General features: G+C 33.5%; 5 protein-coding genes and 1 long non-coding RNA gene across 9 annotated transcripts; 4 read left to right on the top strand and 2 right to left on the bottom strand.

Annotated features, from left to right (window-relative positions):
- The first annotated feature begins 14,392 nt into the window (after positions 1-14,392).
- Positions 14,393-24,148, top strand: LOC147519339 (uncharacterized). 4 transcript variants are annotated; one of them, XR_015212163.1, is made up of 9 exons: positions 14,393-14,892; positions 14,971-15,075; positions 15,476-15,561; positions 16,207-21,609; positions 22,312-22,382; positions 22,498-22,727; positions 22,836-22,862; positions 22,940-23,443; positions 23,518-24,148. It is a non-coding gene; the product is annotated as an uncharacterized LOC147519339 (long non-coding RNA). The 4 variants fall into 4 exon arrangements; XR_015212161.1 differs by having other exon boundaries at positions 22,940-24,148; XR_015212162.1 differs by lacking the exon at positions 16,207-21,609 and having other exon boundaries at positions 22,940-24,148.
- Positions 24,149-32,220: 8,072 nt separating this feature from the next.
- LOC147519338 (replication protein A 70 kDa DNA-binding subunit A-like) lies at positions 32,221-34,784 on the top strand. The gene is made up of 5 exons (XM_086594117.1): positions 32,221-32,542; positions 32,641-32,740; positions 32,824-32,948; positions 33,059-33,140; positions 33,229-34,784. Exons 1-5 carry the CDS (start codon positions 32,221-32,223, stop codon positions 33,428-33,430), a joined length of 831 nt encoding a protein of 276 aa, XP_086450243.1. The 3' UTR covers positions 33,431-34,784.
- A 5,496-nt stretch (positions 34,785-40,280) lies between these two features.
- LOC147519337 (pantothenate kinase) lies at positions 40,281-43,892 on the top strand. Its single transcript, XM_086590958.1, has 12 exons — positions 40,281-40,523; positions 40,593-40,658; positions 40,774-40,840; positions 40,940-41,008; positions 41,096-41,236; positions 41,336-41,464; positions 41,599-41,685; positions 42,816-42,890; positions 42,970-43,047; positions 43,194-43,271; positions 43,470-43,532; positions 43,666-43,892. Exons 1-12 carry the CDS (start codon positions 40,354-40,356, stop codon positions 43,747-43,749), a joined length of 1,107 nt encoding a protein of 368 aa, XP_086447084.1. The 5' UTR covers positions 40,281-40,353; the 3' UTR covers positions 43,750-43,892.
- Positions 43,893-44,251: 359 nt separating this feature from the next.
- Positions 44,252-46,408, bottom strand: LOC147519336 (cysteine protease XCP1-like). Its single transcript, XM_086590959.1, has 4 exons — positions 45,805-46,408; positions 45,140-45,375; positions 44,672-44,812; positions 44,252-44,591 (listed from the first exon to the last, which is right to left on the bottom strand). Exons 1-4 carry the CDS (start codon positions 46,265-46,267, stop codon positions 44,376-44,378), a joined length of 1,056 nt encoding a protein of 351 aa, XP_086447085.1. The 5' UTR covers positions 46,268-46,408; the 3' UTR covers positions 44,252-44,375.
- A 681-nt stretch (positions 46,409-47,089) lies between these two features.
- Positions 47,090-48,334, top strand: LOC147519335 (F-box protein At5g65850-like). Its single transcript, XM_086594115.1, has one exon. It carries the CDS (start codon positions 47,090-47,092, stop codon positions 48,332-48,334), a length of 1,245 nt encoding a protein of 414 aa, XP_086450241.1.
- Positions 48,335-48,715: 381 nt separating this feature from the next.
- Positions 48,716-54,789, bottom strand: LOC147519334 (CMP-sialic acid transporter 2-like). The gene is made up of 15 exons (XM_086590957.1): positions 54,670-54,789; positions 54,510-54,570; positions 54,375-54,429; positions 54,183-54,294; positions 54,029-54,108; positions 53,803-53,878; positions 53,616-53,716; positions 52,783-52,854; positions 51,467-51,515; positions 51,321-51,362; positions 50,958-51,079; positions 50,008-50,067; positions 49,869-49,917; positions 49,599-49,693; positions 48,716-48,955 (listed from the first exon to the last, which is right to left on the bottom strand). Exons 1-15 carry the CDS (start codon positions 54,694-54,696, stop codon positions 48,901-48,903), a joined length of 1,056 nt encoding a protein of 351 aa, XP_086447083.1. The 5' UTR covers positions 54,697-54,789; the 3' UTR covers positions 48,716-48,900.
- Between the last annotated feature and the right edge of the window lie 17,300 nt (positions 54,790-72,089).

Below are 72,089 nucleotides of genomic sequence, written 5' to 3'. Positions count from 1 at the left end.
TATATCCCGATATTTGGGGATATCTATCCATATTCCAGAAAAAGATATATAAATATCACGATATATTCAGAGATATATACAACTGTAAATATCGGTGATATTTCAACGGTATTTGCGATATTTTACGATATTTGGAGATATTTTGTGTATATAATAATTTTATTTAATATTTACTATTATATTTCAAATAAATATAAGTAATGTATCATGATATATTAAGAAATATCCACAATATCCACGATATTTGCATGTGAAACAATGTCAAATATCTCCAAAGAGGGGAATATATCCACGATACATATCTAAAAATTGAATATCGATAAATACCCATATCCTGATATTTTGTACTATGGCTCAATCTACTACGACATCACCAATAATGGAATTGGAGTATGTACTAATGTACTATAGCTTCAAACCTATGTGACAGTAGAGCTATGTACGTATATTGGGATCCATCCCATCCAAGTGAGAAAGTCAACAGGCTCATCGTTCAACAAATCACAACTTGATCAGCTGATGTAATGCACCCCATGATTCTCAGCACCATCATGGCCTTGGCTTCAAGGAATTGATAGGCCTTCTGCCCCTCCTGGGAATCTTTGTCGCATATTTTGTTTCCAATTGAAAACACCTTTTTTTTGTCCCAGTGATTTGTTGATTGTGAGTTCAAAGCAATATGATAAAGGTCTTGTTCGCCTGTTTAAAAATAGCATCTAATCCATATTTCAAACATGTATGCCAATTGAACAACAATCCATTCATTCAGCTCAAACGTGCACCAGCGTTGCAACAGCATAATCCAACACAACACAAGAAAAGTCATTTCCCTATAGTCTATAGTCTATAGTCTATACCATGTTTGTTTATTATCAAAAGTCAATATAAGCCGCAGAAACTGAGATCTAAAAAGTAAAAACTGAAAATAACTAGGCAGTATATGTTTGAAAATTAGAGGTATTTCCATCTACCAGTATCGCAATCATACAAATATCTCAAAAAGAATAATGCCATCTAACTTACCTCAGCACTTCCCAACAAATCCCCTCATTAATCAATCACATGCTACGCACTCAGACCTTCAATCTCCTATCTTTCACTTAGGTCAGAACTTTGTATAATTCAAAGGTTCTTACAAAGAATAACAAGCTTCCTGTTGTCACAAAGGTTAATGGGACTTATCACCTAAGGGGAAGGTTGAAATTAGATAAACGTCATTGAACCACTAAAGCAGTATAGAATCTAAAGATTCAGAATTTCGGACATACCTAAAAAAGTAGTAAGTAATAACAAATTATCGATAGCAAAATAAGAAGCCTTAATGCCAACAACTGAAGAACCTCCCACTTAAGTTCCTTGATCATTCCTGAGGCCCCAATTAGCAGTGCTTAAGACATTATTAAGCTGTTTATTACACCCATGTAGAATGACTTGGAACAATAATTAGAAGAAGCAGAAGGCTCCATGCTTCTTACGAAGACTTGTGGAGCAGATCACATGACTGAGTTTAGAGATGTGGATTCAAAGGGAAAGCAACTTCAAAATGTTAAGCAAGATACCAGTTCTTGTTATTCATGCATATGGGCTATGCCTATAATCTTCTTCCCTTTCCATTACCTATGCTACTTATATATAGTTTCATCTTATGACATGAATAATAGCAAATACGGATAAATATTAAACTGAATCGCAAAGGGCTTATTGTGGAGTGGGTTGTTGTTGTTTACTATGTGAATCTATCTTTAGCATTTTACATTAACCTTACCCCATCGCTAATAAATAAAGTTGATGCATGTCTCCCTCTTTGATAGTTGATGGGGGTCTTTTGGATACAAATCTTCATCATTAATCTACAAAAATCCATTTTTGTTAGAGATATGAAAAAATCAGTTCAACAAGATGTAAAACTCATCATTTAGTTTAGCTACACTTAAAAGTTGTACAACAAATGAAAAAGGTTTTACCTTTGTGTGTTTGGATACACTAAAACCTTATCATAGTTCCAAGACGTAAGAAAGGTAAGTTGTCAAGTAACAACTTTGTCAAAAGGTATTCCCAATCTATCTTTTTTCATTTAGTAGTTTGAAGACGTTCAAAATTGAAAGGTAAATTATCTAATGGAGAAAAAATTCCAATGTGATAAGTTGAATTAACAATGAGTGTTGGATATTTGATTGTGGAGCAGGTGTTTTAGAAGAACCTGAAAAACGAACTTGTGTTTTTTTTCAATACATTTTGTGTAAAAATTTCTTGCCTATAATGTACTAATTTGGTAGTTACTTTCAAACAATATATCGGCTACATAATGACCGAATCTGTTTATCACTTATAAATATTATTTCTTACATACCAAATATATACATTTTTAAAATGCTTGTTTTTAGCATAAATATCTTTGAGTTTTAATTTATTGATTTATGATCGAAGTTATAAACCTGATAAATATATTTGTCACATATAGAAAATACTAGTTGAATGTTGAACTTCGTGTTATTTAAGTACATTTTGGGCTAAGTATATTTTGGACCTTATGTATATATATGATAGTTACTTTTTGAAACATATCTCAACAACTTTTATGATTTTGGGTACTTTGAAATGGTGATTATTATTTTATTTTATATTATTTTTTCTTTATTAAGTTTCTCTAAATGATCTTTGGTTGAATGTTGAACTCGTGTTTTTTTAGTACATTTTAATTTGGGTTTGGATATGTATCTTTTGGATTTAGTGCACATATTTAGTAGTTACTTTGAAATATCTTTCAACAACTTTTATTATTTTGGATCTTAAAATGGTGGTGATTATTTTATTTTATATTTTTTTCAATTAAGTTTCTACAAATTTTAATTTATTGATTTGTGATTGATGATATTGGTTGAATGCTGAACTTGTGTTTTTTTAGTACATTTTGAGCTAAGTATCTCTTAGATATAATGCACATATTTAGTAGTTACTTTGGAAACATCTATAAGCAATTTATATTTTTCAAGTAAGTTTCTCTAAGTTGTAATTTATTGACCTGTGATTGATGATATTGGTTAAAGGCAGAACTCGTGTTTCTTTTAGTACATTTTGTGCTAAGTATCTCTTGGATCTAATGTACATATTTAGGTAGTTACTTTCAAAGCATCTGTCAGTAACTTTTAATATTTTAGGTAATAAAATAGTGATATCTATGATTATTTTGTTATTATTCTTTTTTATTAAGTTTCTCTAAGTTGTAATTTATTTACCTGTAATCAGTGATATTGGTTGAATATTGAACTCGTGGTTCTTAAGTACAATTTGGGTCAAGTATCTCTTGGATCTATTGTATGTATCTGGTAGTTACTTTTAAAACATATGTCAGTAACTTTTATGGTTTTGAACCGAACTTCGGTTAATTTTATTATTTTTATTTTATTTTATTTTTAAGTTTCTCACGTTGTAATTTGTTAAAGCGTGAGCGAAGCTACATACTAAGGAATATGTTCACAACATCAAGCAATTGCAAAATGGGTTTGAAGTTGTGAAATCGAAACTTAGGGACAATATTGATATGGCTCGAAACATCTGTAGGTAACACCTTAGCTATATCATCAAGTGATGAAACGCAACAATAGCAATTACTAACCTATGTTCGCTTTGCCTTTTTGCTTTGCAGATAAGGGAATGCTTGATGAGTTAGGTACCAAATGTTGCCAAATTATTGTAAAAGAATTTAAAAGAGTGCATTCAGATTGTTTCACCGAGCTCTTAACGTCGTCCGCCCATGACCACAAGTTTGAACGTTTGTTTGTTAGCTACGGCGTCACTGTCCGAGCTTACAAAAGATATCTTTGTCCATGGATTATGATTGATGGCACTTTCATGACAGGTAGGTACAAGTCAGTCATACTAACTGTTATCGCGGCGGATAGTGATAGCCACGTGCTTCCAATTGCATTTGCTATAGTCCCGAAGGAAAACTATGACCACTGGGATTGGTTTCTGGAAAAGTTGAGAGACCTTGTTGTTGGGACTAAGCTAAACTTTATTCTTCTCTCTGATAGGCATGCAAGCATTCTTCAGGTCGTGCCTAAAATACTTCCTAATGTGGTTCATTGCTTTTGTGCACAACACATATAACACCCCGTGTTTTTATACGTATTTTTCTATTTAATTAATTAATTTAATTGTTTATTTTAAAAATTCGTTGGATTGGACTCGGGATACGTGGGCCTGGTTTTGGGCCCGAGTCTGTGTTGGGCTTGGGTTTCGGACCCAAATATATAAACACTTTTTCTAGAAAATAGGGTTGAGGTAAGATAATATAATATATTAAAAATGAGAGAGAAGTTGGTTTCTTTGGAGCATTGAGCCCGATTTAATCGGGCTAGGAGGATTCGTCGAAATGTTCATACAATTGAGTAGCTATTTTGCTATTTCACCGATTTATGGTTTTCCTCAGATCGAGTATACCGAATAAGGTTTCGCCTATTAATATATCGCTCGTTATATTGTTGTGTTGGACTTCGTGCCATCTGTTGTATTAAACTTTGTTATATATCGGTTTTATTAAAATGTTGAACTGTGATACTCGAGTTTAAACCGGTCGAACTTTGGAACTGCGTGCCTTAAAAAATTGTCGAAGCTCAGTAAAGCTTGCACGGTTCGTTAATGGCAGCCAGCATTTGAAGATCGTTTTTTTTTATTTGATTGATTGTTGTGTTGTTTGTTTTGTTAAATTGTGATTTGGGTCGTGTGTGGTGTGATGAAGCTCTCTAAAGCGCATTAATGGCGTGACGAAAAATCGCCCAGTTTATATTAAAATTTATTGTTTGGATTTTGGTTGGGGATTTGGATGTTGGGTTATTAGTAATGAGATTAGGAGGATTGATGGAGGAGATGAGGGATGCGAGTGTGGTGCTGTCGAGTGGAGCTTGAGGCACCATTAATGGCAGCCAAGAAATCGCCAGTAATGGTTTATGTGACTATGATGGTTTTTTTTTTCGTTTTTGATTGGGTTGATGTTTGGGTGTGAGGGGGTGTGTGTGAGGTTGGTTTGAGGGCTGTTGGAAGCTTGAGGCCGGCCATTAATGGCGGCAGTAAAATTTCTAGATCCGGTTTTGGTGATGTTTGGATTGAATGTATTAGAGTTTTTGGTTTTGTTAAAGATGTAGGGGTTTCGATGAGGATCAAAACCGTGTGTTTGAAGTGGGTGGTCGTGTGGGAACTTGTGGTGGCCGGATTTTTGGTGGAGGTGGAATTTCTTTGGAGGAGGAGGAAGATGCCGGTTTGGGCTTGGGCCTTAGGTGTTTAGGTTGGGCGGGTGTGGGTTAAGTTCCTTGGGCCGACCTTGTTTTGTTTACTGGGGCCAAAGCCTTAGTTGTTTGGTTTGGGCGGATTCTATTATTTTGTTTGGGCCCGGTTTTTGTTTTAGTTGTTTGGGCCAACCACTTATTTGTTTTGTTTGGCCCGATTTCTTTAAATTTTTAGACCGAACCACTTAAACTTTTGGGCCCGCTTCTAATATTGTTTTGGGCGATCCATATAATTTAATATAGATCTAATGGGTCGGGAATTAGAATAAATAAGTGGACTTTTAGACTTAGGGTTCTAAGGTTTGGGCTTGGCTGTTGGTCCGAACCATTACCTTTGGTCACGAGCCCACGAGCCATGACTTTTGACCAAAGCCATGAACCATGGCTATGACCTCGACTGTCGAAACCGCGGAACGATGATTTTGGCTTTGACCAAAGACATGTTGGACTTTGACCGGGACAGGTTTGACTTTGACCATCGACGGTTGACTTTGACCTTAGCCATGAACCATGGCTATGACTCTGAACCTGTCAAACACGGAAACGCCAGTTTGACTTTGACCATGGACGGTTGACTTTCACCTTTGACTTTGACCATCGACCATTGACTTTGACCTTTGACCATGGACGGTTGACTTTCAACTTTGACTTTGACTAGGACAGTTTGACTTTGACCATCGACCGTTGACTTTGACCTTTGACCATGGACGGTTGACTTTCACCTTTGACTTTCACTAGGACAGTTTGACTTTGACCATGACATGTTGAGTTTGACCTTGACCATGAGGTGTTGACCTTTCGATATTTATTGGCCCGATTGACCTTTGACCATTATTTGTGAATGTTGACTTTTTCGCTTTTTCATATGTTTGTTTATATGGATATATATATAGTAATAAAAATCTTGCTCGGATATTGTATAACTTGGTTGGTAAATTATCTAATTTAGATTTTGACGTGAAGTAGTGTGTAAAAGCATATGGGCTTTGATTGTGGACCGTGGATTGTTTGATTGTACTCACGCTTTATGTGTATATTATATGGACACATATAGTAATAAAATTTGTGAAAGCTCAGATAACTTTGGTTGTCATTTATCTAAGAAAGATTTGACCTTGATGATTGGGTATTTTTGTTAAACAAGAGAAAGTAAGTTAAATGCGTCGACTTTGCAACACAAAAAGCTTTGATGCGTTTGGATACCAATGGAAAGAGTTGTTCCATTCGAAGATATCCCGTCCGAAATCCAATTTCTTTGAAATTAGGATTTTGACCGTTTTCAACCTAAATTTTCTTTTTAGATGGGCTAAGGTTGGGACTCGAAGTTCTACATGAAAAAGTATATCTAAATACCTTAGTTTCTAAATAATTAAGTTACATGTCATTTGGATGAATGTAGGAAAAACCTTAGCATTTATTTTGTGGTCGATAAGAACACGAAGCGCTTGATTCCAATCTTGAAAGATTTGGATACGTGAGGCTGACTTTGAGCAAAAGTCACCTAACCACTACACTATATCTATAATATATATATTAGTTTGTGTGATAACTATGTGATTATGTTAGAAATTACTGTTGTTTTGAGACTACATAAATATATATGTGGGAGATAGAATTTGTATATGAATATAGACTTTAGTATATGTGGATATGTTTTAGACATTAGTGTGTGTGGACTTGAATTTGGGCTAATGAACTATTTGTTTACGATATTGTATATATGAGTATGGTTATATAAATTGTATTTGTTTGATTATAAGTCCGTTTACATTTAATGATATTTAAGTGCTTGATTTGCCTTGACGCTGAAAGTGACTCTTTGCATGTGTGGTCTATTTTGACATGAGTAATGCTAGTATAATTATAAGTGATAATAATGTTTTAATGTGTCGCCCACATCTTTAGAACTCTCCGCAGATTCGGATTTGGTAATGAAAAGAAATGTTTATGACTTGTGATGTCATGTGATAGATGGGTATTCATTGAATGTGCCATGAATGACCCGGGTATTCATTGAATGTGCCATGAATGACCCAATCGTTTGGCCCCTATGAGGAACTAAGGTATTAAGCCTTTGCGGGTTGGTCGTATTCCTTGAATGTAAGGGGAATGTAGGTTTGGGTATTCCTTGAATGTGGCGGGAATGACTCGGGGCATTTATTGAATGTGCCATGAATGGCCCGTTAGTGTTATGATGGGTATTCCTTGAATGTGGCGGGAATGACCCAAGGTATTCATTGAATGTGCCATGAATGACGATATTTTGTTATGCCCAAAGAGGCTTTGTGATTATGTGTATGGAAAGCCCGGAGATGGTCGTGACTCACAAGTTACTGAGTTTACAAGATGAAAGTATGTTTTTCGGAGGCGATATCCCGCTTGGGACGTATTATGTCTTGTAGTGGTAATTTTCGGTGTGAGGCGGAAGAGCGACGGATATGTGTGATTTGGCAAATGTGTGTAGTGCAAATCGTGGAGTAGGAACTAAAGGTTGGGGGCGTGTGTCTTTGAATAAAGGAGTCAACAAGATAATTAATAAGCAAAGTAAAAATATTGATTTTACGTGTGATGGAGTTATCAGATGTGATGTATATGATTTCTTATGAGAAATATATACATGGTTTGTATAAGTTGATACTCACAAGGGATGAATGTACTCCTTGGTTGTGACTTTTCCTCGTTCTCATAAGTAGACGAGTGATACTAAAGTAAAAGTATATGAATTGTGTGATGTTATGGATATGAAGTGTGACGGTGAATAATACTAGTAAATGATTGTGAGTTCTATGTGATTGTGAATTGACTATAACTTGATATGTTATTACGAAACTATTAATGACTTGTGATAGTCCGAGATCTATGATTATGCAGAAACTTTATAACGTAATGATGTCATATGAATGACTACCCTTAATATAGGTATTATGATAAGTGGTATTCCCTAATATGGGACTAACCAGTTATATCAATTAGACTTAAATGTCTTAAAGGAGGTGTGGTCATGAATGAAATTTTGACCGGCTTGAGATAAATCAATTTATTGTGATGTCTAACTCGCTTTTTGCGGGGAGGGTAGGATCTATTAATCTTTTCTCGCAGAGGGACGTAAATATCCTACCCTAAGGCGGCGTGTTGGCTTAAAGGTAAGGTATACCAAACTCATATTTAATTAGGTTATCATATGTGCAGTTAATAAATGAAATGTAAGTGGTATTGTATTGTGAGTTATTTTGGAAAGTGGGAATGACGAAAGTACTATTATATGAGATTCTTGGAATTTGTATGTTGGGGTGAAATCTTACTTGGGAAGAAACTACACCGTTTTGGAAAACGGAACTATATTGTCTTCCAAGTTGAAATTGTTTGTAATGTTATATTATTCATTTGAAAGATTATTATATATATTTTGTTGTTAGTCTACTCATACCAGCCAAATTCAATTTCTTCAACCCATGTTTGCTTTGTTTTGTAACGTGGGTGTGTTCTTGGGAACATAGATGGTGGAGTCACGATGGATGAAGACACGCATTGACTTGGATTTGCTCTTGGAGTCTTCGGTTTAAGTTTTTCGAAAGTGTATAGTTTTGAATTGAAACAAAGGTAATAGAGTTGGTTAGAAAAAATTTTATTTGTAAATGAAGCGTTGTTCTTTCAATTTTAATTTGATCTTAGATTTTAAATATTGTGGTTGATAATATGTTAGTGGGTTTTGTTTCACCCTGGGTTTCCAGATGATTGAATATCAGTTTTAATTTTTCTGGAAATTTGGGGTGTGACAACACATTTCAAATTGTGTGACTAAGCAATAGACAAAAGGGAAGGTGAAAAGAGCAGCTAAAGCTTACGAACAGGTAGAATTTGTAAGACTAATGAGCCAAATGTATTGTTGCGACAACAAATGTTATGCAAAGATTGTTAAGATTCAAAAGAGTCGTGGTGTTGTGCTTTTGCTAAAAGGGAGAAGGCATGGCATTTGTTACACAAATCACATAGAATTTTGGAATAAGATGATACTTCGAGAGAGCTATGCAAGTGACATCTCATTTTGTCAATGGTATCGGGTTGAACATAATGAAACATTTCTATGACTATCGGGTGATGGCGTCAAAGTTGAAGACAAACCGACCAAATCAGCCGAGGATGTGCTCATCTCGTCGAGATATCTGAGTAGACCTTTCAGTGATGTAAAAGGCAAGTGAGCACGTTTACTCGCAGGCAATCGATGGATCGTCACCGACAAGTAGACCTTTTGAGAAGACTTGCACTTACGGTTTCTTTTTTAGCGGCTTGGTCTTCCTTTGTAGCCATGCTATGAAGGCAATTGATGACGGTAAGATATGTGCATATGATTTTTGCATGCATTGGTACACAAAGGAAGCGATGATGGATACATATAGGAAGAAGTGGGCGCCATTAAGGAAAAAAGAACAATGGGTTTGGGTTTATGATGACATCATTGTCCTACAAGTGAGAGGTGACAAACTCACATGCAGCGTATATCGGCAACTTTACTCATATTTATTTGTTTTCTCGCCAAACAGTTTTCCCGCTCAATTATTCCCGCTTAATAGTTTTCCGCCAAATTTATATCATCTATTTTCATCTTATAAGTAAAGGAATCGACAAACTCATGTGCATTGTATATCGGCAACTTTCTTGATGTGCGTTGTACATTGACTAATAATTATCCCATCTACTGATGAAACTACTTCATGACTTAGAATTTCGATTTTGTTGGATTGATGTAATAAATTTGAAAAGAATATAAATTTTATCATTTTAATGGAATATATATTTTGTTAATTTTATTATGAGGTAACTTTTATTATTTTGCAAGGAATATGAATTTTGTTCTATGAATGAAGATGGATTGTATTAAATTTATTGTTTTATTATTTATTATTTATTATTTATTTTTATCTATTATATTTTTAGTCATTTTAATTAGTTAAGAAATAAAAAAAAAAAAAAAAAAACACTCAAAAATCAATGATTGAGTGTAAGAGGAGATAGAAAAGTGTAAGAGGAGAGAGAGTACTGTTTTGTTAAAAACAAACTCAAATACGTCAACATCATGGGGACAAGGAGAGATAAAAGTGGTTTTGTTTTTATTTGAAGGGCAAAATTGTCAAAAGCCGCGTTGAAAAGTCAAAATTGGAAGTGGGTTACTACTTGAGAACACATTGACATTATGGGTTACTAATTGGGAAATTACCCCTTTTGGAATTGTCTTTGTACTAACTAACAAAATATGGCATGCAAGTATTAATTTTGATTTGTAGACATATGCAAAAAGACTTCTATAACCATATGGTAGTAGTGTTATTATTGGGGTGGCTTATTAATTAATGATGTTATTGATAAAATATTTGGATAGTATTACGGGTGTAAGATATATGTTATAATTTCCTATCATATGCTTCTTGACATGTTTGTAAGAGTTTTATGGTTGCAAGTGTCAACTATGACTTTATTTGTGAATTTTTGTTTAAGTCTTTAAAATTTATCGTTTTGATAAAATCTTTAAAATGCTCATAAGAATAAGAATTATCGGTTATAATAATTAGAAAGCGTATCTATATTAATTAATTAGTTAATTTATACATAGAAAAGTAATTAACTGTGGTACCTATGATGATGCACATTAAAAAAATCAAATTCAACACAATTATTTTTTACATGGTTCTACATATGTATGTTGAACCAAGATGATATTTTGTGGAGTTCATATCATGATGGAGAGATATGTACTAAAAATCATAAGACAAAATATTAGATATATCATGATATTTTGGGGATATCTATACAGATTTTAGATAAAGATATATAAATATCACGATATGTTCAGAGATATATACGACTGCAAATATCGACGATATTTCAACGATATTTGTGATATTTGGGGATATTTGGAGATATTTTGTATATATAACAATTTTATTTAATATTTACCATTATATTTCAAATAAATATAAATAATGTATTATGATATATCAAGAAATATCCACAATATCCACGATATTTATCGATATTTTGAATATATCCACGATATTTGCATGTGAAACAATGTCAAATATCCCTAAAGAGGGGAATATATCCACGATACATATCCAGAAATTGAATATCGATAAATACCCATATCCTGATATTTTGTACTATGCTAAAAATTATACATTAAATTATCGTGGAAGAACATATTTTCGTATCAGTGTCAATTCAGAATGTGGACTTAATCTAACCATATATATATATGGGACAAGGCCATTTCGAAAATCTCAATCATTTAAATAAAAAGGTAGTTTTAAAATTATGAGTTTAATTTAAACATTAATAAATTAAAATTTTGCAACTCTATTTTGGAATCATTAGAAATTTCAAATAAGCCCATCTTTTGTAGAATGTTCTCCATGATGGGTGGGAATATGAGATTAACAAAAAAATCAATTTTTAAATGAACTTGTAAAGTGAGGTGGAGGCCATTGTATAAATTATTGTTGAATATAAAGAGTTGTATATTATCACTATGTATAATATTGTTGTAATAGTTGTGTTTGTGTGTGTATATAAAACAGGTTAAGTGTTACAGATCGACTTATATAAAGACATGTATAACTATTTGATGGTTGTGTTATTACCGGGGTATCTCATTAACTATTCACATTGTTAATATAACATTATTCGGGTGATATTACTTGGTGAAAGAAATGTGTAGTGGTTTTAGTCAAGGTTCAAAATATCGACGATATATCCGATATATCGCCGATATATATTGGTATTTTGGTACACCGATTTCGATATTTCCGATATATATCCACCGAATATAATATTTTTTTTTCCTGATATATATCAAAAATTCCGATATAAAAGTTTATATCGCCGATATAATCGATATTTACGATATTTACGATATATATCGTTTGACTTTTTGACAATTTTTTAATATAAATCCAATATTTCCAATATATGTTCGATATATTTCCGATATATCCGATATTTTAAATAGTTTAGACTGATCACCAAAAAAATGGATATATCCGATATATCCGATATATATCGGTTTTTGAGTACACCGATATATTCATCGATATCGATATTTTGAACCTTGGTTTTAGTCATAGGCCGGCCTGTTAACAATGTTGAACTTTTTGGTTGTATTGTTGTGTCGATAGAGTGAATGATTTCTTTCACTTCACTAAATACATTAACTAGAGACAGGGTCGACCAGCTCACCATATATATAGGCTGGTGAAGCAGCTAGTGGGGCCTCATTTTGGTGTATAAGTTATAACCCATTTTCAGTTTGTGTACTTTTTCTTCATTTCTTCCCTCACTTACTTTAAACCCATAACATTTTTTCTACTTGCCCAATCTGTTTTTCAAATTTATTACCTATCACAATGATAATTTATTTTATTTTGTTGCTTCTCTTGAATTTATGTAAATATGGTTTTATTCTTTCTGAAAATTCTTTTGCAAATTTTGAACAAATCATGGGGGCTAGTGTGCCGTTAGACTCTTTTGTGAGCGTGCACGAGGATGGTAACATTTCTCGCCCCAATTTTACAGATGGGCAGATAACTGGGATATTGTGGGGCTGCTATGTTGGTATGTTTATCTTTGCGTTTTTGATAGTTTGGCTGGTGCAGAGATGGCGAGCACATCAGCTGGATGCTCAGCAACATACTTTACAGATGGCTGGAAATAACCAATCGCCATCTTCGTTGGACGACTTGGAATCTGCTCCTACTCCTAGTGTTGATGACGATTGACTAACATTGTGATTAGGATGTCTGTTATTTTTATTTGTTTGTTTATTTATCTTCAGTCTACACTTTATTTATCTTCAGTCTACACTTTTCAATCTATTCAATGGGAAAGCTGGGACAATGTTATTACTCGTTACAACATCTCTAGTTAAATTAACTATGTCACTCCTACTATTGAAAGCTGGTATGACTTCGCTAAATATATGAACTGGAGACTCAGGAATTGAAGGTCGTCTAGTATGGAAGCTTCGACAAATTTTAAAAAGATTAATTGCATGTGAAAGATATAACACACTTTGATATTGTCTTGACTAGTATAAGATATCTAAACACCTTTAAGGCGGTCTGCCCAAGCTATTAAGCCCACACTTAGCCACCACCACATAGAGGCGTGGGCGAGCTAGCCTTCCACCGCTCAATTAGCTAAGCAGATTTTAACAGCTGTCTATTTTAGCCATCGAAGCCTCTTGGCTGTACGTCCGGGCTTTTCATCCAACCAGAGCACTACTTCTGAGCGCCTCAAGCCTCCACGTCGGTTTTCCTTCCATCTTTATCCTTCCAATTTTAATTATCCTATACATTTTTATCTGATCCCTCCATATCCCTACAGACAACCCCATACCCTTTCAACAATTGTTTGGCTTTTGGAAATTCCCTCCTCTCATAATTCAAACCCTCCTCTCATAATTAATAGTTTGTATTATCAATCCAGGAACAGATAAAGATTACGTGATATCTTAAGCTGATCTCCCGCTCTCTAGCTATCGAAATTGAAGCTCATGGTTTAGCTACGTGGAGTTTTCTTGCTCTCTCCCTCTGTCTAGGTCTTCTTTAGGCAAGGCCAGACTTCGAATCTTGATTAATTGTTTTTAAACAAGCATTAACTTTGTTAGTTTCTGAAATTGGGGTTTGTCTATTGCTTACAACATGTATTTTCCAAAATTGGGGTTTGAATTAAAAAAATAGGAATTCAAGTGGTTTGCTCATTTTTGTTTTTCCATACACTTGAACTTCAAATCACTCTATATACGGGTTAAACCTAACCTCAAGATATCAACAAATGCTCAGTTCTGAGTCACGACATAATTTTCAAAACGAAAATTAAAAAAGTTGTTAAGGGAGATCTTCTGATCTTCTCAAAACTCTATGACTCTTAAACTAAACAGAACATGCATAGATGCTAGCCTCAATGAATAAGCTTCAAACATATTTTAAAAATTAAAACATTGATAAGAGGATATTTAACGTTGGTCATCTTAGCAAGATGATGTCCAACCATACTCACTCGAACAAATAAAAAAAACATGCATAACTTTGTGCTTTGGCACGGACAAAAGCTACTACTTTGAATTCATATCACGGTCGATTATTCTATATTTATTGTTTTCTAAATTTACTATTTATTGTTCTGAATAGTGTGTTCATATGTGTGGTTTTACCTATTTTTTCCTTTGTAATTGGACAGTCCAATGTCTTTTGCCAATAATCAGCCTACAAATTCCAAGGTGCCAGAACAACATCGATATCACTCCACTCATCATGTTCGAGATATGACTGCTAAACAAAGAGACGCTAGCGAGCACATGACCATATTTGGAAAAGAAATCGTCATCAGTGTATGTCAGAGGAACAATGTTCTCAAGAAAGGGAGGGCGAACGTCTGAGAAGTATAGAGAATCGACAAAGAATGTGTATGGCAAAGGATACGACAAGTGTAGACCAATTTCTTCCAATTATGCAACAACATCGGCAATCAGAAGTATCAAATTTAACTGCAACTTCTACTGGTCCGTTACTAAATATTGACAACAACGTTATACAAGTTTCTCTTGGATGTGCAGGTATTATTTTTATTTAATTTATAATCAAATTTGATGTCATATCTTTGTTGACGCACTTTCTATATCATTTCTTCTCAGGAACGTCCACTTCATAACTGAATTTGGAATCTCACACGGATTTAGATGTTGATCCACATCTTAACATAGATGCTTCTAATGAAGAGCTTAACAGTGTGGATGAAGGTGACAGTGAATTTATTGATGATATGATTCATTCTTCATCAATATTGCATCCTACTCAGGAAGATATACATATATATATTCTCTATTTGTGTTATTCAATACTTTCAGTATAATTTTCATTAATTTTACTAAATTTAATAATCATATAAGTGATTTAATTTATTTGTCTTTTTTTTTTTACTCTGTTTCTTAATACGGAATTTGACATTATTTTTAGATATTAATTCAAATTTTGAAAGTAAGTTATGATCATGTTGATCGTCAATATTTAATTAGGCTTCACATATAATGCTTAACTTTTTATTAACATCTTCATTTTATGTTTATATATATGCATGTATAATATTTGTATTTATGATTTTATGTTTTTGTTTAATAGATACATCTTCCTCATTTATAGGTATCGCTATGTTATCATTATGAATTTAGATGGGCATCTTCAGTTATCAAGTGATCAATCTCATGAGACTGTGTCTGTTCTACAAGGTTTGTATCCAAAGTTTATACATATTTTTATATAGTAATCGTGTTTTTTACTATATTGTTCACTTCCATCAAGTTATCGACGTCGTTGATATCATAACTATGCAAGGAATTATGTAGATTCTTCTGATATGCAGTCTTTTCAATTGCCACCTTCAACACTATGTCCTCACTGTTCTGCAAAATTGTTTGCTCATGAAACATCATAACTTTGTTGCTTAAATGGTCAAGTCTCTTTACCTTCACCACCTATTCCGGATGAGTTATTGGATTTGTTCAAAAAAAATTGCCAACAAGTAGTTGATTTTAGGCAGAAGATTCGATCATATAATCATGTGCATGCGTTTACTTCTATTGGTGTTCATGTAGATGAAAACTTGACAAGTGGTCAAAATGGTATCTATACATATCGTGCTAAAGGATCTATATATCACAGAATTGGAGATCTCTTACCACAAGATGGACAGCAGCCAAGATATCTTTAGATGTATGTTTATGATACTGATCATGAAATTGATAACCGTTTGGTTGAAAATAATTCACTAGATCGAGAAGTTCTGGCAATTTTAAAAAAATGTTAGATTCATGCAATCCTTTTGTTGGTATTCTGTGACAAATAGCTCAACGAGATGACTACCACAATGTTAGGTTGCATATAAAGGACCATCCAAATGATTTGTCGCAATATAGTCTGCCGACAACATCACAAGTTGCAACAATATTGTATGGAGGGGAAGACCCTTTTGATAGGAATGACAGAGATATCATCATTGAGACAACACATGGACATCTATTTCATCTTCCGGACACTGCTGGATTTTATGACCCTTTAAAATATCCTTTATTATTTCCTTATGGAAAATTTGGTTGGGACTTAACCATTTTCACTTCAAATTTGAAACGGGTTAGTTGTTGAGCATTCTACTCTTATAAGCTTTAGGTAATTACTTATATTATTTTGTTAAATAACAGGTTTATATTTTTTTTTTATTACTTTATATATCAGGATCATTTATATAAATTGATATTATTATTATTATTATTTAGAGAACACATGTACAAATGTATTATTATTTATTGCTTGCTTATTTATGAAATATTACCGATATGGCCGGACATAGCTAGATTTTATTTTCAGTGATTGGTTCCATAAAAGATACAGTTATACATAAATGTAAGAAACAGTAAGTAATTTTCTGCTAGGATAATATCTTACCGGTAGGCTTTAGGATTTTAGTTGCTATAGTTTTTATTGCCTCGGTATGAATAATACGTACAAGTTTTGTCCTTATTTATGTGAACTGCTATTATATTTGTATGAATTATTTGCAGCATTATATTATCAGTTTTTTTTTTAAATTATCCTGTGCTGCCTTCCCAAATAATAAATGATAGGTCAATTTTTTTTTTATTCATTATAATATGTAAGTTTTATAGATTCGAGACGCATGTGAGTCATTGTTGCTTCGTGATGGGCGTTTATTGCAACAATATGTTGTTGATAACTATGTTAAAATCTCTACGCAACAATTACGATACATAAGAGATCACCAAGAAGAGTTGAGAGCTGATTTGTATCAAGGTTTAAAGGATGCTTTTGCTATAGGACAATTATATTCATCTATAACTACAATTAAATATTTTTATTACTTCTCTGCTACTCTACTATCAACGTTTCTTCTTTTATGTCATTTATACTTTTATTGTTACATTTATTTCTTATTCATCAATATAGATACAATTGGAAGAAGAATTGTTCTACCTGCTTCGTACATTGGTAGTCCCCATGATATGCATGAGAGATATCATGATGCAATGGCTGTTGTCCAAAAATTTGGTAAACCAGATTTATTTATAACTATGACGTGTAACCCAAACTAGCTCGAAATTAGAAGAGAGCTATTCAGTGGGCAAGTTGCAAGTGATAGACCTGACCTTACTACGAGAATTTTTCATTCGACGTGCGAGGAGTTAAAAAAAGACTTATTTAAATGAGGTGTTTTGGGAAAAGTTATGGCTCATGTTCATGTTATTGAGTTCCAAAAACGGGGTTTACCACATGCTCATTTTCTTCTAATTCTAGATCAAACTGATAAACTCAGAGGTCCAGAAGATTATGATCAGGTTGTTCGAGCAGAGATCCCATATCCCCTCATAAAGCATGAACTGCATGCAATTGTCTTACGTCATATGATACATGGACCCTGTGGACTTTTAAATTCAAATTGTGTTTGCATGAAAAATGACAAGTGTAAGAAGAATTTCCCCAAGGAATTCTCCACCTCGACTCTTCAAGGTCACGATTCTTTTCCAATTTACATGAGAAGAAACTCAGGTCAATATTTGATTCATGCTCATGGTGGTGATTTTTATGTTGGTAATCAATGGGTCCTCCCTTATAATCCATGGCTTCTCAAGAAGTATGATTGTCATCTCAATGTAGAAATTTGCTCTACTATACAGTCGGTCAAGTATTTGTATAAGTATGTATACAAGGGTGTTGACCGAGTTTCTTTACAACTTTCATCTTCTGAGTCTTCTAAATCTATTACTCAAAATGAGATCAAGCAGTTTGTAGATGTGCGCTGGATCTGTCCTCAAGAAGCAGTATGGAGAATATTTAAATTTCCTTTGAACCGTATGTATCCTTCAGTCTATGCTTTACAAGTTCATCTCGAAGATATGCAGCACGTAACATTTCGTGAAGGTGAACACATACCTGAGTTGTTAAATGATGACAACACATCACGTACCATGTTAACTGAATTTTTCAAGCTTAATTGATGAGAATGCAAGGCAGCATTTATATCGGGAGATCGGGAGATTGCTGAACATTATACATGGATAAAGGCAGGTAAGTTTTGGCAGCTGAGAAGAGGGCATAATCGGGTGATTGGCAGATTGTATACTGTTTCTCCTTCTGATAGTGAAAGATATTACCTCAGAATATTAGTAAATCACGTTCGTGGACCAACATCATATGAAAGCCTTCACACAGTTGGTTCTCATGTATGCTCAACGTTAAGTTTAAAGAGGCTGCAGAAAAACTGGGCTTAGTTGAAGGCAGCAATGACATTCGCGAAACTCTTGAAGAAGCAATAGCTATACATATGCCTTATGCATTACGAAAGTTATTTGTCGTCATGTTGCTGCACTGCAATCCACCTCATGTTTGTGATTTATGGAATGAGTTTCATACATATATAATGGAAGATTATTCTTTATCGTCCTCCCCAGATGAAGCTATGAACCGTCTTCTTAAAGACATCAATTCTGATCTCTCTCAATATGCAAAGAAGTTGTCAAACTACAATTTGCCTTCCTTTTCTAATCACACAGATGAAGATTCAACAACTAATGACTTGATATCAGAAGAACAGTTAGTACCAGTGCCTCCTGAGGATCTCTCTTCTATTACCAGCTTGAATGAAAAACAGAGATATGCTTTCAACAAAATAACAAACTCAATTATGAGAAATGATAGTAAAGTATACTTTATTGATGGTCCTGGAGGAACAGGTAAAACTTATCTTTATCGTTCTATATTAGCTCATCTAAGAAACCTAGGACACATTGCAATTGCAACAGCTTCATCAAGAATTGCAGCAATAATGATGCTAGGTGGACGAACAGCTCACTCAAGGTTTAAAATTCCTATACCGACTTATGCAACGTCTACCTGTACAATAACGAAACATTCACCACTGGCTAATTAAACTGCTTTGCCGTTCTTCTCTATTCATTTGGGATGAGGCTACAATGACACATCAATATACACTTGAAGCCGTGAATCGGACTTTAAGAGATATTACTGTAGTTGAAATGCCGTTTGGTGGAAAAGTATTTGTATTAGGTGGAGACTTTCGTCAAACGCCACCTGTTATGCCATATGGAAGCATATCTCAGACACTAGATGCCTGCTTACCAAGATCTTCAATCTGGGAAAGTGTTGAAACTATTCGCCTAACAAAGAACATGTGAGCAAAAAATGATCCGTCATTTTCAAATCTTCTTATGCGAATTGGCAATGGCTCTGAACCATATGTTACCAAAGACATGATCAAGCTTCCAGATGACATGGTCATTCCATGGCAAGATGATCGATCTTTATTTCAGTTAATAGATTTTGTCTTTCCAAATTTGCAATCTCATGTACTAGATGATGATGTATATATGATGGAACGAGCAATGATTACTCCTACAAATGAGCATGTCAACAAGGTTAATGACGAAGTTATCAAACTATTTTCAGCACATAGTTTTACAAGTCATTCTTTCGATTCAATTGAAAGTGATGTTCAACAATTATATACTGAGGAATTCTTTAATTCTATATCTCCAGGTGGGTTGCCTCCTCATAAGCTCATTCTTAAACTTGGTTGTCCTATTATACTATTGCGAAATCTTAATCCGAAGAACGGATTATGTAATGGAACTCGATTGTTATGTCGAGATTTTTTTGGAAATATGGTATATGCAGAAATAATGACCGGTAGTTTCCGTGGTAAACCAGCTTTTCTACCTCGAATTCCATTAAAATCTTCAGCTGACATCAGAAGATCTTTTGTTTTAGGGTTATTTAGACTTTGGTCCTACTATTAATAGCGAAATTAGGCTTTGGTCATACTTTTCAAATTTATTAGGCTTTGGTCCTACTTCTGTTTGTTGACTGTGAGTCAACAAAATTGACCGTGGTCAAACTGTTTAAATCCATTTGTGTTTTCAATATGGCCATAATACCCCCCCCCCCCCAAGCTTCTCACGTGGTATAGTTGAAACCAAACTAAAATGAGACAGAGACGTGTCGTGATCTGGACCACTCATCTAAAGGTTGTGTTAAGATGCTCTCACTTGTTTAATTCATCATTTTCCTCACTTTTTCTCTTCATGAAATTAATATGAAAAATCAAAGTATTCAAAGACCAAAACATATTATTTTCCAAAAAAACAACATAAAACATGGATCCAAGACACAAAAATCCAAAAGAGACAAAAAAGAATCCACCCAAACTGATAAACATTGAAACTTGACGGAATATCCTTGAAACCAAACAATCAACATTGAGAAATCAAACCCAACAACCCAAATTGAGAAATCTCAACCCACGAAATCAAATAAGAAAATCAAGAAGAGATGGCGGTGGTGTTTCTATGAGTCAGCACCCTATGGTGTTTCAAAATCATTACATTTAATCAATAGTAGTTTTTGCAATTGGATTAAATTCTCAATATATCATCTTCTTCTTCGAGTGCTTGAGGTTTGGTTTGGGAAAATTGAAGTATGGTGGAGACAGGGGGAGGCCGCTGGCCGGTGGTGTTAATTCCGATGAGGATTGGCAATGGTTCATGGTGGAGGAAGAAGATGGTTTCACTGATGTTAGATCAAAGATGACGGCCGCGGGTGATGATAATATTTATGGTGATTTATTGAATTTGGTGGGAAATTGGATTTTAGTATGTGACTAATAATAGTGGTGCTAGGTGATGAAGTTGGGCCTGTTTGGGACGTCAGTTCGCTCTGTTCGTTTTTTGTTTCGTTTCAGTTCTAATGTCCACGTGGCTATGGATGATTGTTTTGAAACATGATTGTCACGCTTAGGGGTATTTTGGCTATTTGCAATAACCAAACAGAATGACCAAAGTCAATTTTGTTGACTCACAGTCAAGGAAAAAAATAGAACCAAAACCTAATAAATTTGAAAATTAGGACTAAAGCCTAATTTCGCTATTAATAGTAGGACCAAAGTCTAAATAACCCTTTGTTTTAACAAGAATGCAATTTCCCATTCGCTTAAGTTTTATTGCTCTAACAATTAACAAGTCGCAACTACAAACAATACCCAATGTCGGTATATATTTGCCGAATCATGTTTTCAACCATGGCCAGTTATATGTTGCTATATCTAGAGGAGTCTCAAGAAATACAACCAAAATTTTGGTTAAAAAAGGGTTGTTGCCTGCTTTAACCGGAGCTCACACAAGAAATGTCGTATATGCTGACTTACTCCATTCTGTTGCTTGATGCTTGCAACCACATCTGTGTTGAACTAGGTACTTGCTATTTTTGTTACTTTTTGTTTATTTATTTTTTATTTATTTTAAATTATCTTAAGCTAAGCATTTTACTATTCAATGCTTACATATTTATTATCTTTCACTGTGTTACGAGTACTAATGTGAAGATAGAATTCCATCCAGACTATCAATATTAGCTGTCTCAACTTCTTGGTATTAATTTCCGAGATGGAAATAACTTGGGCTTTACATATTGTCTTTTAATATGTTATCAATATTTAATTTTATTTGTTAGACCAAAATTTTATTTTATATAATATTGATGTTGCCCAAGACTGTTTCATCATTCTATTATATCTAATCAGTTCTCTATTTTTTTTTTTTTTTAATTGTAAATAACTCTATCGGCAATATCTACGAGTTTCTTTGCATAAAACCACCTTAATGTGTTAGACATGCTATTAAAATAAAATTTTGGGTTACAAAATTTGAACCTGGTATTTTACGAACTGTATTTTGCAGTTACTTGAGCAACATAACTTTTAACTTTTTAGAGAACATTCTTTCCTTCTTCTTAACTCTGAATTTGGTCATGAAGAAATAAACAGTCAAATATTTTTAAAACTTTTACAAATTGAGGCTCCTCAACCACTTGATGAATTCGGTTGGTAAAGTTGAATATCTGTTTTTATCTTATTATGATATTTATGGTTGCTTAATCTTTTTTTTTTTTTATAGGCCATGTCACCCCTGCGGTAAAGTAGCTTCAGCATGACAAGTAAAACGGTCTAAGATTGAAACATCTTAAGGTCACTAATTCTTCTTTCATCTTTATGTAGAAATCATTTGTTGATTGCATTAATAGTAGCATCAGATATAGGGTTTTGTTTACTCCAATTGCTCCACTTTCATGTGGTCTTGCAGACACTGTCAATTGAATAGCATTATAGAGGAATCAATATAGTAGTGTGACTGTTGAGTCTCGAAATTTTTGTGAATGAGGTCTCCAGTTGATGAGAGGGGTGTTCAAAATTGTAGGAGTCTCTTTCGCAGCACGAATCCATTGAAAAATCCAGATGTTCGAATAGAAGCATCAAGAAACTGGTGTGGTTATTATGAATGGATTGGCATTGATTTACATGTTTATGGATCCTGTGAGCATTGTTCTTTTTCTTTATTTATCTTGGTTATTAGTATATGTTTTCTTACTGTTTGGAGTGTTGAAGACTAAGATAATTGAAATTCTACCATCTGGCATGCAGGGTAATCGTAGTGGATTCTTGCAACTGGTAATCACCTATATCTTCATTAAACATGTGAATCGTAGTTTGACAACATTGTTCTAAATAGAAGTCTCTATGGACAGATGTACGAAGAATTATAGGTGCTTCGACCTTTGATATAAACTCGAGAATTCTACTTCATTCGGTTCTACCAACAACTAGACCAAGGATTATGAGCGATATCAAATGTCTCCTTTGATATATCTCGACAAAATCAATTTTCGTCACCTCACTCTCGCAGGCTTCCATCTGGTTGCTTGATTCAAGACATGCCCAATGGATACTATAATTAATATTATTGAATCAATAACATGCACCTAATTTTCATTTGATTTTTTCTTCCTAAATAAGTCCACTTCTCATTATCTCATATCTGGAGGAATACTTTGATAGGTCACTTGGGCAGAACATGTGGAGATGTCAGAGAAACCACCAAGTCAACCTCTTACATCATCTTTACAGGGAAGTTGTTAACAAGTGGGATGGCATCCGGATCAGAGAGATGCCTTGCTACATTGCAAAGAATGTGCAAGCTATTTACTTCTCCGATGGTCACTACTGCTACTACGCGGGCTCTTGGACCTTTGGTACTTTTAGCACCTTATCATGCGCTTTGTTGGTTGCCTTAGTCTGTTCTGACATTATTTCAAATGTTGTTTAGTTATTCCCTCACCCGATGGTAAATGAAGCATGATAAAGCTCTTACAAAGGGTGATTAACAGTTTTTGTGCGAGTATAAGTGCTTCAAATGGCCATAGATGGTCTAACCTTGCTGGGCTGAATTATGTCGAGGTTCGAGTCACAGTTAACAAGAACACATATCCTGGGCAACCCAATAGTGTGTGGTTCTTAGTGATGCAAACTTTCATATATCTGCCTGTATCTTCACAGAATGTATTCAAAATCTTTAAAGACGAACTTATGGTGGACAATAGAATAGAAGTACCAGTACTGTGTGTCTAATTTTATACACATATTTTCTCTATTGCTAAGATGACTTTGCTTCTGGGGCCTCTAGGTTTTTGTTAATCCACCCTTCTTAAAGTACTTTCAAGAAGACTTGATGGGAACTTAAAGGTCAGTGTATTAGTTCATTCGGTTGTGGACATGAATCATATGATGCCCTCTCTATAACTGTGCAAATGTGGGTCCACAGTGTAAGAACTTGATTAGTCTTTGAGCAAGGTTGGATAGACTGATCCTTTGAACGACAAATGTAACTTTGAACGATTTACTCTAAAGGTGAGAAAAATTCAACACAGTTATACTCAATTAAACCAAGTTAGTCATGGCCGTCTATTTTGTTTGAATCATTAGCTTAATTTCTTTGGATTCTCTGCAAGAATTGCTTGCCGAATTACTGTATCAGCTTTGTATAATTAGTTCGAGTGTATATGACCTCTACATTTTTTAAACTATAACCGCCCTCTAACTCACTTTACTAAAATTGTTCCCGGGTTGGTCTCCCCCCAAAGATAACTTGGGTGGCTGCAACTCGACTACTTGACCACAACAAGAAAATATTATGTAAAGAAAAAAATTGTGCCTATTCAGTCTGTAAATATATTAGTGAGTGAACTTGAATCAGACTCTTCTAACTTCACAGGAAGAACTCTAAGTTGGGCACATATTCTGCCAGGGTTTTAACAAAGTCCTCTAATTGAACTAAAACTTTAACTTTTTGTTGGACCTCGAGCTTTATTTTCATGCAGAGTGCGAACTGCATAATAAGATCAATGCAAATCAATGTTAGAGTTTCCCTTCTTTGGCTTAAATGGCTAAGGTCATGCCCACTCTTTAGTTCCAAATTTCAATCTTCCAAGATATGTTGGATTGTCTTAGATATTTTAGTTAGTTGTTGATGCGCACATGGTCAATATCTATAACATGCATATTTGAACTATATGAGGTATCATATTTGATTGTTTTTAATACCAACTATGATATTATACAAACACCAAGTACAAGATAAACTACAAAATTAAATCAACGACTACAGACCTTTAATAATTAATTCAAACTTAATACTTGACCGTCGACAAGTCTTTAACTGACCCAGGCCATTTTAATAATAAAATACTTAAAACAAATACCTTTTCACCCAAAACAAATATCGGCTTCCCTTCACAAAATGAAAATGCGACCAACCATCCTATGTGTCCAAACAACAACTTCCTTACCCTGGTTATCTCCAGATTATATGTTTGCCATTCAAAAACACCCTAACTGCACTATTATCCCTTCTTTCAAACTAAAGGGGTGCTCTACCATCATATACCTTGCGTCAGTCCAAGGGCCACAACCATCCTATTATCACATTTGAACCCAAATGCCTCAACTAGAACCCGATTCATGTGTACTATAATGTAATTTGTCTCAAGGGCATTCTTCCTCTCTATAAATTCCACTTCAGCATCCGGCCTAAAGCATCATTGTCACAGCCCGAATTTCTAAACAATTAAAAAAAATGAATATTTGAAATATAAATCTCTCAAACATCACTCGGTTCAATTGTCTAAAAACCCAGGCTATGACGGGGTGGATACAACTCATGCCAAAACCAAAAACCCACATCATAACAGAATCAACTTAATAACAATAATAATCTCAAAAAATTCTCTTTATTACTTTATAAAAAATCTATCTTCCGTCCCAATAAAACATCAAACCACTCTAAGAATAACAGGTCTTCAACATCGTATTTTCATGTCATATGAATAGATAACTACGTTATTACATACTTCCAAAAAGAATCAGACCTAATAAAAGATCTAACGGACTGCTCCAGGCAAAAATCCAAATCACACGCCGCGGTTCCACTGCCTTTCACCTATGTTCCCAAGAACACACCCACGTTGCCAAAACAAAGCAAACATGGGTCAAACAAAATGGAATTTTCTTTGGTATGAGTAGACTAACCACATAAAACCATTATCATACTTTAATTATCCAAACAATCACTTTATATTTTCCCATAACTTAATCATTCTTAGCTTGAAAGACAGGTAGTTCTGTAATTTCAACCGGCATAGTTTCTTCCCAAGCAAAACTTCCATCATATTAACTCATTCTAATAACTCGTTTTAATATCTAAATCATTGAATTAAAACTTACCGATATCATTTCTTTGTATAAGGGTAGGACGGCGTCCTCAAGACAAAATGTTATTAAGTCTACCCTCCTGCAAAAGAAAGTTAGAACTTCTATATAACATGTGTAGATATTATATTAGGTATTCAAAAGTAACCCAAACACTCGCATAATCAAATCAATTTCTCTTATCAATTAATCAATTTCTTTTCTTATATACTCACCATTTAGTACCTATGTAACTTAGGTCATTCCCTCCACATTCAATGAATACCTTGGGTCATTCCCGCCACATTCAAGGAATACCCATCATATCACTAACGGGCCATTCATGGCACATTCAATGAATGCCCTGGGTTATTCCTGCCACATTCAAGGAATACCCAATCCTACATTCCCGTACACTCAAGGAATACAACTAACCCGTCAAGGTGAATACCTTAGTTCCTCTTTTTAGGCGGTCCAAACAATCACGGTCATTCATGGCACATTCAATGAATACCCTTATATAACGCTAACGGGCCATTTATGGCACATTCAATAAATGCCCACTTAACATATGACATCATCAGTCATAAAACTCAATTCCAAAACTTTAGGCATGGAGAGTTCAAAAAGAGTGCGGTAAATTTGTTTACGCATTATTGAACTTTATAGCATAAATTATTTCAGAGAACGAAGGAGTATTATGTTTCATGAATTTTTGGTTTACGCGTTATTAATTAGATAGATGTCTAAGTGTCATAGCGTTGTATATCATAAAAGACTGAAATATCACAGAGTAGTTAATACACGTACACACGTATATATATAAAGTCTTAGCCCAAAGCCAAGCATGCTTATAGCACTAAACCTCACCTAATAGACCAAAGCATAATCCGAGTTAAAAGTCAAACTGGGTCAACTAGTCAAAGTCATCCCTAGTCAACAGTCAAAGTCAACTCTAGTCAAAGTCAAATTCAACTCTGGTCAAAGTCAACCTCAACTTTGGTCAAAGTCAATCTAACCAAAACCCAAAGACTAAGGCCCAAAACCCTTGGCCTTTCCCAAGCCCAATCTAAACTTAAACCCATGAGTGAATATCCAAAAATCACTCAAGTCCACTTGCCTGAGTCGGCCCAAAGAACTAAAGAAATGAGCTGGCCCAAACAAACAATCGAAGGCCCAAGCCCAAACCCAACCGAAATAGAGTTAGAACTGGTGAGACTAGGAGCACCGGATCCAAATCTCGGTCATCCCCTCTACCACCAGCTCATATTTTCCGGCCACCTCTCCTCCCTTCCTCATCATATCGGTTTTGCTCCTGAGAAAGAACCATACAACATTAACAAAAGGTAAAACTAAAACCTTTAACTCCACCCACTCCCTCTAAACTAGATCTGGGAATTTCCGACCTCCATTAAAACTTGTTCAAAGCTTCAACCACACACTCTCCAACCCCCAAACAACCATCAACAACCCATAATCAACCAACAAAAACCTCACAACAAAAATCAAAACAAAACAAATAGTTAAACAATACAAAAAAAAACGGACGGTTTGGTTCTTGCTTGAACGCCATTAATGGCGGTTCAAGCTTCACAACACTACCACTCTCAAACAATCCCCTCTACTTCACCACGCACAGTCCACACAACTCCACAGTTCTCCCATCCAACCCAACAGCCATCTCACAACCAAATTCAAGCAAAACAATAGTTCAAACAACACCAAAACTCTGGACGCCATTACTGCTCTGCAAAAGCTCCATCTCACGACACCAACAACCATCAACCGCCATCAATACAATCAATTAGACACATAGATGTTTATCTAGTTCCACCAGAACATTTACAGTAAACATAAACAATCACATTACACAAAACAAAGTAGTGCGAGTTGTTTCTTTTGGCTTTTGGCGAAAATGCGAAAGCGCATAGCCAATACATAAGTCGACCACTGTTTTTACAGCAACCATCATCGATTTAATACCCTCGTTTTAAGTTTTCCGGAACAGACGGTTATTCAAAGTTGTATACATAGTTAACACTACACAGTATACATTAAATGAGCATGTGAACAATACTGTAAAATCTACAGTAAACGAGAAATAAAAAAAAACGTAAAAATCTACTCACTCGTAACGCTCCGACTATTAGCTCGCTATTAGAAAAACTTCCTTTCCTGCTGTCAGCAAGATCTCTAGCAAGAAACTTCTCTCTTTCCTCTCTGTGAAATTCTCCATTTTTCTGTTTTTTTTAAAAACCCCCGAAATAGGAAAGAAGGTTTATCCCATAAACCCACGTCTCCTATTTCCACTAACACTTATCCTATTTTATTTTATCTGTTATCCATTATTATTATTATTATTATTATTATTATAGAAAAAGCAAAATAAAAGACGGGGTGTTATAATCATATTGTCCTTCTGTCGGATCACTTCTATCTCTTTTTCACGTTCAAAAATCAACCGCTATTTCTACTCATATATGTAAAATCACAAGAAAAAAAAAACATAATGAGCACGCTTCATATAGATCGAATAACTGCAATGAACATTAAACATTGGCATGCAGACATAATAGGCAAATACAAACCTCATCTGATTCATCTGTACTATAATGTAATTTATCTCAAGGGCATTCTTCCTCTCTATAAATTCCACTTCAGCATCCTAAAGCATCACATTGTCCTTCTGTCGGATCACTTCTATCTCTTTTTGAGTTTATAACTATTTAGTATTACGTACTTTCATTTTTTTTTTTCTAAATGGTACTTGTATTTTGTTTCTCGCCTATTAGTACCACGAACTCTTAATTTGTCTATTTTCCATCTCAATCCGTCCAATTTGTCTAATGGGTTTCTCTAATTAGCACTAAATAACCCAATAACCTAATTAGCACCAATAATTAAATCTTTGTTGATTTGGATTAATAAATCGCTGTTGAGGTTTTTGATATACGATAGTTCATTTGCTTCCACTTCTTCGAATTCTTGAATTCTTTCTTCGCACTTACTACTCTTCTTATTCATGAAGTTCAAAAACAAATATGAACAAAAATAAAAAAAAACATAAAGCACAACAATCAGATTATGATATAGACCTGAACTCCTAAAATCGATATACACAATTACAGGAAACTTAATTTCTATCGAGTTTACCATAAGATGAATACGGAACTAATCTTCCTCCAAATTGATTGAATCGTTAATTTAGCATACAAAATCTTCTTTAACTCAGCCATTTGTGCAAGCACGGATTCCTTCTCTTCCTCCAGGTTCTCCAACTTGTTACTTGTCACCTCTTTCATCTCATCTATCAGTGTTGCATGAAGTTAATGATCTTCTTATTCATGAAGAATTCTTTCTTCGCACTTACAAGTTGCACGGAAGATAATTCTTCTTTAAGCTCAACTAATGTAGCTCGAAAGATACCGAAAACATCGATGAACTGAAGAAACTCTTCTAGAAGCTTTTCCATAAAGTCAGATCGACGATGAAGAGATTCTTGAGTTTTTGGAAGTTGAAGAGATCATTAAATGAATCGTGAAGATTCTTGAGTCTAATCAAGCTTTCACAAATCCAAGAAGAGTTTCGTTCTTCAGATATCCAGCTTTTGAGATCATTGATTTCATCATTGAGTTGTGAAATTAATGGATGGGATCTACAAGTAAGACTAACTGATCTAACGTGATAAGATGTCGGACGAGGAGTGATAGTTGGTTTAGGAAATGAAAGTGTGCGACGAAATCTCGAAACCTATATTGGGTTATTTCGATAATAAATTAAGTCTGTCCTAACTAATTGGGTTATTTAGGCCCTAAATTGAATCAAATTAAGAGTTCATGGTAATAATAGGCGATAAAGGTACTATTTAAGAAATAAAATAAAAGTACATAGTACAAAATAGTCATAAACTCATCTATTTTTCAGGTTCAAAAATCAACCGCTATTTCTACTCATATATATGTAAAATCACAAGAAAAAAACAGAATGAGCACACTTCATATAGAATAACTGCAATGAACATTAAACATTGGCATGCAGACATAAGAGACAAATACAAACCTCATCTGCCAGTACCTGCCCCCTATTCTCCAGACATTTCAAACAAATTAAGAGACTTATAACAACAAATATGCCCAAAACATAAGTACTTAACAATTCAATGAAGTTGACTTTGGTGAGATCAGTGTTCGTGATTCCGAACGAAATCTCTGAATTCCGCTCAATATTTCGGTTTTTAAAAAAATTGGAATTCCGAATATAGAGTTGAAATATTAATTATTTCGAAATCAATGAAATTTTGAATATGATAGGGATCAAAATTTGATGAATTTCGATTTTTGGATTTGTCGGAATTCCAAGAATTCCAAAATCCCGAACTATGGATGAGATACAAACAACCTATTTCGTTACACTTAAAACTGATGCCCTGGCTTAAATTCCCCAAAATCCAATAACAGAATATACAAATTATATGAGAGGATAAATCATTATAAAAAAAACTAACCTTCGAAAAATAGAATAAAAACATACTGGAAAATAGTGGTGAGAAATAGTGTTAAATTTTATATTGCTCTTTTATGTTAGAAAAAGCTGATATTAAACTAAGGGAAAAAAATGCAAAAAAAATAGCATGCTTGTATCAATTTTTTCGAACGATATCTTATAGTTCCTCAATCCTCCACGTTAACTGTGGAATGAACAAAAAAAAAACACAACAAAATTGATTGTAGACTATTGCGGCAGGGTTATTTATACAAAAACTTAAATTGTTGGTTAATTTAATATAAAATGGTCCCTACAAAGCACTCATTCAGATTCTACACTTCTATAAATCGAAAACTTTATAAACTCAGCTGAACCCTTCCTTAGTTAAAAACAAAATTATGCAATCTATTAAAAACTACAAAACAAACATATTAATCTGGAAACAACAACATTTGCTTTTTTACAAACCATTTATAATTTTGTTTTCAGCCTGCCAACACTATTGTTGTTGCACATGCACACTCACTTTCACTTCTGGCAGCACATCTCACTTCCCTTCTTCCCAAAATCTCCACATGTCATGCAACACAAGTTGGTTAACCCGATGTTTTTTTTCTCCTCTTTCCCTCCATCCTCCCACGTGACCCCCACTTTACTTTGTCTCTTTCCCAACATCCCCCTTTGACATGCGTGATCATTGCACCATTTACTTCCCCACTACAGTTATAACTATTATAAAAATAATTAACTTCAAAAATAATGTCATGCTAGCCTCCTTCCTTCCATTGGTTTTTGTTGCATGTTCTTTCTAAGGCAAAATAGAGTACAAGGAGTAGGTACATATGATCAGACCCTGCATTCTCTTCACCACCAAATCCCCGTCCCAACTCAACAAAACGTTCCAATACACAGTAATTGCATGAAGCAAAATCAACTAATTAAGTAATCACATCATATAGAAGAGGATTAAACAAGGACTCTTTTCCCAAATAGCAACTAGATGGACCCCACAATGGTCCATTCAAAATTACATTTTAAGCAAGTTGTGACACACCTCAATAATTAACACACGGATACCAATAACAAGATCAAGTGCACATTTTCCACGTAAACGCAACGTGTGTCAAAAGACAATCCACGTCCCTCGATTCAAATTTCCTACCTTCCTTAATTGGCGGTCAATTTTTTCCTCTTTTCACAATTTCAATGACGGCTTAATTTGTCTTTTCCTATTGTTATATTGATGCTTCCTCAATCAGTAGTTAACCTCAATACTATACAAAATTAATGTTTATATGTAACACTTGCTCAAAGTAAGTACCCCTACTCCTTATCACATGCATCCAGGCTCTATACAAAAAAAAATCACATGCAAAAGCATTAAGAAATTTATTCCCTGCAAGCACTATCACATGGGTCAAAAATTTAAATCTACATTTAATAACATTTTAAAACTATATATATATGGGTGTGTATTATATACCAACGAAACTAAAAACTTCACACAGAACACTACACCTCCCTCTAAATCAAAACAAACTTACTTCTTCGTCCTAGATTTTCCCGATTTTAACTATTGTTCATATCTAACAAAATGTCTCTTCCTCACCATCACTGCGTTAGTGAAATAGCTGGTACTGGAAACTAGAAAATTGTTGTATGCATTGCTAGAATTTAGGAAGCAACAGACTATACGACGGATCAATTCAAAAGTTTTGACATGCTACTATTTGATGAACATGTACGTATAATTTTTATGTTTATGTATTTATATTAGACTCATTAAAATAACTTATTATTAATGGCAATATCTAATTCTAATTCATTTGCTATTTTCTTACCACTCCCAGGGCCACATAATACAAGCAAAATTCCATTAACCGTTGAAGCAAAATTTAGACATCAACTAGAGGAAATAAATAGAATTTACTATATTGAAGGCTTCACTCTGTATCAAGCAATTAATTCATGTAATCTAATAGCTGGAGAGTGGATTATTTACTTCAAATGGATCATAAAAATTAAACCTCAAAATGCAGAAAACATTCCATTTCCAGAACATGCTTTCTCATTCGTCAATTTCTCTGAGCTACCAAACAAACTCAATGACATACATCTTATAGGTACTTAAATATATAATACATTTAAAACATGTTCATAAACTTTTTTATACATAAAAATATAATCTAACAACTTTTGTTTTGTTTTGTGTTTTTTGCAGATATAGTTGGACGAATATACACATGGAACCAAGCAAGACTGATTAAGAAAAGTAACGGTTGTGATACCGTCATCAAAGAAATTGAACTCCTGAATGAAGAGTAAGTTTACTAATAATAATACTAACAAAAAATTTAAACTTAATTCTTTTAAATTCATACACTAACAAAGTGTCTACGCATAGGGGCTATCTGATAAAAGTTACTCTGTGGGGAAGTGCAGCCAAACAACTCGATCACGACAAAATTTGGAAAAATTCCAATAAATCGATTCTCACTATCACTTCTACAACTCTTAAATATGATAATGGTATTCTCATATATGATAAAATTATTAATTGTTTTTGTATATACTTTCAATAACATATATAATCTATTTTGTATAACCTAAAAAAATATATAATATTTGATATGTGACAGGTGAATATGTTCTTTCCTCTACATCAGCAACAAAATTGTATCTCAACTTAGATCTTCCAGAAGTTGCAAATATTAAAAATAGGTACCATTAAAAAAAAAAAGCATTATATTTAAATTAGACAAATATTTACCACTGAATAATTTAATTAGAACTGTCTTTTGTTATATAGTCCAATTCAAAAACAACCTCAACCGTTGGAAGTAGATCCTCCTCAATTACTATCACAATCTACTGAAGCCACATCGTCGCAGGAAATGAGTACGATATCTGATATTCTCGACTCACTAAATAATGTTCCATTACATATAATAAATGTATATTTTCTCTCTATTACAGCTTTCCACATCTCAAATGATATTCTATTCAGGTGACGCAATTCAAATGTGAAGCAACCATATATACTATACTTCACGATGATAGATGGTTCTATATTGGATGTGTATGTCGCCTAAAATAAGTTACTAAGACTGATGATGTTTACGAATGCCCCACACACGGAGCTACTGATACAAAAAAAAAGTAATATAACTATACACACTAAACATGAAATATTTTAAAAGTTGTACACACTAAACATTTTCAAATGCTTAGGTACCGTTTGAGAATGGAAATTATAGACGAAACTTCGAAAGCACGCGTGGTGGCATTCCGTGAAGCTGTAACACTACTACATAAAACTGAAAAAAGAACTACATATAATCGAATCTCAGGTACAAATTTATAATTGTTTCTCCAAATTTCAACATATTTTCATTTACAACAAATTTGTACTAACAATAACTACGTACAAGAGAATGGTACCAAAATACTACTGGAGCTCTTTCAAGATTTGATCGGATATAAAGCTATCTTTCATATAAAAATAGATGAGTTCAACAGGCATTCCGTGAAGCTGTAACACTACTACATAAAACTGAAAAAAGAACTACATATAATCGAATCTCAGGTACAAATTTATAATTGTTTCTCCAAATTTCAACATATTTTCATTTACAGCAAATTTGTACTAACAATAACCACGTACAAGACAATGGTACCGAAATACTACTGGCGCTCTTTCAAGATTTGATCGGATATAAAACTATCTTTCATATAAAAATAGATGAGTTCAACAGGCAACACAAAAATAGCTTTTTAACTGTGACGAAAATATCTTCTTTGACCAGAGCTTCGTCAAGCAAATAGAACGTCGGTAACTATAGTTAGAAAAAACAAACATATGTATTGTTTATAGAGTGTGTTTACCTGCTTTGATGTCTAAAGTGTGTCCTATCATGTGTATGGTTTGTTTTTTTACCCCTTTTTTTTCCCGGTCTATTTCATGTATGTACGTACTAATGTAAATTTGGCAATATAATGTTTAATATTATGAACTGTTTATCAGTTGATTTTTAAATCATTAATGTTCCGTTCCCCCCCCCTCCCAATAATTAGCTAACTCCTTTAACATATACCAACCATGATTTGTTCTCCACTTCTTAGTTGAGCATCTCGACTTCTTACTTAAGCCACATTCTAATTCTACACCACAGCCTACCAATAATCAAAACATATATATATATATATACCTCACATTTCTCACAAACTCTAGCTGGGAATGCTCAATTAGCACAAAATTTTATGTAGTGTTGGCTTCTAACATTGTGGCAGTAACATGGTCACTATCTTTCTTTGCAATTATTATACATGGTTCATTATTTTCTGCAGCACAGCAGGCATTGAAAAAACTTTTTAAAAAGCTGTGAAAACGAGGCAAAACTACATTATTCTTTCATGTCATTAGTAAATACAACCAACTATTCTTAAGAGCGTAGCCAATAATTACAGATGTACATGGCAAACGTGCGTAGCACATGCACTTATACTAGTATTTTGAATTTCCATGGGGTGCACACGTCCAAAACGATATCTATGTGACAAAAGTCAAAATACCTAATTCATTCAGTGACTCACTATGGAAAACGTCATTTAATATCTAGCTAAGTATATATTGACATGCCATTGATAAAACATTTGAGGGATATTACAGGCCGGTGAAAGATATATGTTATATTTATAAGCTAGTCATATACTTTTTGACGTTTATAAGAGTTACAATTGCAAGCATAAGTATAAAATATCGGGATATATATATGAGTATTTATATCGATATTTAATTTTTTGATATGCATCGTGGATATATCTTCTCTTTGGAGATATTTTACATTGTTTCATATACAAATATCGTAGATATATCTAAAATATCAACAAATATTATGGATATTATTGTGGATATTTATTGCATATCATTTATATTTATTTAAAATATAATGGTAAATGTTAAATAAAATTGTTATATAAACAAAATATCATAAATATCATCAAAATATCAATAATATTTGCAATCTTATATATCTCTAAACATATCACGATATTTATGTATCCCTTGTTGAAATCTGAATAGATATCGCTAAATATCACGATATTTTGTACTATGGTTGTAAGTGTCAAGTATGAATTTTTATTTGTGGATTTTTTTGTAAGTATTTGTAAATGATCGTTTTGATAAAATCTTTAAAATGCTTGTAAGAATTATGCAGTGGTTATCTCACCAATATATCCGGCTATTTTTGGGTTTGCAAGAAGTGCGAATGTGTAAAAGTGGGTCTGTCAACAGACTGGACTTTAACATGACTTACCTATGTCTAGGTCCAACCCAAATAAGATATTCAGGTTTTTGGGATTTATATTATAAAATTGTAATCATAAAGTTCAAACAATAAAATTGAAAAAAAAAAACAAAACAAAGAAAAATAAAATAAAATCCTAAACCAATAAAATTGTAACTAGGATGGTATTGTCTTATAATCAACACGAAGAAAATCAGTAAAGCAACTTAACCTTAAGCTCAAATGTGGTGGTGTTGTTTCTCACACTTTGATAATAGTAGTAGCGATGAAACACTTGTTCTAGAGAAGGACTACCTATAGATCCCGAATCTCTCGAGGCAGACCCTATTTTTTTCTCAAAACAGATCCCAAACTTAAAATTGTCCTTAGGCACACCCCCCACCCGCCCCGGGCCTAATAATATTTTGATGGTGTTTTCCCACACTTTGATAATAGTAGTAGCGATGAAACACTTGTTCTAGAGAAGGACTACCTATAGAATCTCTCGAAAATGACCCTATTTTTTTTCTCAAAACAGATCCCAAACTTAAAATTGTCCTTGGGCACACCCCCCACCCGCCCCGGGCCTAATAATATTTTGACGGCTTTGATCAAGGATTTTTGACAGTCCAGTTCAACTAACTAAACCAGAAAAGGCTAGCCTTGTCAGAACGTTTTTTTCCTCTTTAAGTTAGTTCAGTTAAACCGATCTTAATGCAAGACCAACAAAATCTAATTAATCTAAGTGTAAGACAGTCCAATCCAACCAACAGAGGCATAAAGGGATAGTCTAACTTGAATATCTTTGTTTTTTATAAGTTAGTTCAATTAAATCGTTCCTAATGCAAGACCTACACATCAAAAGATAGCCTAATATGAACGTTTTTTATTTTTCAAGTTAGTGCAATTAAACCGTTCCTAATGCAGGACCGACACATCTCATTTATGTATAAGACGATTCATTCCAACCAACAAAGGGGGGGCATAAAATAGCCCAATTTGAACATCTACTCTTTTTAAGTTAGTTAAATTGAGTCATTCTTAATGCAGGACCAACACATCTCTCTTCATTTGAAATTTGAAAAGTTCAGTTTAAACTTTAAAATTTCAAACTTAAATTTGAAATTTTGACAAAATATTTCAGTCCAACTTACTGAAGGTTATAATGTTATCTCTATTAGGCCGACACGGACGTCAAATATTAGCCCATAAATATCGTTTTCCATGTTCAATTTCAAAATTCAAATTCAAATTTTGGGTGGGATTTGAGATTTCACCGAAATTTAAAATCCAATTTCAAATTTAAAATTTTGGGCGAAAAATTTCAATTCAAATTTTGTGTTTTGAATTTCAAATTGATTTTGTGTTATCATTAACTCCAATTTCAATTCAATTCATGTTTTCATATTGTATTGAACATCAAAATATCAAATGAAGAATACAAACCAAATTACCAAAATATATATTATGTTCGAAATTTCACTAAAATTTAAAATTTAAAATTCAAATTTTAAATTTGGTAGGGAAATTTCAGTTTAAATTTCATACCTCAAACTCAAACTATAAACTCAAAGCATATTCAAGACTTCACATGAAAAAAAAAAAAAAAAAAAAAAAAAAAAAAAAAAAACTACAAATCAATTGACCAAAAAATTTGAATCAAAATTTTCCTTCACTATATGCTCTGAACCCAAAACCCAAAACTAAGTCGTGTATTTAAATTCCAAAAATAATTTTGTGAGCCAAAATTCAATAATAAATTTTGAATTAAAGAAAAAAATATTGTTCAAATTCAATTTCATTCACATCTCTATGAAATACAAAACCTTGCTCATAAACCTTACATATGTACACCTATATAGTGTAGTGGGAAATACCATAAAATAAATATGTAACATTTAGGTGTACAAATAATGGTTAGTAATGGTTTTTTAATTGTCTTAAAATCAAGATTTTGTCAGCCACTGTGGACCAAATTTTAGTGAATTACTAAAAATTGACCAATTTTGACCAACTAAACGGTTTATAAACCATAAACTGAGTCGTGTATTTAAATTCCAAAAGTAATATTGTTAGCCAAAATTTAATAATAAATTTTGAAATAAAGAAAAAATGTTGTTCAAATTCAATTCCATTTCATATCTCTATAAAGTACAAAACCTTACCCATAAACCCTAAACCCTGAACTCATATGTACACCTATAATAGAGTGGAGAAAACCATAAAATAAATACGTAACATTTAGGTGTACAAACAATGGTTAGTGATGATTTTTTAATTATTGTATTAAAATCAAGATTTTGTCAGCCACTGTGGACCAAATTTTAGTGCATTACTAAAATTGACCAATTTTGACCAACCAAACGATTCATATCAACTGTCTGTATTTGAAATGGTTGATGAAATTGAATTTTGGTCCACCCATCCAATGTAGACAAAGTTAGCCTAATATGAACGTCTTTTCTTTTAAAGTTGGTTCTAATAAACCGTTCTTAATGCATGACCAATACAATCTCCTCTATTTATAATTAAAACGGTCTAGTCCAACCATCCAATGCAGACAAAGTTAGCCTAATCTGAACGTCATTTCTTTTAAAGTTGGTTCCAATAAACCGTTCTTAATGTAGAACCAACACAATCTCCTCTCTTTATAAGACAGTCCAGTCCAACCATCCAGTGCAGACAAAGTTAACCTAATATGGACGTCTTTTCTTTTAAAGTTGGTTCCAATCAATAAACCGTTCTTAATGCAGGACCAACATAATATCCTCTCTTTGTAAGACGGTAAAGTCCAACCATCCAATACAGACAAAGTTAGCGTAAAAGGAAAATTCACCATGTTTGTTTCGGTTTTCTCATTTGCTTACACCTTTTTATGAGATCGAAATTCATCACCACGTTCACATATCAAAATAAGTCTAGGAGCCTTCCCACCAATTGCATTTTGAGATTTCCCAATGACGATAATAGCTCCCACTTCATTTCCTTTATGTTATGTCCAATCAATCAAATCTTGACGACTATCAAGTACCTATAAATCAATTTAAGTATTAATTAATCCATGGGTAAGAATATATTAAATCAAAGAAGTAAGTTTCAAAGCGTATATTTGTCCATACATACCATGTTAGTGTTAAAATATTCGATTTGAGCTATGTAGTGCCCCTCCGAAGATGCATTTGAATTTTGTAAACTCAAGAGTGGATAAATTGGTACCTCATCGTGATTGTATAGAGGATCTTATAACATTTACAATGAATTATGATGGTAGCTAAAAATTTGTCACAAGAAAAATGTCTATCAAAGTAACTAAGCGAAGACCAAATTAAACCGTCTAATGCTTCATAGGTCGCTCCAGTTGGGGCGCCAGAGTCTTAGGAAGTTAGTTGGCCTGGGACATCTCGAACGTAAGGCTATTCCCATTTCCCAATACTCACTATTAAAATCAACCATAAACGGAAGAAGTCATCCTCATAATGATCTCATAATAATTGATATTGGAATCATTACAAACAATAGTTGTGTATGGAGTTACCTCATCTTGGTCAATTGATTGAAATTTGTCTTCATTAAATAGTTTATTTTCCACATTAAAAACATCATATGCCCATTCCATTTCACTCAATGTCATAAAAAAACAAACAAACAAAAAGAAGAGTTTTAAGATTGTAAATAGAAATATAACAAAAGAATTTGAAAAAAGAAGATGGATATGTGTAGAGAAATAAGATATATGTGGATTAAGTTTTTTTGGATTGGAAAATAAGAGGAGTGGAAAAAAAAAGTGTAGGTTTAAAGAAGGTTTCTTGAGAGTAAAAAGACAAAAGTTGAAAGTTTGGTGTTTTCACTTCTAAGTGTGGTCTGCCGTAAGAGATTATTTGGAGACATGTCCGGTATTTTAATTTTTAGAATGGGGTCTGTCTTGAGAGATTCGGGGTCTATATATAGCAATCCCTTTAAATATTTTTACTAAAAATAATAGAGTTTGATTATAGCTACCTGTTTTGCATTTTAAAATGCAGATGTATCATAAATTAAAACCACACCCACGTAATAAACTTATTTTAAAATACATAATGCATTTTACAATGTATATGGGTTTTTGCATTTTAAAATGCGCACAAATACAAAATGTATTTTTTTATACAATAGGTTCGACAATGCAACGAGTTAGGTTATGGGGGTTAGGATTTAGTGTCTTGAGGTTTAGGGTTTATGCTTAAGATTTAGTATCAAAAGGTTTTTAGGGTTTAGATTTAGGGTCTAATTTATTGAGATTTAGAGTTTATGGTTGAGGCTTAGAGTTTAGTTATAAGGATTTAGCCATTTAGAGGTTTGGGGTTTAAGCTTAGGGTCTAGTGTCAAATGTCTAGGGGAGACACAATATTTTTAGTTTTTACACTATAAACATTTTAAAATGCAAAGTAGGTGATTATTCTATTGTTTTTAAAATGTTAATCAAGTTAAAAATGCATTTTAGTAATTCTTTAAATAAATGATTATTTTGAAATGAATTTTAAATTACTTTAAGTTTTAAGAGATTACGGGAGAAGTAGTTGTAAATAATTAAAAGAGGGGCATTTCTGTAGTTTGCTTCCAAAAAAGAGTTAACATGTGTTAAATTCCAGTAGCACGACTCGATAATAATGGAGACGTGTTCCGAAATGGTGGCGTTTCCTTTATTAATTACTCCAATTGAATCCAATTACAGAGCATGTACAATTCCGTATAGATTCCCATCCGATAATCCTCGAAAAGCAACTCCCACCGAGATTTCATGGATCGATCTTTTCTTGAACTCCGTTCCTTCTTTCAGGTTGGTCCTTGTATTCTGTTGGGGCTTTATTGTGTTTCTTTTTATGATGATTATGTTTTTTCTTGGCAGACAAAGGGCAGAAAGTGACACTAGTGTTGTTGATGCTCCTGCTAAGGCTCAAAAGTTTGCTCAAAGGTACTATCTATTTTTCTCTTTGACGCTTTTAGGATGCTAATAGAGTAAAGGGACATGCTTTTAGTATTATAATTTCTGATAATTCTGTGCATTATTATTTGTAATGTCTGGTAAGGTATACAGAGTTACTGGAGGAGATAAAGAAAGATCCTGAAAGCCATGGCGGGCCTCCTGATTGTGTTGTGAGCATCACAAACCATTTTTTCTGTAGTTTAAAACTTAGTAGCTTTTAGGAGTATAAGGTTCAGTTGCTAAACTTGTATTTTCTGGGATTTTTGTAGCTTCTCTGCAGAATTCGCGAGCAAGTGCTTAGAGAGTTGGGATTCAGAGATATATTCAAGAAAGTGAAGGTAAGTTAACGTCAGAATTCTGTCTTTAGCATACTATAGCCCATTTTGTTTTCTTTACTAATTGCTATGCATGTATATGGCGTGTAGAATGAAGAGAATGCTAAGGCCATCTCTCTTTTTGAGAATGTGGTTCGGCTAAATGATGCCATTGAAGATGGAAGCAAGCGCTTGGAGAATTTGGTTAGGGGAATATTTGCGGGGAACATTTTTGATTTGGGTTCTGCAGAGGTAAACAAAGTCGTAATTGATGAGGCCATAGTTGTATGTTGGCATTTGAACATCTCTGTACTCATCAAACTCTCTCTATGTTTTTCTTTTATCGTGAAGCTTGCAGAGGTATTTGCAAAGGATGGAATGTCCTTCTTGGCAAGTTGTCAGAATCTTGTCCCTCGACCTTGGGTCATTGATGACCTGGACAGTTTCACATTGAAATGGAGTAGGAAATCATGGAAAAAGGTGAGTGGTTGGTTTCCATTTCGACCAACAATCATCCAACTTCTTGCAAGGTCTATCTTTGTAAAATTGTAGTACTTGCTTTGCTTAGAACTACAATATTGATCATTTCATATTTTTTTTCCTTCATTTGACAGGCAATCATATTTGTAGACAATTCTGGCGCAGATATCATTTTGGGTATATTGCCCTTTGCAAGAGAGTTACTTCAGCGTGGTACACAGGTTTGTGTTTAGTTATGGCTATTAATCCTACTAAAAGCTTGACATCTGAAGTTTGAGATGAATTTGTTAGCTTTAGGGTCTTTCCACAAGAAGTAGTTTTAGTGTCAAACTCATTTTTTCACCTTTTCATTCAGTTCTCAAGAATTGTTTTCACTTTTTCACATAACCCTAGCGATTAAATGGCAAATAAGGATGCTTGTTTGAAGAGGGACTTAGGACTCCAGTAGTAGTCCTCAAGGTATTCAATTTTGATTTGCAATACCCTTCCTTTGCAAAGTTCTTGAAAGAAGTAATTCTGGTAATGTTTATAAAGAACATTGAAGTGAATGGGTGGTTGTTATCTAAAATACTTGCTTGAGACGGAGAAATTTTTAACATGGTAGTCCAGGTAGGGGCATTTGTCATGTTAATACCGAAGGATGGAGGTACTTATTGACTAGACAAATATGTGAATGTGCTTTTGGATTTTTAAACTACTAACCAATTAGCTTGGAAGGGGTATCAACCGGACTTATGGCAACTAGACAGGACTCATTCGCTGTATCACCTCTTGCACTCTGGTGCTTATATTAATATTCTTGCTGTCACTTTTACTTTCTATATTTTTGTGCATGGAGAGTGGGGGTGGGTAGTTCAACAACCAGAAGAATAGGGCTGTCTCAAACTCTCTTGTTCCCGTTCCTCCAGCCACATAGATATTGGCATGGAATTCTGGAAATGGGTAGATGGGCTTGGAGTTCTATCTCTATGATATAAGGATACCCTCATTATCTATTTAGTATTGGCATGGAGCATGATACTCTGGAGGGTGGATAGCATGCTGTTCTTTTGTCACCGCCATCTTACTGTGTTTGGGATAAATCATAAATGACTAAGCCCTTTTAAGTGTGCGGATTTGAGTATTGTTTGGGTCTTTTGCATGAAATTATATAGTTGGATGGAATTGTTTATTTGTGAAGGTTTTATGGATATCTAAGTATTAATCGTAAAATTTTCATTGTTGAATCCTCGATTTCTCGTCGTACCTGTTTCCTTACTGGTCGTATCAAGATAAATGTATATATAATGGTATTTATAGTTCTTATTAAGTGGGAAATTTAGTTCACTATATATATGTGCTGTTAATGCAGGTTGTTTTAGCTGCCAATGACTTGCCTTCTATCAATGACGTAACATATCCTGAATTAATTGAGATAATTTCAAAGGTGCTCAACTTATTTTATGTATTTTTTAGCGATTATTTTTTAGTTGTTGATTCTGATGCGGTTGCAACCAATTTTTCAGTTGAAGGATGATAACGGGCAACTCATGGGTGTAGATACTTCAAATCTTTTGATTGCCAATTCTGGCAACGATTTGCCAGTAAGTACATGACCATTCTAAATTTCAAACTAAGTCATATTACGTTTTCCATTTTCCATGGGTATCTGGTATTACCCAGAAAAATTGATTTTTGTGCCTCGATGCTAATATTTGCTCTACTCACATTTTAATCCGTTTTTCTATAGGTCATTGATCTTTCAAGTGTGTCACAAGAACTTGCATACCTGGCAAGTGATGCAGATTTAGTAATTCTTGAAGGAATGGTAAGTTAATTGTCCAACTAATGGCAGAATTTTAATACACTTTAGCTAATATATTATAGATAGCAAGTGAAGATTTTGATGAGGAAGGAAACTTCAATAAAGTTAGCATTGATATCATCTACTCTGGAACTGAGATGATTTCATTTATATACTATTTTGAAAATTTTGAAATGGTAACATTGTGAGTTTTTCTTGTAGGGACGAGGAATAGAAACAAACCTTTATGCTCAATTTAAATGCGACTCCCTAAAGATAGGGATGGTAATATATTCTAATACTCATTTCTCCTGTTTTATTGTTATATGTTTTTTTTTCACTATTTCTAAAACTAAATGAATTTCAATTAGTTTGATGTGCTAAACTTGTTTCCTTAAATTGATTTTGTCTTTCACAGGTGAAGCATCCAGAGGTTGCGCAGTTCCTGGGAGGAAGGTTATATGATTGTGTGTTCAAATACAACGAAGTTTTGAACGGTTGAAGCACATTTTTTTGTCAATTTCCTCAGTTGTTACATAAGCATTTTCTCCACACTGTATAATTTTGCATCTGGTATAAATCTGTAATTTGAATATTATCTGATGTTTGAGCTTCTTTGGGCAATAAAGCATAAACGTTGGAACACATTTTGTGCAGCGAAATTGTTCTTCTGTTACTACTTAGGCTTATACTACGAGTGAGGCATACTAGTCGTTTCCGGAGTCCAATTTTTCAGGAAGATGTACTCACTAGTATATGGCCTTTGGGTCTTTATTCACAATCCTTGTACGGACACGGAAAACATCCTCCTTTTCCTTGTAGAGATGGAGATTTTGTCACTTATGCTTACCAAATGCTGCTTCTTTCTTCCTTGGGCCAAACATCACTGAAGCTAAAGTTATAGTTCTTAAAAAGAATGTCTCTACTGCTCTACATTCAATTAGAAATTTGTATTGCAAAAGCGTTGTCCTATCAGTGTTCTGTTATGTGGAAGTAATTCAATATTTTTTAGCTTAATTTGACTATCTTTTTTATTTAAAGTGGAATTCATGGGGTTACATCAACAACAATGCAAGAGTTACATAAGGGAATGAAAATGGAGAACAATTCGCAATTCTGGTTGATTGATCACTTCTTTTTACTAGGGTAAGAAGCCATTTTATAAATTCCACATATTCCTTCAGGTTTTCCATTGTTCCTTTTCATCCTTATATATCCTTTTTCTCCCCATTTGGATCCCCATGAATTCTTCACAATAATGTAATCCATGTCCTTCATTGACCCATACCCAACAGCTGCTACTCCATGATCCAAGCTTGTTCCACAATGCCCATTGAATACCCCCTATAAAACGAAAACAAAATAAGGTTGCATAGCAATTCAAGAAAACATTACATTTGCAAGAAAGTACGGATGAAACTTACTCCGCTATAGAATTGGAAATCTCTGCCAGAAGCCTCAATTGCAATACTAAGTGGCTGGTGAGCAAGTGCCTTCAAAAGGCTCTCTTCATTATTCTCGGGCACGTCTTCATAACCACTTATGGTTATTACATCCAATTCAGCCTGATGATAAACAAGAAGCATGCAATGTTTTCAAGCCCATATTGATGGTTTAAAATTGGGCGGCCGTATTGACACTCTATAAAGTGGGATTAGCACTCCTTGGATGATATATTACCAAATAAGCTGTTCAAGATACTAAATAAAATGCGTCAAGACACTATATAACATCCAAAATGAGTGCTAGTCCTATTTTATGGGTGCGCGGCCCTTAAAATTTGGCTTCGGCACATATATTAGGTGGCCCTCACGTGCAACAGTTCTTCTTGCCCAAGTAAGCAATTCAAATTTCAGTTAATAATTATTTAACAATCTTAACTCTTTAAGTACCTTCTTATCCTCACATTTGCCTTCTTCCATGAGGTATGGATAATCGTCTTCCTTGCGAAGCCCACCATTAGAAACAATAAAAGAAAATGCATAATCCATAAGACCTCCATTACACCCATTGTTGGAAGGTCTGTCACAATCTATCAACTCTTGCTCAGACAATGAAGTCAGATTTCCTGTAACTATCTGATTAATTCCTTCTACTGCTGCTACTGTTGAAAATGCCCAGCAACTCCCTGCCAAATTACAATATATTAAAATACATTTTTATACGTTTAGTGCACGTATACTATATTGAACCAATTATAGGTATCAAGCTAAGGTCCAGAAATTTCACACGGACTCCACCAATTTAACACTACGTAAACAATACTTTATATCAGGATCCGCGTGTAGAAAGCTATGTAGCACATAAATGACAACTAAGGCATAAAGTATTGCCTTGGCGGTGTTAAAATTAAGGACGTGCAGTCGTATCTTTGTTCTTTGTTGTAGATAACTCGATAACGTTAAGACGTTAACGTAGCATGTATTTTCTTAATTTTTAGTTTCTGTTGTAGACTTTTCACAGGATCTATTATTCAATTCGTAAAGTTAAGGAAAATAATATGTTTGCTCACGAATGACAGGGCATTATGTGCCTGTGAGAGTCGTTAGTTACATACCACATTGACCTTGGTTCTTCACTCGAGTAACCGCACCTTTCTTTCTCCAATCCACGGACTTGGGCAAGTCAATCGCATCTCTATAAGTGAACTCTTTAGAGGATTCACGCTTCTTTGCCAATTCGGTTTTTAAGCCAAGATACTTGTCCTTGAACTCGTCATGGCTCAAATCTGCAAATTCATTCAACCCAAGCCAATAACTAGTAACTTTCTTATTGGTCTCATCAATATGCTCCAAATTCTCCTTAAACACCTCAAACCTATGCAACTTTTCTTCTATACTTTCATAAACTTTTCCATGTTTCGACATCCATTGTTCAAATAAGTCGATGAGTTTATTAATGGACATTAAATCTTCGGGCGAATAGCCTACTATCGAAAACTCTCGTGCAAGGGCAGAGCCGACAAGAAAAGAAATGAAGAATGAGAGAAAAAGAAGCTTAGAAAATGAGGAGATAGTCATAGTTGTGTTTGAAATTAATAGTTGGATGGATGAAAAGAGAGTGGAGATGTGAGTACTTATTTATAGATTATGTTTCATATGATCCGTTCAAGGGAAGTATGGAGTGAATTGTCTATGCTTGTAAACATTAATAAAAAGAATACTGACTCTTTAAGATTGGTTTTTCTGGGAGAAGGCTTTAATTCCAAGCATGTTTCTTTCCCGTACTACATTGAATGATGATGCCATGGTGTCCATTTATAGATACTTTTCTTATAGCTGATGAATGATGAAGCAATTTTTAAAATTTTCAGGTGATACTGTAGTTTATACAATCCCATTTGTTTGATTTACAATATCTATAATATTAGTGATCCAATATTGGACTAGTATCGTTTGGAAAAAATTGTCTACGGTCAAATTTGTTTTCCCAACATACAATCGCGGCCCTTCATGACTGTACTTTGCAGTCCTCAAAATGACTATCAAGTATCAACTCGCTGTTCCCGTGCATACGCAGTAAGTTTTGGCTTCACTCTTGATTGATAAGAAAGTTATAGACAAGTTATATAAGCCCGTTGATAAGATCACAACATTGGATGGTCTCGTAATCCCTACTGTCTGTCAATATTTTTTAGTTACTAAAAACAAAATACGCGTTCCCTTATCAGATTTATGTTCTATTTTAGTCAGGCGTGTTTGCCAAGTTAACAAATCAGAACTCTGTACGAATTTGAAATCCTGAGTACGCTAACCAACTCAGAATCAAATACGTTATTTATTTCCTATATAACAGTTTAAAGTCCTTCAAAAAAGATTTTATACTAACTGGAGTTTGCAAACATGGCAAAAACGCGTCAAGGAAGAGCCATCGACAATCATGTGCAAAAGAGAGCGAGAAGACGAACGGAACAAGAAGTCTGTGAAAGTAAGAAGATGAAGAGAAAAGCACATGATCTCCCAACTGAAATTTTTTATGATATCCTTTCCAGGCTACCTCTTACTTTTCTCCTAGGATCAGCAAAGAGCACTTGTAAACTTTGGCGCTCGATAATCACTGATCCTATGTTTTCACAGTTGCAAATGCCGCAAGCTCTCACGAATCCTGGTAATCTTTACTCGTCTCTTGGTGATTCTAACCTATATTTTGCGTATAAGCCACTCGGCGATAAAATAGTCGCCATGAAGCTTCCTGGAGAGTTGGGAGGGAATAAGTACAAAAATTTGGTATCAAGTGGTGGTTTGATGTGCTATCATGACATTGAAGAGAAATCTATTTACATATGTAATCCAATAATCGGAGACCATGTTAAAATAAACTCTCAGTACTTCGAGAGGGAAGGTAGTTTCGGATTTGGTTATGCTCCGTTGAGCAAGAAATACAAGTACCTTCAGGTTATATTTGAAAAACAGCCAAAGCCTCGAATAACAGTTGCTATTTTAACTCTTGGTGAAGAATCTTGGAGAGTTTTGGCAGATCACCAGAATCCTATTATTAACCAGTTTCCTGTTTACTGCAATGGAGCTTTGTATTGGCTGGGGCCAAATTTGTTCATAGACGAAGATACAGAGTATCAAGTAGTGTCCTTCGATGTTGAAACAGAAAAATTTCGACGTAGGCGGATTCTTCCTAAAGGTACCAGCCGTAACTTCCAATCGTGCGACCGGCATCTTGCTGTATTGGGGGAAACTGTGGCTTTCGTGACTGCAAATTGGCAAGGTTGTTTTCAAGAAATCTGGACTCTAATTGACGAAGCAGAGGATATTTGGGTTCAACCCCCCAGAATATCTAAACCCGGTAAAGCATGCTATCGGTTTATGGGGCTTTGGATGAACCAGGACTTGTATGGCATGGAGATAGCTCCCGTTGTACTACGTAACAGGCAAACCAAACGTAAAGTCGACCGTCATAAATTTCGAAAAAGATGGCTAGTGTACAATCCAGACAATGAGAAACACACTGCCATCCAGTTTCCCTTTGTGACTGATGATCCTCATCGAGTCATTGCTCATGTTGGAAGTCTTGTATCACCATCAAAGATAGTTGCAGCGGCGGCAAAGCAACCATCTTTTGCAACATCAGGCTAGTAATGTATCGGAAATGTAGTACTCTTGTCTCATTTACATAAACCAGTTTATTTTTTTACGACACATTAAGTAGCATAACGGATTTTGTCGAACTTCTTGCCTTCGTTCTTGCCAAGTCTCGTATGTTGTATTGATTGTTAATTCTGGCTAAACCCATAATTTGCATCTCAAAGCCACGCAGGAACTGTGATGAATACACTAGAAACACTTCGATCTCTAAATGATGGACTACAACCTGAGGGAATCTACACGAAGACAATGCAAACCATCTAGCATCCAAATTCTCAAATTACATAGAAGCGTTCTTCTAATGATAAAAGGCAATAATACTGCACTGAACAGTTAAAATTTAAGACAACAAAAGTATTACCTATACAAAAATGAAAGAAAAGAAAATGGAATTGAAATGGTCATGTGTAAGATATTAGCCCCTGATGAGGCTTTCTCAAAAATTGAACATCTTAAAATGGAAAAATATTGGAAACAGATTATACAGAATTGGAAAAATTTACACAGAAGGCCATACACTAGACAATTTTCCCAAGAGAAAGAAACAATAGATAATATCATTTCTTTTGGACTTTACTTACGGAGTGTAGATAAACCGAGATAGATACAACCCTGAAACCATAAAACATAACACAGTTAATTTGGATTGTCATGGAAACAGAACCACAACATAAAACTTAGCCAGTCTTCTTTTCTCAGTACCATCCAAACCTGTCTAGTATGACAAAATGACAAATATAGGTGTAGTGTACATGAGAAGTCTTTTTATGTCTCGTATACCAAATTCAGGTATGTTGAACGTCAAACCATCAAAACCATGCAGCCACTAACTAGCTGCACAATTTTAAAGAATTATATTTCACGTCATGGAGTAGGAGTAGGATTTTGCCTTTCTGCACCAAGAAACAACATACCCACTCAGAGCACCACAACTGAGATAGTCGACTCGGATAGTAGACACAGGGAATTACAAAATACTCTAGATAGAGATAGAGTACCTTGGCACATATTATCCAAACAAGTTCCTGTCGCTGATGCCAGTAATGTAATAGGCATAGATATGTATCATAGTTAAACGTCAAATTTGACAAGTGGTGGTCTCAATTCACTGAAAGGCAAAAGCTTGGCGGGGTGGGAAGAGTGGATAATTTAGACTAGACCCAATGCATGTATTCATATCTTAGTTGTCATAGTTGTCATAGTTGTCATAATAATAAGAATAAGAATTACAGTACAAGAAGTAGAGTTTACTCACGTTGAACCAAGAAAAAAAGCAAGCGACAGATGAAAACCAAAAAGAAACACCGAGACCACTGCAGTGAGAAGCATAGCCACTGAAGTAGAATACACCTGCTCATTAACATGAAGAAAATCATGTAATTTAGGAGAGATCCCATTTAGATCCATCCTTATTTACAATGACACACTCCTGGGATCATCAATTTCAGGCAGAAGCCTCGAATTTAGGTAACAGGAATTAAAAGTGGTTGCAATGCAGTACGAGACATACTATCAAAGATCTTACCTTTACAATGTTATCCGCATACTTCATTACCATTGATACAGCAATGCCACTGCAAATATATTTATTTGCGTGAAAAATCACATAAGGAATCAAATAAAGTAGGGCAAGCATAGAGCCTTATTGATTAATAAACCAATACCTGAGTGCGTGATTGAGGATCATGCACGCTGTAATAAATGTATAACCATGAAAGAAACCCCTGAAAAGTACAAAGAATATCAGCAAAACAAATTAGTATCTAACTATAAGGGATCAAAATGTTCAAAGAGAAGACAAATTCAACATCATATCTCATCCATTTAAGAAACGCAACTGCTCAGATAACTGAAACCAAGACAGCAAACACACCAATGGCTGTCAAAACTAGCAACTAGGCATATAGGTCTCAGTGGAAACATTTCACTCAATAAAAACAAATTTGGGAATATGTGAACAGTCCCTCAATAGGAAAAGATGGATTTAAAACATATTACTCAGCCAAAGAATATCAATTGAGCTATTGGACCAGCTATTTACCAAATATATATATACACCTTTTTTTTTTTCATTAGCTATTTACCAAACATAGTAGACGTATACCACACCAGCGTCGCATGAGACGTGTTGACCAAATGTCATCATGATGTTAAACACATAAAAGTCGTTATTCAACAAATTCAACAAGTCTCTGGTTATATAAGTTGTTTTTGTTCATCAGTCAATCAGTCATCACTTATGCTACTAATCTAAAATCAAAGACTCTTTGAAACAAGGAGCATTACGAATATATAGCAGTATAACTGTATGGATATTAGTGTTGTGTGGAATGAGTGGATTTCACTGTGGAAGATAATTACAGTCAACATAAGCAAAACTTCTTATGGAGGAAAGCAAGCATAAAACAATGATAATACCAAAGAAAGAAACAAGTAAATAATCAGCGTTCTACACTACAGGACTACAAGTTGCAAATATAACACAATATTTTGTAGGCATATCACTGTTGAAGATGGATAAAATGGTATGGTCCCCTACAGATGCTGTGTGTGACTTTCCAGTTTAACAAGATACCCTTTACTAAGTAAATGGAGGTTTAACCATTTAACATACTTGTTCAGGACTGCATCAAAATCTTGAACAAATATTGCGATAGCATTGAAGCCCATCCCAAAGACATATAACCAGAAATTCTGCACATTCACGTTTCTTGAGGGTCGCTTTTTCATTATAGCCTGTAGATCACAAATTAACTAATAAAACAAAAATATCGAAGATTCTCGTGACTAATCCTTTTTACACGTTAAAAACCAGAGTAAGCATTTAAACATATAAAATTGGGTATGGATGACCAACAACACAAAGGAATGGTTTCTCTTTTGAGCATCATATATATAATTGAATTTTTTTGAAGATCTTCAATGAAGTTCATCTATTGTCCTACCCACAAACGCAAAATGTCTAAACTAGTCTAACCTCAGTGTAGACTCCTGCAAAGCCACTCAGAAGCGCCATGACCTGCAAAAGTGCATCGTGTTATGGTCACACGTAGGATCTTAGATAAATTTTGCTTTCTCCTCTTTCAACTCCTTGATTAGACCACAAAAATATTGAAAACTCACAATGGCCATCATCCAACCTTGATATGGAGTTTGAAGAACACGATCAGAACTGCAGAAAATAGATAAATCTAAAGAATGAGAATATAAAAACAAATTTAGGATCAACTTTTTCAGAGTGAGGAATTCACTCACGCCAACACTATAAAATTAAAATATATGCACAACAGGTAGCAGCTATGCATGAGGCCCTGGTCCATTAAGTGGACCCTAAAGAACTTCAATGGGCCTGACACTCACTCCCACCTGATATTGGGTTGAGATCCTTAGTGGTCGCCCAAAGAAATCATCTCTTACCAATCTCTCTAGGGCCTGTAAGTAAAACTCCATAGCATGTGCCATGCAGGTGACCACCAAACCCAGGAATATGCCACTGACAATCCAAAGGATCATCATTGGCACTTCGGTGTTCAGAAGCCCACAAGCATGATGTACAATTTCGGCCACACAAACACATTACATAAAGTACTAAAAGCAATTCACAGTAACCCATTTTTTTTTTTTTTTTTCTAAAAGAGGTTTTCTGCAGCTGAAATCAAATAGCACAGTTGTTTCATTATATTAACCATTGAGCATCCTTGGAAGTAAATAATCAAATTACCTAGTCATCATAGAAAAAGTAAGCACATGTTCTAAAACGAGGAATCTAACACGGTTACAGCTTCAAAGTCTCAGAGTCTCTGTTCCAAATAAACACAAAATGCTTTCTCATTCAAATTATTCTTTTGTTATGTCTTTCTTGTGTGTCCTGTGTGTGAACAAAAGAGTGCAGATATAAGTGATGTATTAGCATGGTGGAAAATTAGCTTGTTAACATCACACTAGCCAAGTTAAACATCATAGAGAAAACTAAAGCTAAGGTCATTGCAGTGCTCTTTATTATTCTCAAGATTACACTAATCCTGGGTACTTAAGAAGTATAAAGAAACAATTGTCGAGGGACATTATTGATCAAACACCATCATGGGAGATTGTGCCACAAACAGTATGCACTTGAGTCTATACTTTATGGTAAGCATCAGGAACTCAAGGAAAACTCAACCTTTTAGGATAGAGATTCTTAGCATTGAGACCACTATATATTAAGCCCACTAGTCTGCTTCAATATTCTTATACAATGTTTATTCGTGACCGCATTTTGTTGTCATTGTTATTGTTGTTGTTGTTGGGTAAGTTTGCACTGATAACATGGAAAACATTTTACCATGCCAGAAAAGAGTTTTTTACTTTTCAAACAAGGGAATCTATCTTTAAGTTGACAACACCATTACCAAAATATACATGCATCATCATTTCAAGACACTATGGATTGCACTTACGATGAATCAAGTTGCGCAGTAGTGCATCCTGCACACAACAAAATGAATGCTGCCCACTGAATCTCACTTAGCCTGAAAGAAAAACAAAATCATGAAAAAGAAGAAAAGGCACGATACCCAAGATGGCTAATATCAATTTGATGAATCTCCCATAGTAAAAGAACCCATTCTCTAAAATTCTATTCTTCCACAAATGATAACAATGATAATCCAATTTTACATCACTCATGTTTCTATTATAAACAGAGCTCAAGGACTTCTACAGAATCCCAATTTTTCCCTGAGCTATCTTGTTGACGAAATGACGACATTGACAGAATGAATGTATTTCAAAACGAACTCAATATCAGAAGAAATTAAGCATATTTGCTTCTTCTTTCCTTCATATAGAATTTTCCTTTTTACGTGCACCCTTTCTGTGCTTCCTTTTGTTACTCCCACCACATCAAGTTCATCTTGGAAAGTTTAACCATATAATGCATGCCCTCTTAATGCTGTTAATTGACTTGATCAGTCCACTCCATCATGTAAAAGCTTGATATGAAACTATGGTTCTAGTGTATAGTGCAGAGTGCAGACCATTCACATATGTTAAAATCTTTTCCAAGTAAGCTCGTAGAAGTGAGACAGCTTATTCAAAAGGATAGTCTTAACAACAAACAAAATTTCATGTACCAGTATATTCTACAGTTTTGACGTTTCAGCTTCAGTGGTTCCCATATAATTAAGACAGGATGACAAACAAAACAGATCACTACCATAAGTACTTTAGGCTCAGGGGTCAGGGTACTAAAAAAAAATTCAACATGAAACAAATGGTGAGAAGGCCTCACTTTCTCTTTAAGATGATACGGTACAACACTCCAGTGCTGATAATGTTTAGATTCTTCAATATTTGGTAACTTGGAGCGTCCACATAAGCAAATATGTAATACTGTCAAAAGCAATAAGATACATTTGACTACTTTCCCGAAAAAAGAGGTTGCATTCACCATTCAAGAACAACTATGCACTACATACCTGAAGTAAGTTCTTAACAAGGTAAAGCACTGCTGGAATCGGATAGACAATAACTTCATTAAATGATGTACTCAACCTGAGATCAGTAAACAATAAAATGAAAAAGTTAAGTGATTTCCACTTACAAATTACAAAGAAAATAACAACTCTTTATATGTATCTAATTTCATCTTGAAAGCATACACTAAACTACTCATGAAGAGAGAACAGGGAGAGATATATATACTTGTTATCTTCGGTAACACCTTCAATACTCCAAATTCTTGCCAAGGCTAGGAGTGATAATGCACATTTCAAAGCTTCCACCTATTTCAATTCCAAAAGGTAAAATGCTAGTTTTTAAAACAAGAATTACACAATACAAGTAATCATTTCCTCACCGAGAAATTCGCAGTGGTGACACTGTACTCATACTTGCCAGCTCTTTTGGACCAAACAATCAGTATAGCTTGTGAACTTGTAAGCACCGTCAACGCTAAAGTAACAACTGACCTATGACCAACCAATTAAATATAAGACGAAAATCTAACATACTGTTTTTTCTTCTTCTTTTAGTTTGGTATATCACTTACTTGACTCTCCATTTTGAACGGTCACCAAAGTTACTCCCTACATTACTTGCTGGACCTGCAAGATCAGTGGCCATTTAATTCATTTACAATTAATTCAAAAAAGTGTTTATAAATTGAATGAAAAAACGTACCAACCTAAAAGAGGGTTTCCATGCAGCCTCTCTACATCGTCTTCAACTAAACCAGTATCATTATCCTATAATAATAATAATAATTGAAACCAATGCAAAATTCCGAATGTGTCGACAAGTTAGCAAATATCGAGTAAAAATGAAGTTAATAATAATTATCATACCTCGTCTTTTACTTTTCTGTATTCCATTGGAGTCTCCTCTTTGCTTCTTCAAATCGCTCTCACTCGTTTTTCCTTATTTTGGAACTCAAGTGTGTTCTTTGTATTGGGATGGATGGACTGTGGGCTTTGGCCCATATATTCTAGCAATCCACGCCTCACTTTGGATGGGTTCAACCCATTCCCAAACAAATAGACCATAGGTATATAATCAATATTCTATGCTCTTTCATCAATTTGATCAAGCCTTGGAGACTTAGTCTTGGGCTTGGGCTTGTATAGTTGAGATTTAGTTTTACTTTTGGATTTTCAGACAATTATCAAGAAGTTACTAACGGTTACTTTTTAGATAACTGTAATTATTTTTTATAACCGTTAGAATATAAAACTATTTAAATATGGTTTTGGAAAGACTTATGATTGAAGAGATAAAGTAACTCTTTGAATATGAACATACATTTTGATTGTTTGAAGAGGCAGTTCGTTTTATTTAAACCTTTGTCTTGTTCATTCAAAATATATTTTGAAATCCAAGAGAAATATTTGAAAATCATCATCATTTTTTATCTTTTTTTGATATTTTGAAATTTCCATTGAGAGTAGGGGTGTGCATGGGTACCCAATTATCCAAATCCGAACCCGAACCGAAATTGTTTATAGCGGTTTTTTGTCCTAAAATATTAGACCCATTTAAAGTGGGTCTTCATGAACCGAACCGATAAAGAACGAAACCATTAGAACCGAATAGTAAATAACCGATGGATACCCGAACCGAAATCAGAACCGATTAGTATGATTTTGATATATAGAATTTAGTATTATATTACACTAAATAAAGACAAACTCAAACATTATTATTATATAGTCTATATTTGTTAAGTGTAAAATTATACTAAATATATATAATATTTAGCATAATAGTGAATGTGTGTTATTAAATGTATTTTTTATAATATTACATTAAATATGTGTATTATAAATGTTAATAATAATATTTACGTGTATACGTCTACACATATAGTCGTATACTATGAATTAACTAATGCATTGCCTATATTAACTAATGCATGAACGTGTATGTGTTTGATATACTACATGTATATATATTGGATAACGAATACGCCGTGCAATGCTAATTTACAATTGTGGTACATGTGGTATTTATTATATATATGACGCATTACGTATAATATAATATACACATATTCGATTTAAAATATACACATATGTATAATGTATGAGAATGTATTTAAAGTTTTTATATAACTTTCAAATACTATTATTGAATTTAGGACCATTACTTCTTATGAGAGGACAAAAATATCAATGACAAGTGTTATAGTCGTCGTAAACAAATTTTTATATCGGTTATATAACTAAAAAAAATAATTTTAACAATAAAAATGTATAACCCGAGAAGAAACCGAAACCCGAACCGAACCGACTTAATTAATAGGTATAGATCTGGGTTTTCAAAATATAAGAAAAAAACCGAAAGAATTGAACCCAATAAGAACCGCTAAAAATAGACCCAAAACCAAAACCGATAAAAACCGACCCATGAACACCCCTAATTGAAAGTACACCAATATATTCAAAAATTAGTTAAGACTTAGGACTTCGAAGTTGTAGTGCTACACTTTGGAGTTATTGATTATTGTATCCAGGCAAGACAACACTCAAAGAACTGTGAGCATAAAATTCGTCTTTAAGACATTGTTTTACAATCCTCAGTCATTGAGTGTAAATTTATTTTACTTGATTAGTTTTATTTTGTAAAACACATCTTCTAAATTCATATAGTTACCAATAAAGTTTTATTACTTTGTTCAATTTTCCATATTGTTAAAGTGTGTGGTTCAAAAAAAAAAAAACGAACTATTTAATTGAGTTTGTGACAGGGATCGCAGTGAGATTGATATGTCTTTACGTCACTATGAATCATGTGCTATGTGTGTGTGTATGTTTTGATATGGGTAGCAACCAAGGGCCCGGTTTTAATTGCCAATACAGGCCTTCTCTGTGTGTAAGTAATAAAACACATCTAATCTTCTAGCATACATGAGAAGTTGAGATTACACAAGGGATGAACGCATGAAGTCACCACCACAAAAAGCAAGTGGAATACAACAAAACTTCTACCTAACAAAAGATTTTGAAAGCTTAATTGGCATGTGTTCATGGAACAAAGCTCAGATATTGTTTCAAAGTGCAATTTTAATGTTCAGGTGGTGTACGGGTGTACCTAACAAGTGTAAAATAAAAAGTAGGATTAAGGATAAAAGTCACTTTTGAGCTTGTCTTTGATTGTCATTTACACCCTCAAATTTTTTTCTAAGCAAAATAAATTCTGAAATTGCAAGTACCATATGCAACAGTTAGTTTTATAGACGGCGTTAGATATATATGATGTCATTTTATTTTTTACGTACATAATGTCATCAATCATTTTATTTACCTTATAGTTTATTTTTCAATGTGGCAAGAAATAAATAGATGATGTGGAAATCAATCAGTGAGTCAACTCCAACGGTCACTTGTAATTATATAAATTGATCATCTTCTTTAGCAATTCCAATTGTCATAGCCATAAGAAAAAAAACCTTAACTACCAAATTGTTTGATTTATATTCAATTCTATGAATAATTTAGGTATGTAATAGGTATTGTTATTATTTTTTCTTTCATTGTTCGCAAATTCTAATCAATTTTTTTTTGGAATCCATTTCTTTTTTGGTAGAAATGTCACTTGCATCATAACAGTGAATTATAAGGTAAATAAAATGATTGGTGACATCATGTAAAATAGAAAATGATATCATATATATCTAACGCAATCTATGAAACTAACTGTTGTGTTTGGTATTTGCAATTTTAAGGTTTTTTGGCTTTGAAAAAATTTAGGGGTGTAAATGACAATCAGGATAAAGTTAAGGGGTGACTTTTGTCCTTAATCCTAAAAAGTATGAAACGCACTTTTAACGCATTGATTATTATTTGTCTAAGCCACCTCTAATAATCTTCTCTTATGATGGTATTACACTTTTACTCCATCTTATCTATAAGTCATCTAATCAATTAGAAGATCAACAGTACATGATTAAACTAAAAAGTATAGTGTGGAAAGCTACAGCCAAACTGCCGAAGACTTTGCTCATTTTGTGATCTTTTAAGTTATTGTGCGTTCTAAATTTAGTTAGAAAGCATTCATTACTTTTACTTTATGCAGTCTAAATATTTAGTGTTACGGCTTGTTCTTTCTACTCACACCAGCAATAAAAATGTATGGAACTATGAATAATGTCTAATAGAACCAAAAAAGATACATGAGGAGTTTGAGGACCCATCTAACATCTAAAGTGTGCCCCGAACAATTGAAAAGTTGACCTAGAGCCGACCCAAAAAGGACTTTTTACAGACTTTGGTCGATAATGAGGGAAATAATCATGGTAAACATGTGATTGGCTTCAACTAAAATGAGCAACCCCTAGTCTTAAATCTTAATCACTAGATTACTATACGGCGCGCGGCTTGTTTATATGGGTCGAAAAGGACAGCCATTTAGGATTACAGAGTTTGAAATTGATCAGGGAATTTGATGTCTTAAAATAAGAAAAACAACCCTTGATTTAAAATTGATTGAAGGATTTGATTATCAGTTGTAATTATTCAGTTGCAGCGCTTAGTGCTCTGCTGCAATTTAAAGTTGTTAATATTAATGACTTCAGGTTTCACCTCTTATCCCACTCATCTTCACGTTTTGAAGTACCACTTTCTTTTGATCTCTTCTTTTTTAACCTTATCTTAGAGACGTCCATGTAATCACGGCTTCTCTGTGATCTACATTTTGGAGAAAATGGCATTACTGTCATGCGTTTTAGTCTTCAAAACAATAATTGAACGTGTTCAGCTGGCTCCCCCCTCAAGTTTAAGACTGCACCCCTTCTCTGTATTTCGAAATTTGGATGCAATTTCATCATAAATACTTGAATATCAAATTACCTATACGAATTGGGCGAATCTCTTATTTTAGAGGGAGCCTGTGGAGGTGGTACCACATTTGAGGTGAAGGGCGGCAACCTGCTTTTCGGTAAAGAAGGTGAAGGCGAGATATTATAGGCTTTAACCATTGCTTCAAAAGCTCAAGAGAAATATCATAGCATTTCGGTTAAAGTTGGTGTCAAAGTATAATGGATTAATGGACACGTAACTGAGTTGCCCTCTATCACTTTTTTCCAAGTACTTTGGCAAGTTTGGGACGTAGACACAAATCTTTAATACTTTAAAAAACGTGTCCCTCATATTTTTAGATATATATTATAGATGTATTCTCTTGGCTCTATTTTTTGAGCATTTACAGAGTCTCAATATTTGTAAAACTTTTGGAAAAAGTAGGAGACTATTACGAAAAAGTAGGTGGCTAATATGGAAAAATCAGATAATTTGAGCACTCACATTGACTCCAGTTTTTTCCAAACTCTATTACTAATTACGAAAAAATATAATAAAAAAAGAAAACAATTCCATCTAAAATAAAACTCTGATTCTCCTATTTTTCCTAAACGGTGAAATTTAACATAACAAAATTAATTTAAAAAAAAAATAGGACACAAAAAAACTAAATTGCTAAAAACAATAGCTTCCATCCTAAAACTCTTACACCACAAAGAATAATTTTCACACTAATCTTAGGTGAAATTTAACATAACAAAATTTATTTATAGAAAAAAACAATGAAATATCAAAAGAAAAAATGAATTGAGTTGCCTGAACATTTACTTTCTATATTTGTTAACCTCATATGTGACTAGGACAAAAAAAGAAAAATAAAAGTCAACTAATCATAAAATAAGTAATAGTGTACACTCAAAATTAAGTGTACACCCAAAACTAAGCGGACAACAAGTGTACACCCAATACTACATGAAACTAAACTCAACGAACAATTAATGGGAAACTAAAAACTGGATGCAAATGCATTAATGGAAAATCGAAAACTTGATGCAAATAAAAACACTAACTAATCTTAAAAAGTAATTAATGGGAAATTGGACTATGGATACAACTGCATTAAACTAACCTCAAAGAATAATTAACGGTAAATCAAAACTTGGATGCAAATACATCGAATTAACATAAAAAAAATAATTAACATAAAAAAAATCAAAACGGTTGGAAATGCATTGAACTAACCCTCAATGATTAAATTAATGAGAAATCAGAAACTGGATGCAACTGCATTGAACTAACATCAAAGAAAAAGTAACTATAAATTGGGAACATGATGCAAATGCGTAGAACTAATCTTAAATAATAATTAATGGGAAACCGGATACAACTGTATTGAACTAATCTCAAAAAATAAACTGGATGCAAATGCATTGAACTAACCTCAAGAAATAATTAATAGAAAATCAAAAACTGAATGCAAATTCATTGAACTAACCTCAAACAATAATTAACAGGAAATCGGAAACTATATGAAAATGCAACCTTATCGAATAATAAACAAGAAATAAAAAACTAGATGCAAATGCATTAAAATAATCTCAAAGAATAATTAATAGAAAATCAAATATTGGATGCAAATGTATTGAACTGACCTCGAAAAATAATCAATAGGAAATTAGATGTAAATGCATTGAACTAACCTCAAAAAATAAATAACGGGAAATCGGAAACAAAATGCAACTGCATTGAACTAACATAAAAAAATAAATAACGGAATTGAAAATCAGAAACTGGATGCAAATGCATTGAACTAACCTCAAAATATAGTTGTGTTATATATTGTGGGAATGTTTCAATAAATATAGTTTTGCATTAAAAATAGTGTTTATCTTATCTCTTTTCGTATGATTGGGAACGCCTTGCTATTCGAGTAGCTTCAATGAACTTCGTCTTATTAGGCAATCTCACAAAATTTCAATCAAACTTATATTATTAAATAACAAAATGAAGTTGAAGGGTTTTATCAAGGACGAGTTCTTTTTTTAAATGGATAGCGGGGTTTTCACGTTATAAGAAATTTGGATGAGTGATCAATATAATATTCATATATAATAGTTCTGTATATATAATTGTAAATATTTTTTAGAATAATTAATATAACATCACACGTTCGTGGATAATCTTTGAAGATCCTACATAGTGAGTCATGTATAATTTAAAAAATAATTAACGGAAAATCGGGAACTGGATAATTTTTTATGACCATCCCACATAGTAAATGAAACATAATTTATTTTTATGTCCTGTTTGAAGTTGGTATTACATACCATATTGGATAATTAAAATAAAATCGGAAACTAGATTCAAATACATTGAACTAAGCTTAAAGAGTAATTAATAGAAAATCGGAAACTTTATACAAATACAATAAACCAGACTTAAAAAGTAATTAACTAAAAATCGAAAACTGGATGTACCTGCATTAAACTAACGTCAGAGAATAACTAGCGAGAAATTATAAATTGGATGCAAATCCTTTAAAAATATTTAACGGGAAATTGGAAACGGTATGCAAATATATCAAATAAACTTCAAATAATAATTAACGGAAAATCGGAAACTGGATGCAAATGCATTGAACTAATCTCAACAAATAATTAACATAAAATCAAAAAATTAATGCAACTGCGTTGAACTAACCTCATAGAATAATTGACGGAAAATCAGAAATTAAATGCAAATGCATTGAAATAACCTCAAAGAATAGTTAACGAAAAATCAGAAACCGAATGTAATTGTATCGAACTAACCTCAAAACATAAATAATCAAAAACTATATGCAAATATATTGAACTAACCTCAAAGAGTTATTAACGGGAAGTTATAAACTGTATGCAAATGCAATGAACTAATCTCAAAGACTAATTAACGAAATATCGAAAAATGGATGCAACTGCAGTGAACTAATCTTAATGAATAATTAACGGGAAATCATAAATTTGATGCAACTACATTGAACTAACCTCAAAAAATAATTAACGGGAAATCGAAAACTTGATGCAAATGCATTGAACTAACCTCAAAGAACAATTAACTATAAATCGAAAATTTGATGCAACTATATTGGGCTAACCTCAAAAAATAATTAACGAAAAATCAGAAACTGGATGCAACTGCATTAAACTAAAATAAGAGATAAACTAATGGTAAATCAGAAATTGGATGCAATATCTTGAGGAATATTTAACGGGAAATCATAAACTTGATACAAATGCATTGAAATAACTTCAAAGAATAGTTAACAAGAAATCAGAAATCAGATGTAAGTGGTTAAACTAACTTCAAAGCATAAATAACCATAAATTTGAAACTAGATGCAAATGCATTGAACATCGAACTAACCTCTAAAAATAATTAACTGAAAATCAGAAATTGGATGCAGATGTATTGAACTAATTTGAAAGAGTAATTAACGAGAAATTGGAACCTAAATGGAAATGCAATGAACTAATCTCAAAAACTAATTAACAAAATATCGAAAACTGGATGCAACTACACTAAATTAATCTTAATGAATAACTAACGAGAATTCATAAACTTGATGCAACTGATGCCATGAATTAACCTTAAAGAATAATTAACGGAAAATCAGAAACTTGATGCAATTGCATTAAACTAACCTCAAAGAATTATTAATCAGAAATAAAAAACTAGATGTAATAACTACATTGAACTAACCTCAATGAATAATTAACAGAAAATCGAAAACTTGATGTAAATGTATTGAACTAACCTCAAAATATAGTTCTATTATTTGTAGGGGGAATATAATGTCTCGACAAGTATAGTTTTGCATTTTAAATTGTGTTTATCATAATTCTTTTATTATGATTGAGAGTGTCTTGCTATTTAAGTAGTTTCAATATCATCTTCGCCACATTGAACATTCTCATCAAACTTTTATTATTAAACCTAACAACTAAAAGAAATCGATAGGTTTTATCAAGGTTTGATGTTTTTTTTTTTTTTTTTTTTAGAGTGGTACAAGAAATTTGAATGAGTGATTAATATAATTTTCATATATATCTCATAGCTCTACATAATTGCTAATATTTTTTAAAATAATTTAATATAACGGCACCCGTTCGTAGGATGGGTTTGAAAACTAGTATATATTATAATTATACCCTTTTGGCTCTATTTTTCAAGGCTTCACATAATCTCCAATTTGTTGTAAACTCTAATACTAATTACGATAATTTTTTTTTTTCAAATCCTTAGATATATATTATAGTTATACTCTCACCAATCTGTTTTTTGGAACACTTACATAGACTCAATTTTTTTTTTTCTAAACTCTATTACTAATTACGAACAAATAGGATATAAATAAAGAACCAATCCTATCTAAAGTTTCACAGAGTCTCTAATTTTTACTAAACAATATAGCTAATTATGGAAAAAAAAGACAAAAAACTAAATTGCTAAAAACAATAGTTTTAGCCAAAAACGATTTTCTTAAAACTCTTAAGCCACAAAGAATAGTTTTCACACTAATCTCATGTGAAGTTTAACATAATAAAATTCCTTTTTAGAAAATGATAATGAAACTATGAAAGAACGAAGGAAAAAATAAATGGAGTTGCTTGAACATTTACTTTATGCATTTGTTAACCACACATGTGAATGAGAAAAAAGAAAAAAAAAAATAAACTAATCATAAAATAAGTAACAGTACGGTGTACAAAACAAATATATATCATCCACGGTATAAAATTGTATTATATGCACTATATATATAGGCCTAACAAATAAAGTTGGATCAATTTGATGTATCATCCACGGTGGGATTTAGACATTTAGTCATAGTTAAGAATTTCAAAAACTACAATTCCAGCAGCAACAATAATTACGACATATTCCAATTAAATTTATGAATTTTATAATTTCCAATTTTAGAGTAATAACGAGATTCAATTAAAGCGGACGTTGACTTAAATAAATTATATAATTATTGATTTAGTTAAAGTGGACGTTGGGCTTAAATAAATTATATACCAAACTAAAACAAATTATATGTGGAAAACTAAATTATACAAAAAATAACATCACAAAATATATAATAGAAAATGAAAAAAAATAAATAACGGCAAACCAATAATGACAAATATTTTAAAATATATATAATACTGCATGAAACTAACGTTAAAGAACAATTAACGGAAAATATAAAACTAGATATAAATGCATCGAACTAACCTTAAATAATATTTAACGGAAAATCAGAAATTGGATGCACATGTAAGTATTAAACTAATCTTAAAAAGTAATTAATGGACAATTGGAATATGGATACAACTGCATTAAACTAATCTCAAAGAATAATTAACGGAAAATTAAAACTTGGATATAAATACATCGAACTAACATAAAAAAATAATTGTCAGGAAATCGAAAACTGGATGCAAATGCATTGAACTAACTCTCAGAGATTAAATTAATGGAAAATCGAAAAATGGATGCAACTATATTGAACTAACGTAAAAAAAAATTAACTATAAATTAGAAACAGGATGCAAATGCTTGAAACTAATCTTAAAAAATAATTAACGGAAATCGGAAACCGGATGCAACTACACTGAACTAATTTCAAAAAATAAATTGAATGCAAATGCATTGAACTAACCTCAAAAAATAATTAACGACAAATCAGAAACTGGATATGATGCAAATTCATTGAACTAACCTCAAACAATAATTATCGGGAAATCAGAAAGTAGATGCAAATGCAACCTCATCAAATAATAAACGAGAAATCGAAAACTGGATGCAAATGTATTAAACTAATCTCAATGAATGATTAACGGGAAATCGAAAACTAGATGCAAATGCATTTAACTGACCTCAAATAACAATTAACAGGAAATTGAAAATTAGAAATTGGATGTAAATGCATTGAACTAACTGCAAAGAATAATTAACAAGAAATCGGAAACTGGATGCAACTGCATTGAACTAGCTAACCTCAAAAAATAAATAACATAAAATCAGAAACTGGATGCAAATACATTGAACTAACCTCAAAATATAGTTGTGTTATATGTTGTGGGAATGTCTCGATAAGTATATATAGTTTTGCATTTAAAACGGTGTTTATCTTATCTTTTTTCTTATGATTGGGAACACCTTGCTATTCGAGTAACTTCAATATAAATTTCGTCTTATTAGAAAATCTCACAAACTTTCAATCAAACTTCTATTATTAAATAACAAAATGAAGTTGAAAGGTTTTATCAATGGCGAGTTATTTTTTTTTACTAGATATTACGTGGGGGTTTCATGTTATAAGAAATTTGGATGAGTGATCAATACAATATTTGTATATAATAGTTATGCATATATAGTTGCATACATTTTTCAGAATAATTAATGTGATAGGACACGTTCGTAGATAATCTTTGAAGATCCCACATAGTGAGTCAGGTGTAATTTAAAAAATAATTAATGCAAAATCGAGAACTGGATAATCTTTAATGATCCCATATAGTAAATCAAGCATAATTTATTTTTATGTCATGTTTGCAAAAATACTACAGATGGATCAGTAGAAAGTTGATATATTATACACCACATTGGATAGTTAAAAGGAAATTGAAAACTAGATTCAAATACATTTAACTGAGCTCAAAGAGTAATTAACGAAAAATCTGAAATTTGATGCAAATACAATAAACTAAACTTAAAAAGTAATTAATTGGAAATCGGAAACTGACTGTAACTGCATTAAACTAACTTCAGAGAATAACTAACGGGAAATTAGAAATTGGATGCAAATTCTTGAAAAATATTTAACGGGAAATCAGAAACAGTATGCAAAAATGCATCAAACAAACCTCAAATAATAATTAACAGAGAATTGGAAACTGGATGCAAATTCATTGAATTAACCTAAAAAAATAATTAATAGAAAATCAAAAACCGAATGCAACTGCATTGAACTAACCTCATAGAATAATTGGCGGGAAATAAAAAACTAGATACAAATGCATTGAAATAACCTCAAAGAATAGTTAACGGGAAATCAGAAATCCATATGAAATTACATCGAACTAACCTCAAAGGATAAATAATAAGAAATTATAAACTAGATGCAGATGTATTGAACTAACCTCAAAGAGTTATTAATGAGAAATTGGAAACTAGATGCAAATGTAATAAACTAATCTAAAGACTAATTAACGAAACATCGAAAAATGGATGCAACTACACTGAACTAACCTCAATGAATAATTAACGGGAAATCATAAATTTGATACAACTGCATTGAACAAATAAACCTCAAAAAACTAATTAACGAGAGATCGAAAACTTGCTGCGAATGCATTGAACTAACCTCAAAGAACAATTAACGGGAAATCGAAAATTGGATGCAACTGTATTGAACTAACCTCAAAGAATAATTAACGGAAAATCGGAAACTGGATGCAACTGCATTAAACTAAAATCATATATTAACTAATAAGCCGAGAAATCAGAAATTGGATATAATATCCTTGATGAATATTTAACGAAAAATCGAGAACTGGATGCAAATGTATTGAAGTAACCTCAAAGAATAGGTAATTGGAAATCGGAAACCGGATGTAACTACATCGAACTACCCTCAAAGTATAAATAACCAGAAATTGGAAGCTAGATGTGAACCAACCTCGAGAAATAATTAATGAGAAATCAGAAACTGGTTGCAAATGTATTGAACTAACATCAAAGAGTAATTAATGGAAAATTGAAACATGGATGCAAATGCAATGAACTAATCTCAAAGAGTAATTAACGAAACATTAAAAACTAGATGCAACTGCACTGAATTAGCCTTAATTAATAATTAACGGGAAATCAGAAACTTGATACAACTAGATTGAATTAACATCAAAGAGTGATTAACGAAATAATGAAAACTAGATGCAACTACACTGAATTAACATTAATTAATAATTAACGGGAAATAAAAAACTTGATACAATTATATTGAATTAACCTCAAAGAATAATTAATGGGAAATAAAAAACTAGATGCAACTATATTGAACTAGCATCAAAGAATAATTAACGTAAAATCAAAAACTTTATGCAAATGCATTGAACTAACCCTGAAACATAGTTGTATTATATGTAGGGAGAATATAATGTCTTGATAAGTATAGTTTTGCATTTTAAGTAGTGTTTATTACAATTCTTTTATTATGATTGGAAATATCTTGCTATTCAAGTAGCTTCAATATCATCTTCGCCACATTGGGGATTCTCACAAAATTTCAATAAAACTTCTATTTTATATCGATGAGTTTTATCAAGGTTTGGTACTTTCTTTTTATAGAGAGTGGCGCAAGAAAATTAAATGAGTGATTAATATAATTTCCATATCTCATAGATGTGCATAACTGCTAATATTATTTAGAATAATTTAATATAACGACAACCGTTCGTAGGACGGGTTCGAAAGCTAGTGTAGTCTTAGAATAATGTTTTAATGCATTTCTAAAACTCTTGGTCACATTTTAAAGACGGTTTTGTCTCTATTTGAATAGTTAAATTTCAATGGTTGTTTTGTCAAATATTGTAATATGTGTTGTATTATAAAGGTGTAAAGGAAAGGGAAATACAATTGTACAAGTGGGGTATGTTACTTTTGACGCTGTCATTGCTATTGGGCACGACGTGTTACTCTCACATATGCTGAAACGCATGTGCATCTTAACGTCTATCCTACTAGTTTTATTAAAAGAGTTTATAACTATTTAGTACTACGAATTTTCATTTTTTTTCCTAAAAATATCCGAATTTTTTTTCTCACCTATCAGTACCACAAACTTCAAATTTGTTGCAATTTGGTATTTTATACATTTATTTGACCAAAATATCCTTCTATCTTTAATTTCCAAATTGCCGCATCATCACTTAAATTACTATAGTCATCTAACTTGTCCCAATAGAATGAATCCGTGTATCCAATGGTGATTATATATTTGTTTCATCCACCACTCTACCTTATTTTAGATTAAAAAAATAAATAAATGGTTGGTTGGTGGTGACAAGAGTGAAGGTGGTGGCAACGGTAGATGAAGAAAATACACTTGTAATTAGCTATAAAAAAAATGGTTTTCAGGATGCTTTTAACATGGTTGATTGGACTACCATGTTAAGAGAGGTTCGTATCCATTTCCCAGCTATTGCCCCTTGGGTTGAGTAGTATTGTCAACCTGGGGGGTTATATATGGGGGATAGCTACATATGGTATGCTACTGAGGTCCAGCAAGGCAACCCTTTGGGTCCCCTTCTATTTGCACTGGTGTTGCATCCCCTGATTATACGGATCCAGTCCAGTTGTCAGTTGTTGCTACATGCTTGGTATCTAGATGATGAGACTCTGATTGGAGATACTGAGCGGTGGCTTACGACTTTGGATATGATTCAGAAAGAAGGACCTTCTTACGGGCTGGTTCTTAATGTGGCTAAAACTGAGATATTTTGGCCATCATTGGATCCACGTTGCTCCACTTCTGGTCTCTTTTATTCAGATTTGTCCCATCCTCAGTAGGGAGTCAGGTTGCTTGGAAGTGCGGTCAGCACTGATCCATCCTTTGTCATGGGGCTTGCTCGCAAGTGTGTTGAAAAAGTTGTGACTTTGATGGACCGTTTAGCTATATTAGATGATCCACAATGTGAGTTAGTTCTCTTAAGTGCTTGTGTTGGGCTAGGGGTGGGCAATGGGCCGAGTCGGGCTAGCCCCGCCCTAAACATTTAAAGCCCTTCAAATATTATGAAGCCGAGGGCCCGCCCCCCTAAAAGTCAACATAGGTAGGGTCGGGCCGGGTCACAAGTCTAAACCTCAAGCCCTTACCCTACCCTAAGCCCTCTTTAAAGGCTTTAGGGTCGGGCTTTAGGGCCGGGCCTATATATATATATATATATATATTTTACTACATCAGTTTTAAAACTCATTTATATTACAAAAATGTACAATAATCTACAAACTCAAAGTCCAACCAATCTAGTAATAATCCTGTATAAGTCCAAAAATTTTAAATGCACATCCACAATCTAATGAATCAAGTACATCGAGAGTTCGAATTTGTTCTTCCTTGTACTCAAACCTCACTAAAATTACATTTTAAATTGAAATACATAGACAAATAAATTATATTATCATTTTAAAAAAAAGTAATAGATATAAAGAAGAAACATAATAGTTTTGGTTAAGGGTCATGGAAGTTGTTAAACTATTTGTAATATCATAAATTATTTCTATAATAGATTCAAACAAATATAATATTACCTTTCTTCTAATTTAAAAGTGATTCAAGCTTTGTATATGGAAATGAAAATATTGGCTTTTGAACAAGTGATGGTGAAAGGTTTGAGATTACAAATGTCATTTTTCCGACAAAGGTTGTTTTTGGTTTCTATGTTACAAATGATATGCTCTCAGTATTTTGCTTTAATGGTGTGGAAGGAAATCTTTAGTTTTAGACTTGGTTTGGATGTGAATAAAAATATAATTTATAAGAAATAAGTGAGAAAAGAAATTGATAATAATAAGTTATGGACTTTGCCTTGATGATCAAAGGAATAAAGTCTTATTTTTATTAGGCTAGTGCTCATTGTTCTTCATGGTAACATTAAGTTGACAAGTTTTTTTGTTATATAAGACAAGTTATTGGAAGTACCCTTGGGTGTAAGTGATAAATTACAAAGGACAATGTTATTTTAATTGAAAATATTTAACAAAGAGTTGGACAATTATGGTATGTGTATTTATAGTGAAAGTGTGAAACAGGGCCGGTTAGGGCTTGGTTAGGGTCTAAGACTCGGCTTGAATTAGGGTCGGGCTTATGTTTTAGAAATCTTAGCCCTAGCCCCCCTAGAAGGCATTAGGGCCTGGCCGGCCCGGCCCTAAACTCTGTGAGGGCTTTAGTTGTGAGGGCTTTATAGGGCTTAGGGTCGGGTCGGTCAGGGTCGGGTTAGGGTCGTTAGGGCCAAATTCCCACCCCTATGTTGGGCTATCTAAGTTGGTATTTGCGATTTGTACTTGTCCACCATCCCTTTTTAGATAGGCAGCGAAGACTTTTGATCAGCATCTCTGCAGTGTTCTCCAGGGTATTGTGGTTTCTGATGGTCCTAACTTCGGTGATTTGCAGTGACGTTTATTGACACTCTCATTACGTCTTGGTGGGTTAGGTATTTATTGTGTCACTGATGTCTTTATTTTTGCTTTTGTGGCCTCCGTTGTCAGACTTCTGAGCTTCAGAACCACATTCTTAGGAGTTGTGGGCCAGTGCCTTTGTATGAGATTCTTGATGTTTCTAGCAGTGCATTAAGTCTTTGTCTACCTGATTTTGACCTCAGTTCTATAACTGGGAATGCTACCGTCCCCTCAAAACCACAAAAAAATTCCGCGTAAGCGTTATATAGTAAGATTGTTCTTTGGTCTCTTGAGAGGGAGTTTGTGTTATCTGCTCGTCAGAAAGCAGTCATTGGATGCTTGCAGTCAGAACACGCAAAAATTTTTCTATTTGCTATTCCGATGGAGGGACTTGGACATCGTATGTTGTCGGTGGAGTATCGTTTTATTCTCCGGTACCGTCTTATGATTTTTTTGTACTCTGATAGTGGTTTATGTCCTGTTTGCAAAAAAGTAGACTAGATGCTTTCGGGGACCATGCAGCACATTGTAGACATTCCTCAGGTTTCAAATACCGACATGATCATGTTAGAGATATTTTATGTGATGCATTTTGGAGGGCTGGGGTACAAGTGAAGAAGGAGGCTCCTATGAATTTTCTCACTGATCCGAATGAGGGAAGATCTACCCTTCAGTCTGCGGATGTATTGATATACAGTTGGTCTGAGGGGAGACATGCATGTGTTGATGTAACTGAAGCCTCTCCGTTGGTAGGGCTTGGGAATGGAGTCTTTGAGGTGGAAGAAGTAGCTAAGAGAGCAGCGACAGGGAAGATGAAGAAACATGAGGAAGTTTGCACGGCTAACTAGCATTATTTCATTCTGTTTAGTTTCGACACTTTTAGTTTCTTGGAATAATAGTCTGTTAAGCTTCTCAAGAGACTTCAGAAAGTTATGGACAATAACGTTATGACAGCTGGTTATAACGAGTTTAGTTTTAGAAGAATATGATTTGCTATTAAGAAAGAACTTGCGGCACAGCTTGTTTCACGCTTGTCTTAATTATTTGTAAAAATCTTTATCTGTATCAATAAAATTTTCACTTAAAAAAAAAAAAAAAGTAGGTAAGGGCATTTTGGCAAAATAAAAGTATCAAATCATAAAAAATTTGAAGTTAATAGTACTATAGGTAAAAAAAAAAAAATAGATACCATTTAAAAAAAAATGAAAATTCGTGATACTAAATAGTTATAAACTCTTATTAAAATGTCATATATTTCCGTGACAACATTAAGTCATGTATGAAAGTATGTTGAGAATATTTTGTCAAAATTCCTAAGCCCAAACAGCATAGGCTAAATTGCTAAACTCTATTATATTTTTAGATAAATTACTTTTTAGTATTGGGACTCATTATTTGGATAAAATTGATTTGCATTGAAATACACCCGGATACATATCTCTATATAAATCAATTCTTATGATTACTAGATAGATTAAGTAGGTAAAATTAGTAGGTGAGTCTATTACTACTAGGCTAAACTGATAAACTCCAATCCACACTAGTCTACTACTACAGCACTACTTTACTACAACTAAAAATGGTCGTAGATCACGTGGCAATATTTAGAGAGTGAAACTGCTGGAATGGATAAGGAAGGAAGAGGACAAAAAGAGTTCAAAGAAATCGACAGCCTCATTGGGATTGAGTAATCAGCCAGCGTGATCATGTCTTCACGAGTCTTAAATTACATTGCCTGGTCCAGCCTATTCCAGGTGGCTCAATCATTCTAACTGCTTTTTCTGGGGTCCACCCATTTGCATCAGACCATTCAAAATCATGTCTTTCTCATGAGACGGGGTCCACTTACCAAAACAAGCTGTTTCTTTCCAAAATTAGCTTCCACACTGGTACATGCGATCACTTCTCTTAAATGCCAGTTTTATTATGTGGGCCACGTAGAAGCGAACGTTATATGTGTGTTCTCGTGAGAAACAATGACAGCTGGATGCGGTTGGACGGAATTTGAACTTGCTTTATTATCAACATACACGTGTAACAAAGTTACTACGTGGAAGCTTCGCTGTGGCATTCAGTGCTCAACGTCACCAACTTCGACAGTTGGATAAAAGCAAAACTGGATCATGACATTCTTTCTGTTACAAAATTGCCCTCGATGCCTCGTACTAGCTTGCGTATATTATGTAGATGTTTGTGGTTTTAAGTTATACGGCATCCGCAATATATTAATGCTTGGATCTCCTTCTTTTTAGAGTTGCCATTTAAAAAAG

The sequence above is a fragment of the Coptis chinensis genome, chromosome 2 (assembly GCF_015680905.1).
Source record: "Coptis chinensis isolate HL-2020 chromosome 2, ASM1568090v1, whole genome shotgun sequence".
In the NCBI taxonomy this organism is placed as follows: domain Eukaryota; kingdom Viridiplantae; phylum Streptophyta; class Magnoliopsida; order Ranunculales; family Ranunculaceae; genus Coptis; species Coptis chinensis.
This window is presented reverse-complemented; position numbering and strand designations above follow the sequence as displayed.

What these genes read in the sequence shown, in the direction of transcription:
- LOC147519338 (XM_086594117.1), top strand. Translation starts at nt 32,221, where the DNA reads ATGGCAATATCTAATTCTAATTCATTTGCTATTTTCTTACCACTCCCA. An exon ending in CAATGACATACATCTTATAG is followed by an intron (nt 32,543 to 32,640) that starts GTACTTAAATAT and finishes TGTTTTTTGCAG; the next exon opens with ATATAGTTGGACGAATATAC. An exon ending in GTTGCAAATATTAAAAATAG is followed by an intron (nt 33,141 to 33,228) that starts GTACCATTAAAA and finishes TTTGTTATATAG; the next exon opens with TCCAATTCAAAAACAACCTC.
- LOC147519337 (XM_086590958.1), top strand. Translation starts at nt 40,354, where the DNA reads ATGGAGACGTGTTCCGAAATGGTGGCGTTTCCTTTATTAATTACTCCA. An exon ending in GCTCAAAAGTTTGCTCAAAG is followed by an intron (nt 40,659 to 40,773) that starts GTACTATCTATT and finishes ATGTCTGGTAAG; the next exon opens with GTATACAGAGTTACTGGAGG. An exon ending in GTAGGAAATCATGGAAAAAG is followed by an intron (nt 41,465 to 41,598) that starts GTGAGTGGTTGG and finishes TTCATTTGACAG; the next exon opens with GCAATCATATTTGTAGACAA.
- LOC147519336 (XM_086590959.1), bottom strand. Translation starts at nt 46,267, where the DNA reads ATGACTATCTCCTCATTTTCTAAGCTTCTTTTTCTCTCATTCTTCATT. An exon ending in GAAGAACCAAGGTCAATGTG is followed by an intron (nt 45,376 to 45,804) that starts GTATGTAACTAA and finishes GTAATTTGGCAG; the next exon opens with GGAGTTGCTGGGCATTTTCA. An exon ending in ATTTCCAATTCTATAGCGGA is followed by an intron (nt 44,592 to 44,671) that starts GTAAGTTTCATC and finishes TTCGTTTTATAG; the next exon opens with GGGGTATTCAATGGGCATTG.
- LOC147519335 (XM_086594115.1), top strand. Translation starts at nt 47,090, where the DNA reads ATGGCAAAAACGCGTCAAGGAAGAGCCATCGACAATCATGTGCAAAAG.
- LOC147519334 (XM_086590957.1), bottom strand. Translation starts at nt 54,696, where the DNA reads ATGGAATACAGAAAAGTAAAAGACGAG. An exon ending in TTGCAGGAGTCTACACTGAG is followed by an intron (nt 51,080 to 51,320) that starts GTTAGACTAGTT and finishes TGTGATCTACAG; the next exon opens with GCTATAATGAAAAAGCGACC. An exon ending in TTTGATGCAGTCCTGAACAA is followed by an intron (nt 50,068 to 50,957) that starts GTATGTTAAATG and finishes TGTACTTTTCAG; the next exon opens with GGGTTTCTTTCATGGTTATA.